This window comes from Rhipicephalus sanguineus, chromosome 8, assembly GCF_013339695.2.
Source record: "Rhipicephalus sanguineus isolate Rsan-2018 chromosome 8, BIME_Rsan_1.4, whole genome shotgun sequence".
In the NCBI taxonomy this organism is placed as follows: Eukaryota; Metazoa; Arthropoda; class Arachnida; order Ixodida; family Ixodidae; genus Rhipicephalus; species Rhipicephalus sanguineus.
In genome coordinates, this window is record NC_051183.1 from 98,564,532 (window position 1) to 98,636,620 (window position 72,089).

The 72,089-nt window shown below is 48.3% G+C and overlaps 1 protein-coding gene across 1 annotated transcript; it reads left to right on the forward strand.

The window, feature by feature from the left end:
* The first annotated feature begins 8,790 nt into the window (after positions 1-8,790).
* Positions 8,791-48,076, forward strand: LOC119402242 (wee1-like protein kinase 1-A). Its single transcript, XM_049418558.1, has 10 exons — positions 8,791-9,408; positions 30,106-30,185; positions 31,383-31,558; positions 32,813-32,934; positions 33,819-33,965; positions 37,154-37,261; positions 39,110-39,255; positions 41,501-41,608; positions 45,384-45,529; positions 47,212-48,076. Exons 1-10 carry the CDS (start codon positions 8,871-8,873, stop codon positions 47,339-47,341), a joined length of 1,701 nt encoding a protein of 566 aa, XP_049274515.1. The 5' UTR covers positions 8,791-8,870; the 3' UTR covers positions 47,342-48,076.
* The last annotated feature ends 24,013 nt before the right edge of the window (positions 48,077-72,089 follow it).

Consider the following 72,089-nt stretch of genomic DNA (forward strand, 5'->3'; position numbering starts at 1 on the left):
AATAAATGTAAGCGACGTCATGATAAGAAGTAGTGTTCTCTTGAGCAGGCTCCACAATGTTACTGCTTTGCTCCTTCAATCACTCACACCCGACATTGGCCAGGGAACGGGTGAATCTCTCTCTCTCTCTTTTTTTTTTTTTGAAACCGCCAGTTTGCTGGATTTACCCAGTTTATGTGGCACATTCCCGTTTATGACGATGATACTTTTCTGATAGGACGCACAGATTTCTGTGGAACACATTGTGTCGGAACGGAACAAAAACCGAAAACCGAAAAACGAAAAAAAATGATATTTTTGACTGGAAAGAAAACGTAACCGAAACTTGATCTATTATTTCGCTCCGGAGTGAAACCGAAATTTTTTAAATCGTTTTTCGGTTCACGAGAAAACTTGACAATCCGGAACTATACTGACGTCATGCAATGTGAGCAATGATGCATATCTCAGGGTACAGTATTAGCCCGTACCTAAGCCAGGAATTACAAAGCAAAGATATGTTCAATTGTGCGAAAAACGAAAACAGTGGCAACCAGAGATGTTTATATTAACGCAAGTGGACTTTTGCGTGCCTGTCACGCAGGCGAGCGTGGAGAGACCAATGTCTGCGCTAAAGTTTGTTACAGCGAAAGCTGTTATGAGATAACAAAAGCCGATCTTGGCGCCATATTGTCCGCCGCCGCCGGTGTCCGTAACCGCTATCGCTTGAAATAAGAAAAAAAAATGAAATCAGAAAGAAATTTCTAGAATCGGATGGGATTTCAACCCGCGCCGTCTGCGTGGCGGTCGAGTATTCCACCACAGAGCCATATTGGTGCTTGTAACTCCTAAGCAAAAATACTCTTTTCAGGCGTCATGTCGGGCAAGGAATCGTGTTAACATCTGTCATATAGCGTGGCAGAAGAGTAAAATAGCAACCTTGCGTCACACAATGCGAATTGCACAACGAGTCGGTCGTTGAATGCTTCCAACCCGTTACGAAGGGCTCAGATATAATTCTTCATCATCATCAGCCGCAGCACAAAGTGCACATAATGCCCTAAAGATGTGTAGCGGGTACCAAGATGCTCCGAAGAATGACGAAAAATGGCATAGTTGGTGCTTCGCTACTTCAGAAAAATGACGATGATTTATGGCGTAGTGGGTACCTTGCATGTGTACTTGTATTGGTTGCCCCAAGAGAGTCTGCAACAGGCTCTGGAAAGGCCGCTCTTCCAGCTTTCGCTGTGACTGTGCTGCGTGTTCCGCGCATGCCTGGCGAATTTTTTATCAAAACAGCGGTCTCGCACATTAGAGAGTACACTCAATGACGCGCTGTTTCTGAGATCGTGCTCACTCCCTTGACACAAAGCATTGAGCCCGCTAAAAAAATCGTATTTGACTTTTGAGAAAATAAGTACTATGACTTTGAAGGGTATAGCTGGTTTGTGCTAGTTGGTAGCAATTTGCGGTACCGTTACTTCCGCTCCTCTGAAGGGAAGAACGTGTTTTACCCTGTCGCACTTCCTTAAGAGGAGGGCAAGCGACTATATCACAAATCCAATGTTTTTTTTATGATTACCTTAACTTCACATTTTTGCATACAAAAAAAAAAAACGTTACGAACCGTTACGGATCATTTTATTTTCGTTCCGGAACAGCAACGGAACGGAACCTTTTGCGGCGGAACGAAATAAAAACCGAAACGAAAAACATTTTGTTCCGACACCCTGGTGGAACGTGCCCGTTTGTTGGGTTAACTGTTGCCTCCATCTTTAGTGGGCCAGTGGTGAACAGTGGGATGTACCCTGTGTCTGTGGCGCATACCCGTTTATGATGATCATGCGCATTTTTACCGACGTCATTTCCGTGACGGAAATGGTTCCCGGACATGAAAGGCTCGACCAAGAACAGCGTCGCTATTAAAAGACCTGAGAATAAAGGTAACGCGGCAGACATACAAAGCAGGTTTCTTTGAATGTTTATGTTGAACTGTAGCATGCGCACGCGACGTATGCAGAAAAAAAAAACAACATGATTGATCTCTTCGTCGTAGGAATCGGCACAACACGAAAGTGAAACGTGTACTCACAGAAGTAGTTGAATGTTTATTGTACATTGATATGCGAACGCATTCAAAATGTCTATCGGTGAGTGGCAGCTATAGCCCCGTTTAACCCTTTGACGGTCGAATTTTTTCGCGAAATAGTCCAAAAATGTGTAATTTTCTTATTGCTGAAATAAATTCTTCAGAAGATTCTATTTCAGAAAAAAATTGTCTAAAATTTTTTTTCGTGACCGTAAAGCGACAAAAAAATTCATTTCTGTTACATACACATGGTTTATTCGTAGTAAAATGAAGCAAAATCTTAAAAAAAAAACTAACAGCTCTTTATAAATAAAAATTATGCATTGTATTAAACACAGCTCACAGGTACACAAAAATAAGCGCACCAGAGTACTTTTCCGGTTAAAAATGTTCGTGCTCTAACATCAAATACTTTTCAGCGTGTGATAGCCTTTGAAGCATGGCTCGCCGCGCACGCTTTTCATATGTCGCTCCTTGATGGTCATCGGAGTCTAAACTCGACAAAAAAATCCTCGTCTGAGAAACTGAAATCCAATGAATCAGATTCTGATTCGGCACTTGAGGAAAAGTCCTCATCGGAACAACCGCTGCTCGACTCACCGGCAGCAGAGCAACCGGCGCGCGCTTCCATAGCGTAAGCGAACTGCGTCAGTGAGCGCACGGAAGAAAACTCTATGGTTGCGCGCCCACCCGGAAAGCAAGACGAGTGAAAAAGCTACGGTAATCCTTCGTCTTATCGCCAACAAGACGTAGTTAGTTTTTCCGAGACGCCAAACCGGGAAACGCATTCATGGGGGCGTCGTTTGTGTAATTTAGCGCCGCACGGAAAAGGATGTCATCGCGCCCCGGGGAGCAGTAAACGTAAGTCCATGCGAGCGTCCTTACTTCCTTTAAGAAGGAAAGGTTACTCGTGATGACGAGTCAGCGCTATGAGTCACACTGAGCGCATTGTCCGTTTCTTCTAAATGCGTTGCCCCTGTCTGAACGCGACGTCGCCTTGCCTGCATTCTTTTTTCCCCCCGTTTTAAGTTCCGCTGCTCCAGCCAGCTACGAACCAGCTGGCTCCGGTGAATACCGTTTCGGCATTTCTTTACCCTTTATTCCCAACGTCTTTTAGTCATGGTCATGGGAGTCAAGGACTTCTCAGACACAACGCACTGAGTCATCACCTATAGTCATATGACTGTTCGTCGTGCACCGTTGTACCAACGTGCCACGCGCCTTCCCTTCAAGCACCTGAAAGGGAATAAAAGAAAGAGGCTCGCGGGATGCGATGAGTCAGCGCTCTGAGTCATGCTACACCTTTTCACCCTTTCTTGTGCATGCCTGCCTTGGTGTTATTAGTCATGGAATGAAGACCTGTAAGTCACACAAAACGCGATGATTCATCGTGTATACCAAGTCATGCTGCACACGAGCACATCATTGTTCAGCGCCTTTGAATCATGGCATATCGTTGTTCGCTTAATCCAGAATGTCATTTGGCATTCACAACATGAAAAACTTGCACTAATAATAATAATAATAATAATAATAATAATAATAATAATAATAATAATAATAATAATAATAATAATAATAATAATAATAATAATAATAAGTTGTGGGCTTTTACGTCCTAAACCCACGATGTGGTTCTGAGGGACGACGCGTAGCGGACGGTACCTGGAGGTCTTTAATGTGCGCCTAAAGTCTCATTGCCTACATATAAATGCGACCGCCGTGGCCGCAGGATTCGATCCCACGACCTTAGGGTCAGCAGTCAGAAATGCACAAAATGCGACGAGCCATCGCCCGTATCGCGCAATATGACGCAACTCTCCGCTTCAACTGACGAACACATAAAACCAGCGAGAGTACCCCTCTTGCTGGTTTTATCGCGAATGAAAAAAAAAAAAGATCAGCAGTTATCGTGAGATTTCGATTAATTATCGTTAAAGGAGCAGCCAGCGAAAGTATACTTAATGAGGTTGCGGCGATAAGGCATTGCAAGGACGTTCCATATCTAAGGAGAACGACCTTTGGAGAGTTGCGCATGCAGCGCAGTCAGCGCGCCGCAGCCTCCGCGCTGATATAAAAAACATAATCGCTTTTCCCTTCTTCGCATCTTTGCTGCTGCTCGGCGAAAGATAAGGCTCGAGGTTTTAGTATGTACGCACTAGAGCACTCCGCGGTGCATAGAAAAACAAATGGTGACTAAGCAGGCTGATAAGGGCAGCGCTGTCATGAGAACTATATGTCGTCTGCTTCTCGAGCGAAAAGCAGACGACGACTTGGATGGGAATTTTTGCGACAACGCGTGCAGCCAGCTCATTGAAGCGGCGATAAGGATTGTAGCCACGCAAGCGAGGTTGCATGATACAGTGGGCTCGTGCTGACGCCAGCGATGTTTTGACGACAGACGTGCCCTAGATTACGAATGACAGGTCAAGTACGGACGCGCGATAACGGCTTGCGTGAATGGTGACGTAAGCAGTATTAGTATGCGTATGAGGCAAGATAGATAGATAGATAGATAGATAGATAGATAGATAGATAGATAGATAGATAGATAGATAGATAGATAGATAGATAGATAGATAGATAGAAAAAGAGCGCTTACAGTGGTTTCCAATGGTGCCCTGCCGTAAAGGGTGGCCTACTTTTGTCAGCCGGAGTTATCAGAAACGATCACGAATTACGAAACACGCCATGGTGACTTAACGGCTGTAGCGTTGTGCTGCTGAGTACGAGGGCGTGGGTTCGATTCCCGGACACGACATCCGTACTTTCGATTAGGGCAAATTACTAAAACACTGCTGAACTTAGATAATTATACGGAGTCCCCTCCTATAAAGCGTATCTCATAATCACACTCCATGGTTTTGAACCGCAACAGATCGCACAATTTAAGGATCTTATCTTATCAAAGCATTACTGTTATGACAAGAAAAATAGCTACAGGAACGACGCACGCATCGCCTTTGTCTTAAGGCCCGCAGAATGCCACGCAGCCCGTATCGTGGGTTTTGATTATCTGCAGTCCGAGATCCGTTACCACTCCTCAGTTAGTAAAAAAATATGGATAAGAAAACAGAAAAAAAAGAAATATATATATAAGCTAACGAATGTGAGATGCAGCAAAGTTATTTTCCTTGTTATCAGTAAACGAAGGATATCGCTTGTTAGCTTGTGCATATTCTTTAGTCGATAATCGAGATAACAGCATCAATGCTGCAATGGTTCCACACCTCAGTACATACGAAGATAAGGAGTGGAGAATCGACATCGCTTTCTTTTCTCTTATCGATTGATATATATAGCCCCCTCTAAGATACATCGATATCCTTTGTGTAATTTTTTTCAGTCAAGTTAGATAGACGGTACAGGGAAGTGTTTTGAAGCGTTTCACAATTCTGTAAAGTGAAAAGTTGGGCGAGTCGGTATTTGTTCATGATGACTGATGGTTTATTGATGGTTGACGATGGTTCATGACGACCTGATGGCTTAAGAGCATATGGTTTCATTTCTTGGTCGACTCGTTGGGTTAGTTCTGATTTCACTGCGGTATAAATATGTCTTTCCTGAATGAAAAATATTCCAGTTGCTAGTAGTGCGTCGTCCCGTGTACTTCTTTTCGTTGTGTGCCGTTTTCTCGCGCCCCTCTGTCATCGTGATCGTTTCACAATTAACGCAGAAAGCTGGGCGAGTTTACCCGAACCTGTTTCACAAGCCTCTCGCGACGTGCCATGAGGAAATCTCGCGTTCGGTCGTGGCAAGTGAAAGCACGTGTGGATATCACTCGCTTCGAGTTGGCCCAGATAGCCCGTCCATCAGCAAACATCTGTGTGTGCTCGCACTTGCAGATCTAAAATAAATCTCCGAAAGGCGGCATATTGAACAAACAGCTGGGTCCCTTCACAGGGGCGAAGCTCAGACCCCGATGCAAGGTCCGTTTGAGATTCGCATGATCCTACGCGCCCCAATTTCGAATCAGTAAAAGGAGGAGGAGGAAAAAAAAAAAGGAAGGACAGGGAGGTTAGCCAGTTCTCAGACCGGCTGGCTACCCTGTGCTGGGGTAAGGGGAAGTGAAAGATGATAGAAAAGAGATTTTATATAAAAAAAGAAATAACAATAATACGACAAACGACATCGCATAAAGTCTGTCTCTGAGACTAGTTCTGCGCAAAAAGCGCAACAACGCTCTTAAAGCTTGCCGTGCCGACGACGGTTTCCGAATCAGGAAGAGCAGGAAATGATGCAGGGGGGGGGGGGGGAGGGGGGCACTTTCCCAAGTCCTCGCCCCCCTCTCCATCATACATAGTTAAAACACGGCACATGAGATATCCCCCCTCCCTGCGCCCCGCGAAGGAGATCACTTGTTGTGGGTGTCCCCCAAGTAAAAAAAAAAAAAAAAAAAAGTGCGGGCGCCACCCCTTCTAATGTATGATCCTCTAATATGGCGTGTACCCACAGTGGGGGGTTGGTCTAGAACTGGTCAACTTTTATATACTATCCTCAAATTTTACATAATGATGAAAAAAAAGAAGAAGGCGTATGAAGGAGAAACTGCATTTATTGTACAATTGCGCAATCAGAACAGACAGCTTAATAGTCAACGTAAACAGAACAATTTAGAATAGTGAAAGTTGAATTCAAGCAAGTGCTAACGGTTTTTTGTTTTGTTTTTCCTCAGGGACGGCTCACGCCCACTTCGTTAGACTGGCGAAGTTTAGAATAGTTCGTCCCATGTGAACTGTATAAGCAATGAGAAATTTTCGATTCACGGAAATAAATTTAGTATAGAAATTTAGTAAAAAAATTGTCCTGACTCAAACCAAAGCTTTGCAACCGCTGCGCAGACATATCCCTATGAAAACGTCCTAAGAAGGAGCCTTCCGAAGACAGAATATATGAAACAGAAAGGTTCATTCCAGTTCGATCAAATTATTTTATTCTAATATTTTCTGAATAAACAGAAACTCAACGTGACAAGAAATAGTGTTCTTTTGACTCAGCAGGTGTCATAATGTTGCTCCGCGAGAGGCTCGCACCGGACATGGGCCAGAAGACTTTGTGAATTTTTTCTTTTCAAGGACTCACAACCAGCGCCCACATGTTTAGTTTGATATTTCGATAAAGAGCAGCGTTCCGGGATCCAATGTCTACGATTAAGAAAAAAAAAAGAAAAAAAAAGAGAGCACCTTATGATCCGAGTTTTCCTGGAAAAATGTAACTCTGGCGAGCAAAGTTCAATAATTAAAAAAAAAAACAATGATAGGAAGAAGCAGACAATATTAGCTACAACTATATTCCAAACGGTGGTACGAAAAAGGATAAGAAAAAACAAGCAAAAAAAAAATACGAGAGAGGTAGATATCAGCTGATAGATAAAGAGAGGGTCAAAAACAAAGTTCACTCGACACACGAAACCGCGTGTTTACAGAAAACTCCGTGCAAAAGAGCGGGTCTATATTTTTGCTACAGGAACCGTTGAAGCACTGAGCATGCGCGTTGATACGACGAGTCAGATGACGCACGATATAGAGTATTATCAAAACGCGCGACCCTCGAATTTCGTCCCACGTGATTCCAAAAATATCGACGAAAACCTTTCTCCTTGCGTTTTACGTCACCGGCTGGGCATTCCAGACGAAACGGGCGAGGGTAATCCGGTCTCGTCTGGACGAGATTCGTATTTATTCGCGGTGTTTTTTTCATTTACTCTCGCCCTTTCCCGTCGACGGTGAGATCACCGGGAGCAAGGGTGACGTCAGCGAAGGTCGTCGTCTGCTAGCAGACGAAAATATGCTCCGGCTGGTCATCGTGCGAGCGCTGTGACCGTTGAACTCATTTTTGCTTACAAACATTACCATATGATCGGTTGATATGACGAGCACTGAACTAACGGTCTGTACGACACCTATAAACAGAACGACGAGTCTAAATATGGAAAGGCAATAACCGAAAGATATGTGTAGAGGTGTCGAGGAGGTGTACGATCGTGTTCGCATTTAAAACCCGCTGCAGAAAGCTTGACTAATTTGTAGAAAAGGCGTATATTATCGAATAATATTAGAAGAAAGAACAACGGCCAGAAATATTTTATTGAAGTCGCATCGGCGGTGTTTTGATTCCCTGGTCCGCGTAAATTGATGACCTGAAAAATAAAAAAGAAATGAATTAGATCACAAGAAAACGGGAAACGATATAGAAGAAGGCGGATACAAGCAGACGACGCCAGCATCGGTTAAGACAGTTTTACTTGCTTCCAACCACTGGTTGTCACATACCGCGCGGGAAACAGCCCACACAGTTTCTCTGAGCAAAGGAGCAGGGCTTTGACGTCAGCGCTGACGCCTAAACGGATATGAGGCGCCTATTTGACCTCATTGTCGCGAATTGAACGAAACACAAGAGGCCCGCGCTTGCAACAACAGCGTCAAGCGAAGGGGGATGCGCCGAGGAAAAACGTCAACAGCGGGGCGCGCCGCGCGCCGGCGCACGCACGCGAGAACGGCCGTTACGCCGGCTCACAGTTGCACAATTTTGAATCCGGCGCGAGATACCCATCGGCCCCCGCGCGTCCGCTCAACCGGACATGACGCGCCCGGTTAGGCTTCGCGATTGGCGCGAAGCCGCGCCGGAATAGACGTCACGCTCAACGTGTCGTCCAATTGGCTAGGTTGCGGTTGGGTCCTGCGCATGCGTCGTGTTCATCTCCAACTTTCGGCGGGAGGAGACGAAAGCCATTTTGCTCCGCGTCGGCGAAGTCGACGGCTCCCCTCTCTGAGTGATCCGAGATTGTAGTCCCCTAACGCCGATGCCGGCCGTTCGAGAGTGCCCCATGACGCCCTGCGCGCCCCGGCGTCACCACTTGGTCGTGCAACCGACGACCCCGATGCACGAAGGCGGCGGAGACGACGACCAACAATCGAGCATGCACTTGTCCCCGAAGACGCTGTTCCGCGAAGCAAGCGACGCCGATTCGCGCATGCTGGACTCGTCCCCTCCTTCGTCTTCCAGCGACCTGAACAGCTCGACGGACTCCGGAGTCGTGCGGTCGCTGGAACGGTCGCCCTCGGTTCCCGTTCAGATGGTGATGCCCGTGCCTCGTCAGGAGACGCCGCCTTACAAGCGCATCAGGGCCCTGCGACTCTTCGGCTCTCCCCAGACTCCCAAGACCCTGTTGCAGCATGCCGAGGCGCCCAGTACCGTTCACGTCAGCCGGCAGCGACTCAGCCAGTACGTCAAGCCAGTTCAGACGGCGGCGTTGGCCAACGTGAACCCGTTCTCGCCTCTGCAGACCACCCCGCCACCAGAACCGAGACCGAAGCGACCCAGAAAGTCGCTACAGCGTGCTCAGGTATGTTTGTGTTCACCGCTGACAGTGTACTACCGCTGATGAGTCACTGCGATCTCCCGATGAGTCATGCATCGCCCGTGAAAACGTCGTTACCGTGTTAGTATTAGGTAGTCTACTGCATTCTCGATTTACCGCTACACCCGACCTGAACCGTGTTTACCCACCCGTCTGTGATCGAGAAAGCATGCATTTCGCCGGTAGGTGGGTGTGGGGTGCTCCTACACGCCCCCTCAACCACCTTCGCCCCCCAAACCATGTGCGCAAATATTGCGCAGATGCTCTTCTACCTGAATGCGTGTGCTCCTTTTTTCGTCATCAACGACTTGCGTTGGTTCCCACGCTATCTCGCTAGCACCTTGTTTACAAAGCACGCTCCGAGCCGATATAAAAAAAAAATATCGCGACTGTTGGCAAGGGTGCTCCTCTGAGCCCCGTCGACCCATCATTTTTTTTTAAACGCTCGCGCGAACCCCCGGGTTAGGAGCTCTGTTTTTTTTTTCACGCTGTCGCCGCCTCCTTGTTTTTTTCGGCATAGACCGTTCGCTATTCTTAGTGACAGTATTATCAACGGCTCGTGTTTGTCTAGTTCTCAAACTCGACGCTCCGCGAATCCCACGCCAACTTTTGATCGTCGGGACGACGTTTGAAAATGAACTCCTTCGCGCAGTCGCACACGTTTACAATGTTTATGCATTCGCCTCGCGTTTCGCTGACGCCTTTCCCAACGCTAACATTGCAAACGAAAGCACAAACACTTTAGTTTTGCTTCTGCATACTGGTGTTACGTTGTCATAGCGACGGTTACATGTTTACGCGAGAAAGCGGGCGCCGTCTTCAACGCCGCGTGTTCATGCAAACGTTCGCGCTACGTTGCAAGTACGTCTCGCATTTCGCTGTTGACGCCGTCCAAACGTAAACATGCAACGGAAGCGCAATCACTTTCTTTCCTGCGTACTTTGTTACTGTTAGCAACGGGTTGTTTTGTTGTGACGTGAGAAGTTTGCGTCTTCGTTTGTCGCTGACACCTGCTGAAATGCCAGCGCGCCACGTTTAACGGCCAAGGCCGTGGCGCGCGCACATCTTTCGTGGACGACTAAACGAGGAGGAGGGAGCCGCAGCAACAGCTAAAAAAATAGAGCAAAAAACTGTGCCGCCCGAGACGCTCCAGTGCACCACAAACGACGAGGCGACCCCCGACCCGATTGCCTTCGTTTATTTTACTTTTCCTTTTGATACGGCGGCCATTTTTGTTTGCTTCTTCACGTTTCGCGCGCCAAACGAGAGGCCGGATTGACTTGTCTGGGCGCGCGAAAACCGGCTTGGAGGAGCCACTGTCAGTGTTGCGAGTCGGTTAAGCCGAGTCCGGTTAAATCTGACGGGTAGCGCGCGCGTCGTCTGCTATTAACAACGGTGGCTGTGTCGTCTGCTGTTGTGTTTTTCTTGAAAATATCGCTTTGTCAAAGTGCACCAGGTTGCGGTTTGTTTGCTGTTAGCGGTAAAAGTGTGCGTTGCGCTCGTTGAAAGTGACAGAAGTGTTGCTGTTCTGTTTTATCCGTGACTTCGTGAGCTCACTGCGATGTTCTCTGTTTGGTTGAACCACCGAAACAATTTGAATAAAATTCGTTTGCGGAAGAGAGTAGCCGAAATTGTGTAGTCTGTTACCGATATTTTTGCTTTAAGTTCTTTATTTATTCCTTATGGGAGCTGGTGAATGATATTAAATAAGAAATGCGTCCTTCAATCAAAACAGAGTAAAACACATGCAAGCAGTGTCATTGTACATGTTTTTAACTCTACCTCACGCGGTATTACTTGCGTTGCAATGCGTTGTTTTTTTTACAGGAGCTGTGTTTTGCTAATTAGTGTTATATTTCTTAGCGTCTTCACTGGACGAACTCTGAGGCTGTTACGGTGCTATTTGCAGTGTTATAAATAAGTTTTCTTTTGTTTTAAATCTTACGCCATCTTTCGTTCCTCGCGTTATAAAATTTTAGATGAATCGGAGGCTTGTAAATGCGAAAATATGCAACGGTCGCGTTGTCCAGTATTTCACCTTGAATTTCTGTAAGCGATATTAGTATAGCTTCAGTGAACGCCGAACAAAATCCCTTTCGCCTTCGTCTCTCTCGATTAAATTCTCGACGCACAACTTCAATTCGAAGCTTTTTTTTTTTTTTTTAAAGCGTTGCGTCCAATACGAGTTAAGATGTGTATTGCTTCCGTAGTGATCTGCGCTGTATGTCTGAACGGGGCTTTTACGGCAAATAAAATCGAAATGAAAAAAGGGAAACGCGAGCGGTGTGTTTGTTCTATGCTAACTCAGCATTGTCATTCTGTGCACCGCTGAATGCAAACATTAATTGGTGTGGTTCTTCGAGCGCAGCTTACGTATTGCTCTCACGTCTCGGAATGCAAGCATTCCAAGCTGCCGTCAACTGCGCAGCGGAGATTCCGCAGCTCTACATGCCACGAATTCCACGTTGCCATTAGCCTTATCTCCGGGGGTACGAAAAAAAAAATGAAATAAGGATTCCGGGCAATGCGGCTGGATTTATTACTGTGCGCGGCCTTTTTCAACGAATTCGCTTGCATAAGGAAGGAAGTACCTTGAAGGCCCATAATAGTCGCCTGGTGGTGCAGTAGTCACGGTGCGCGGCTGCTGATCGAATGTCGCGGGTTCGGTCTCAACCGCGGCGGTCGCATTTCGATGGATGCGAAATTCTAGCGGCCCCGTAAGCTTAGGATTATTGAGGCGCGCGTTAAAGAACTCCAGGTGGTCGAAATTATCCAGGAGCCATCCACTACGGCGCGCCTCAAAGCATCTTGGTTTCGGCAAATAAAATTCTGGAAATTAAGGGTCCCAATAACTTCGTTATCAAAATGTATTCGCAGTATGCGTTCAGAGGGAGGCGCTCTAGTGTCTATACATCCTGTCGTTCAAATTACTTCGTGCAGTCCCACTCGGCGATATCCGCAGGGACTCGAACCCACGCGTTACTAGATCTCCTTCCGCTAAGCTTTATGAAAGGTCGCGGGTTCGGTTGCTTTCCACGCGTATCTCATTGCAGCGAAATAAAAAAAATGTATACTGACAACTTCTATGGTAGCAGTGTAAACTCTGACTTATTCACAACGGTACCCCTATCGCGAAGTCGGCTTACATGTAATCTTAAGTGTAAAACAATTATAAGATAATTGCTGCGGAAATCAGTTAGGTGGAGCGGGCGTCATGAAAAGGATTTAATAAAAGTACACCTGAGGCTGGAGCACAAAACCGTAAAGCGAAACCCCTGTCATCGTTCCCACAACCTCAGCAGTTGAACAGTTAGTCTCAGTACGGGTTTCGAACCCTGGACCTATAAAGGTCTTTTAAAAAGGGTCTTTGGTCGATCGCACGTCTGAGCTAAACGGAAGGCCGTAGGCGCTGGTCCCGTATTTGATACATCAAGCAGGACGAATGATTTTTCTTGACCTGAAGGCCTTTTAAACACAACGTGAGGTTCAGTGTAGCGGTTTACTACTATCGGGTGGTTTAATATTTTCCTTTCATATGCGTATAATGTTCGAACTAATTCGATCGCAAGTGGCCGCCTAAAATCTTTCATCATTTTAATATTCCTCGCGCTCTGCTCAAATTTGCAGCGGATGCTATAAAGTACAATCTCTACAACGATCTGGCGGTCACGGACCCTTGTATTGTTCCAAAGGCGAGAGCACAGCTGCTACTAATGTGTCGTCGTCTTCCGTTTGAGGACACCCGGCGCGTGTTCCTAAAATATCAGACGCCGCCTCGTCATTTTTGCATGTGTAAGAAATCGACGCAGCCGCAGAAGAAACGTATTGTTGTTAATTTTGTTCTAAAGGCTAGACGTTCAAACACTGCCACAAAAAACAAAGCAAAAAAAAAAAAAAAAAGACAACGGACGTACGTTCTGCTCGTCTGTTCGAATGCTGTGGTTTTGCGTGCCAAAAGCAGGATACGATTATGATGCACGGCGTATTAGGAGGCTTTAGATTAATGTCGACCACCTGCAGGGGTTCTTTAACGTGCACCTAAAATCTAAGTACGGGGAGCTCCAGCATTTCCCCTCCATTGAAGTGCCGCGGCCGGGATCGAATCCTCGTCTTTTCGGGTCAGTTGCCGTGCACCGCAACCGCTGGGCCGCCGCGGCTGCTACTAAATGCTGATTGGTCCGCTAATTTGCGCCTAGGCCTTACCCGACCGTTACCCACTCATCTCGTATGATATCCCCCGTGCACTACTTAGATTCTCGCAGCTCTCGATTGTCTCGTTTCTCGCTATCGTCCATACGAAAGTGCTCATCACGGAATCGTACGTGGGCATATCGATGATATGGAACGGCTTTCAGATGTTTCCCCACTCAAGTGCCCTCGAGTACCATTGTTCCGAGACAATACGCTTCGGTTAAAAACAAAAGGGGGTGCCCTTCACTCACCTGCTGTTCGTTGTCGTCGCCGATAAACCCTCCTCCTGCATTGCGTCAAGTGTTTCAACGGTCGCGTCGCTAGGCCTAGCTCGGTAGCGTCGTCTGCTGCACAGGCTCGCGTACGGCTTCGTAGGGTACTTGAACTTGGTCTACGCACGTCACACACACACACACACTCATATGCTTTGATGTTGTTGTTGCTTTTAACGAGATCTTCACTGTCAAAGCATACACCCACTTTGCACAAATCGACGTTCGATGAACGTTGACACAAATGACGGTCGCGTCGGTAGGCCTAGTGCAGCGCGTCGTCTGCTGCACAGGATACTTGACCGACGCGCACCACACTCACACACATATGCTTCGACGCTGTTGCTGTCGCCGTGATTCTCAGCGTCAAAGCACACCACACCGCACACTTCGCACAAATCAACGTTCCCTAAACATTTACATTACTAACGGTCGCGTCGGTAAGCCTAACTCAGCGCGTCCTCTGCTACTGTCAGGATCGCGTACTTAACGCTTTTAGGACACGCTTGAACTTTGTCTAACACGGCACACACAGGCTTCGATGTTTGTTTTCGCAGAGCTCTTCACTGTGAAAGCACACCACGTACTTCGCATACATATGATCCATGGCTTTGCGATGCTGGTCTAAAAACTGCGCGACCCGCGCCGTGGTGATAGCAGCAGGCTGAGGAGTTGCGCTCTTACGCTCGAGGAACAGGGTTCCAATGTCGGTCACGGCGGCCGCATTAGTTTTGAAATGTGACCGCCATTGAAGATCTGGAGTCGACAAGGGTAGGGGGCACTTGCACTCACCCAGACGTCTGTCTTCTCACACCGAGCAAAAATTGCCGATGTCTTGCTTGCGAGGTTAAGGGCTCGACTCCGGCATCTCGAGGAAATCGCGTCCTCTTCCACGGCATTTCGTCGGCGGTCTTAGTCCGGGGGCGACGTCCGAAAATCGGCTTCGCCGAGAACGGACGAAAAACTTGGCTGCTCCCAGTCGCTGAGCACATCCGTACGTGACTGCGCGCACTTCGCTACTGGCTGACAGAGCTTCTGTCTCGTCGAAATGTAAAGTCTATGGAAAAAAGGGAGAGAAACCATGTGTAGGTGTGTGTAAGGGGGGAAGAGGGGGGAGGCTTTGTCCATTCTTGAAACGCGGCCCCCTTTATCCTGCGTCGTTAAAAGTGTTCAGCTGCAGAAAAGTTCTTCGAGCTGTCACTTGTAGATTTGCCGGGCTGCACGTCCGACAAGAAGGGAGCTTCAAAGGCTGGTTTTTGCGGCGATAAGTGGTTAGAGAATGTTTGTAAAGCGCATTTTCGAAGGAAGGAACGAAATCCGTGCCGCCGGCTTTGATGTCGCCGAAATGTCGGCGAGTGTTCTATCATGTCACCGACCCGACTGGACGCGGCGGCTACTCTTCAAGTGTACGCCGCGTCAACCCCCTCCCCCCTTATCCTTTCTTCATTCTGTCATGGTGACTGTGCATAAACTAAGGTCGCGCTTAGGATTAGGAGCTCGTGAAACATGCCCATCCACATACATTCTTTTATCTGTGCCGGCGCGTTCTTTGATGTGTCAAGTAGCCGAACAAGTCGCTTCGGTTGTTCTCTAATGTACGCACCGGGACGAAAACTCCGAAGGCATATTGCACATTACACAGCTGCACACTTTGGCACGGCTTAATTTTGCGCGGTTATTGTAAGCTCGAGGGCGCGGGTTCGGCTGCCATCCGCGGCGACCCAATTCCGATGGGGTCTGCATGCAAGAAATCAATTAATTTTTCGTCGGAGTCGTAGCGCATGCAATTCCCAAGAAGAGAACTTCCCAAGAAAGCCCGCTATGGGCCTGTTACGAAAAACGAGCATCTCGACGGTTGGCTAACTTGACAGTGAAATTTAGTATTAACGTTATTAAGGAAAGGTGGTGGTAGAGGGGGGGGGGGGGAGGGGAGAACTGGAGGATAGGAAGAACCCTTTGGCTACGACGAAATAAATTTCGCGGCCCCCCAAGTTTGTCGCGTGCTATGCAGCGTGCCTTGCGTAGCTTCGTTCCAATGTCGTTTATGCATCAAAGCTTTTCATGTTGTTAATGTACGTTAACTTGGTGTTCCTAAGAGGGACACGCAGGAAAAAAAGAAGTACGTAAAAAGGTATTGCAAATGAAAAAAAAAAAAAAACCCTTCCGCTGCTGTTGTGGCGGTAGGACTGGTATGCCAGGTGGGACGCACGAACGAAATAATGTCGGCGCCGCCATTGAAGTATAGTAATGAACCTCTTACCGGGAAGGCAGTGTAAATAGTTCTGAAAGAATGCTTAATCATTTCAAAAATAATTAAATACTACACCCATTTTAATGCTTAAATCTGCGTCGCTTTAGTGAGACTTGCGTTCAGTCCTCAGCAAAGCTTCCGATCTAGATCGACGACCGTTCTGCTCTTTTCTTGAGCAGGAAGCACCGTGACTCACATACTGGTCTTTACGATGGGGCATCCACGGCCTTCATGTCAGAAACCGTAATTTTCCCGCCCATGACGTCACGGGGCGTCGTCCCCGCGACGGGGGCTTTTTCGGGTCGTCTGCATCCGGAATTTCGCGTCGTCGTCTGCTCGCTGTGATACCCGCCCGTGCACGCTCTCCGCATTGCGAAACTCGTGGAAATGGGCCGGTTTTATTCCTCGGCCTTTCATGCGTGGCTTTATCGTTTCGTTCTTAATCTATGGAGGGTTTTTGTTACGTCGAGAGGAGAGATATCGACCTTGGCGGCAGTGTTCCGACGGAGATCGGATAAAGGCACGAAAGCTGCAACCCTCTCACCTCGATCTTGCAATAGATATTAATAAAAAAGTACTTGTTGAAGCATGTCGGTGATCTGCTGTGGCGAATAGTTTTGATCTCCTGTAATTTGCTCAAATGTTTTCATTTATTCCAGCGGATATATCGATGTTACCGATAAGATCGGCATAATCCGCAGTACCGTTTTTGTCATCGCTAGTTCCATTAGAGGCTTTATACCGGTTTCACACGGGCACTTGATTGCATTTCTTGATCGGTCTCAGCAATGGTCGCTGCTGCACGGTCCAAGGTAATGGAGTTTGGCGCAGACGTCAATCAAAACGCGATCTTAAAGCCTGGTCGCGGTCAGAAGTGCCCCTGTGACACCGGTGTTACGTAAGGCTGACCTCTTATTGCGTGAAAATGTTATTTCAAAATTCGTCTTCACCAATAACTTCTACAGTTTCCGCCTTTGTCTATGACGTGCTGTGTTGTACGCGCAGAAAAAAAAAACGCAAAAAATACGAAACTAAAGTTATGCGAAAGTTAATACCCATATTCTGTAATTGAAACGTTCTACCCGCAGCATTTTTTGCGACCTACATATTTTTTCATTAAGTTTGAGGCGTCATGCATTAAGTGAGCGGAAATTCGCATTTGCTGTTAAAGCATGTGGTACGCAGGACTAATGGCTACGTGGACGTTTTCCGTTGTTTGCCCTAAAGTGCGTCCGTTGCTCCGTTTGAATCTTATGATGGAAAACATCGCAATCACCTGTCGCTTCTCGCAGGTGGAGGAGGGGCGAATGCCGGAAGCATTTGCGTTTCCGCCATTCTGCGGCAGAAGGGGCAGAACATCACTCGCGAACGCAAATCACGCGAGGCCTAAAGAGAAAGAGAGGGAAAATGGCGTGTCGAAGAGTCGCCGTTCCGCAACCATTGTGTTTCGATCCAGTCTGTTTACAATCTCGCCGGCCAGCCCGCATGATGATTGAGATATTGCGCACAACGTGTTACGTTGTCATCACTTGTCGTGAGCGTGCTCGCATCTATAGACTAAGCCGCTTTGCATTTTTCTCCGTACATAGCCGGTCGGTGCCGAAAGCCAATCCATCGTCCGGCGAAACAACGGCATTCGTACGTCTGCTTCCTTGTTCTTTTTTCTCGTGTCGTCTGGTTTACGTAGCAGACGACGCAGTGGGGAAGAAAAAAACTATAAAGAAACAAAGGAAAAGATGGTGAGAAACGGACCTGCTGGCTGTGTCTTCAAGCGTACGCATGTGCGCCTCAGCTTTCTTTCGCAGAGCTAATCTTTTTTTCCCGTTTGCGCACGCGCGAGCCATCATTTATCTCCATATGCGCAGCTGTTTCTTTGCTCAGTTTTCTCTGCCGACCGTTCGGAAAACAAACGGACAGGTTTTTTTTTTTTTTGGCTGTCCTCGCTGCTTTGCCATTTGCTGTACCCGCTCTAAACGATCAGCAGGTGCATCGCCGCTTCCCCGTTGTTTTGCGGTGTCGTCTGCTGCCTTCCTGCCTTTTTGTGTCGTCTGCCGGCTGGGCGCGCATGCGCGCTGTGTTTTGCCTAGCGGCGTTGTCGTCTGCTGCCCTCCTGCCATTTGTGTGTCGTCTGCTGGTGTTTTGCACAGCTTTGTTCTCGAATAGGAGACGAGGGTTTGGCGGTTATTCCGTCGGTTTCGCATTTCCTCCAGCGTTTTTGCGAAGAAAAACACCTGTGCGTTCAATGCGTGCGGTAACGCAAAAAAAAAAAAAGGAAGTACTTTGTCGCTCGTCTGTTGTTGTATTTCAACTCCCATTTTGTTATCGCACGATGCTTTGCTATTGTAGCTGCCCTTTTCAAAAGACGCACTTGTTTCCGGCGCGTCTTACAGTTTCTTTCGTTATATGTGTGGACGCTGTTTCCGCTCGGTTTCTATAAGTAAATATTGGCGGCCCTTCTGCGCACACAACCGCAAGAAGTTAAGGTTGCTTTAGTTTAGAGGCACGTGTCGGTCAAGCAGTGCACTGTAATTTCTTTTTGCAGTTTTAGACGCAACAGTCGTGTTTCAGCGTCACTGCTTGCGTATCCAAGCTACTGCATTAAATGCGGGTGCCGTGTGCAAGGCTTCAATGCAGCAGCATCCCGTGTTTCCATTAATACCTGTAATTCGAATAGCCCACAGCAGACGAAAGAGCTTTCGAGCAGAAAACGTCACGTGAACAGAAGTTGCATCAGCAACTTGACAGGCAAGAATGACTCACGAGCAGACGATCGAAAACACGAGTGCGACGTCTGCACATGCGTGCTAACAGCGCCTTCTGCTTTCCACCGATTATCCAATCGAGGGGGGGAAAAAGGTCATTTATAAAGCCGTGTCTAACACGTGTTGCTCGTAATTAAAACGTCATACCCGTTGTGTACACGTCACGACCGTTTCGGGCCGAACCACAAGACGCTCGCCTTTTGTTCACAGCAACGTCGTAAAACGTTTTACGGCCTGCAGCATCCGAAATGGCGGAGACGGTCCAAAGGTCCTCGTGGCCTCGTAATTTCCTCGTCACAAGAATGTGGCCAAATCGTGACTTTTTGCAGGCCTAGGTCGTATTCCGTACCATAGTACAACGACTCAATGACCGGGCTTTCTTTTACGACCGATATAAAAGCGGAGAGGGGTGCCTCCTTTTGTTTCACGGCTGTTTGCGGAGGGGAATTAGTGCCCGCGCGTCGGCTACGTACTCCGGCTTTATACGATCGTGGTATTTGATCCCCCGAGGCCGCAAGTGGGTTGTAGAAGCGGTTTCGTGTTATACACACGCGGCTACAACGGTTCGCCTTGTCCCGTCCGTATACAGATGACGTTGTTTTTGGTATCTTCCTCGGCCCGGCTGCTCCGTTATCATTAAGGGAATCGTGACCTCTTGATCAACGGTTCGTTGTAACTCTTGCTCAAGCTGTACGTATGAAATCAACGTATGCTGCGGCTATGGAACGCGCAAGCGAGGCATTGCGACTAAAGTTACCGGGCTTAAGTTCAGTTTCGCGGTTGGGTGCATGGTCAACGATATACCACTAAAGCCGGCTAGAGAAATATCTCGTACAAGGACGAGTACAGGACGATCTCCGTCACGTGATTGCAACATTGCTCACCACATTAAATCGGGGGAAATTTTTACTTTTTGTGTGTATATCACTGATAATGGAAGATGGTACACCCACGTATTAGCAGGTAAAGCGACAAGCTGCTTCGCTCAAAGGCGCGGGTTCGATTCCGGCGAAGGCGGCCGTATTTCGATGGGGCGAAATACAAACACCCGTGTGCTTAGAATTAAGTGCACGTTAAAGAACTCCAGGTGGTCGAAATTAATTCGAAGACCCCCGCGACATAAGCATGTCGTGGTTTTAGCTCGTTAAAGGGCCCCTCACCAGGCCACATAGCAAATTTTAGTTGTACGCTGGAAGTTGTTGTGTGCCGAATGAAGAGCAGTATATGCCGCAAGACTTGTTCAAATCGGTTCATTACGAGCTGCGAAAAACAATAATTTGTAGCGGCGCGAAACCATGATGCGAGGAGGCGAGTTTCAAACCCTTGCCACTCGCCCCGTGTAGCATTCGCAAGCCAAATCCCTTCCCTGCCCTCTTCACTTGACACATACGCATGAACACGTCATGCGCATGCATGATCACGTGCGCATGACGTGCCCGAGCCAGCCGGAGCACGCGAGCGGCGTTGCACGGCCGCTACCTTCTTTTTTATGTAGCGGTCATGGGCGTTTTGTCGGCGTTCTCTGTGGTGTAGTGCCTGTCTCTGCGGGACGGGCATGAAAGTTGAGACATTTGTACGGGCACGAGAGTGGTGGTATCATGAGCCAGTGCCGCATTAACGTTTCCTTGGACGCGGTAGAATAAACGAGCATAATGAGTGCTCGAATGCGCTAGAACATTACTTTCGTTTCCAGGGCTGGCGTCTGCTCGATGCGCTAACCGCGGGGACACGAACGCATGGGAAAGGGAGGCACATTAGCCCCGCATGTCGCTGCAATTCACGAAAGAAAAATGAAAAAGACGCACACATTCCCTTTATGTGTCTCATTATTTTCTCTCAAGTTTTATTAATCTATTCAAGCAACAAATTATACAAACTACACATGTCGTGTCAAATAATTATCGCAGCGTCACGCGCTACTGTTGGCGACGTCAGAGCACAGTCGTCTACGTAGAGGAGCGACGTCACAGCACTACCATCTACGTAGGGCCATTTTCTCATGTACGTCATACCCTCATTCTCTAAAGCGCGCGCCCGCGAGAGGAAGGGCAAGCAGCGTTCACCTTGAAATTTGACCCATTTCCGCGGCGCGTAGCGTTGCAAATTTTTGCAGACGTGATCGTGAACGCCCAGTGTATGCATTGCGCTCGTTAGCTCAAAACTGTCAAACCTGGTGAGGGGCCCTTTAAAACCCCCAGAAATTATACTATTCGCAAATCGTAACTATGCAGCCGTGAGCGCTGGCTCAACCCTTGTGATAGTTTTGCTGCGGGTGGTGTACTTTGTCGATCGACATCGCTGACCGATCATGCTAAATAGGTACTCTCCGGCGTTTGCAGTGACGTACAGTCGCGACCAATATTCGTTGCAACATGCAGCCCGTGGTCAAAGCGGCGCCAACACTGCACGGTGGCGCCGACATAGAAGACAATCAGTGACGTAAGCGCTGTTTCGACTACTCGTACTTCCAAACCAATTTCACGTCTGACGGTGTTAGTGTATATGGGCTTGGGGACCCTTCAACCATAGGCACCGTGGTTGCAGCTCATATGGAGCGCCACTGTATACATTCACGGTCGTCAACGGTTTTTCGCGCCCTCTGATCTGCGTGCACTTTAGTGAAGCGTGAACGTGGCGGTCTCCTCCCGGCATTGGGCTGTCCGTAGCGAGATTTTGCCTTTTCCCGGATCCAGGTGATGCGTATTGGGACGGCGATGGCCCTTCTCTTCCGGTGCTGACCGCGCGGGTCGCATCTGCGTCCGGTCAGCTGAGATTGTATGTGTGTATGCATCGCGACGCGGTCCACCGGTCGCTTTTGGGGCAATCCCCCTGTTTATCAATTCCCCCCCCCCCCTCTCGCAGTCTTTATCCTTCTTTTCTTCCATTTTTTCGTTACACAAATGTCGGCACACGAGGAAGAACGTTGTGAATGAGTTGTTGCTGTTTTGGGTCGTCTGCTTTTGTACACCTCCGTCGTCTGGTCGGCGACGTCTGTTGTCGCAGCATGGACAACGTGGGTATACCGGCTGATGCTGCCTGGTAGATAGCATGTTTTAACCGCTGATACTGTTATAGCGCACGACAGCCCACACCGGTTGAAAGGACGAACACGAAACAAAAGGACATACACAAGCGCTTGTGTTATGCTTTCGCCCGGTGTGCGCTGTCATACGCTGTGATCAACAAACCACTGCCTACCAGTGCATTTTAAGCACTATCACTACGCAGTAACATGCACGAGCTGAAGCATTTCGGCTGTCTGATATGCAACGCCGTTATGCTTCGCATTGGTTTCCTTGCTGCGCGGCTCTCCACGTTAAAAAAAAAAAAAACCGTACCGTTAATCTGGTGAACTCATTACGAGGCTTTATCCAGTGATTCCACTCCTGCGCCAACTACGCCAAAGCGCGCCAAATTGTATTTACTGCGCCATCCTGATAATATCGACGAAATTTGCGCCAAACTGCGCCAAAGTCTCTGGTTTGGGGGCGTCTATCACCGGCAATCGCACCGCCGGCGCGTCAGAACATGTGCAGCTCGATCTTGAGGCTGCCAATAAAGTCGCAGTCATGGACCAAGAATTATTTCGCTGAATAATTAGCGCTAGCGCGTGCGTTCCGAGTAAGCCACGATGCCATGCACAATGCCGACGCAGCTTCTGTTCGGCAAGTCGGCTCGTCAGCAAAACGCGCTCTCCACAGAGGCTCGTGACGTCTAGGCCTACGGTAGCGAGAAAGTGCGACGGCGATTCATCGGCGGACGTCGTCTGTTACAGAAACGCTGCTGATAGCGCATTTCAAGCGTCGCACGGCACGTAAGGAAAGCAATGTTCAGTAATAACTACATGAGTGCCGCTAAAATGTCAGTCACTTCTGTTTCCGGACATCGCGGAATGAAATCTGGGATCGATCGCAGTAGATATATGGGACAATATCGAATTTTCCTTGCTTCGCGTTTATGGAAGAGCACGCGAACGGTGAAACGCGTTGACACTTTTCCTCAGATATACTTTATCCATGGATCTTCATCCAGAACAGCTTTTTCGTAATTCCTTCCGCCAGCACGTCCGAGTTTGTAATCACTCTGCGGTAAATACCGCCTAAAAGGCCCTGCCCTTTCGAGCTCACGCGCTAGGGTTCCAATTCGAATTTTTTGCTTGCTTTTTAAAAAATGTCATCTCATTAGTAAAATCATATCTCCTGGTCGGAGCAGCCGCAAATGCGCAGCTGTCAGTAGCCGGCCCGTCGCTAACGGCCCACAGTGAAGCGGCTACGCCATGTTACACGCGGGAAGATGTTATCTCATGCGCTCTCCGTGCGGCGGAGACAGACGGCCGGCTAGTTTAATCTCCGCTTCAGCCGCGTTCATCGCCAGCGCTCGCGAGCTTTTACCCGCGGCTAGAATAAGGGTGGTGATGTTGTTAATTTGGACTTTATACGGAAAATTACGGCAACGGCGACGGGGCAAAAATCTGCCGAGAGTGTCCATATAATTGCTATCGCAAGGGTCAATGTACGGGGCAGATTTTGCGCCCCCCCCCCTCTTAGGTGATTAGGGGGGGGGGGCGGCCGCCCCCCCCCCCCCCTCTGCGCACGCCTATTCTCCTGAGATGATTTTTTCTATGAGATTTGCAATGAATCGAAAGATTTCTAGCCTTCATAAGAGCCCCATAATAATACTCAGGTTCTTGAATGTTAATGCAATATGCTTCTGTATTGCACTGCAGGATGTAAAATTCGCTGCTCCAAAGTGCTCCCACATGCAAAATTATTTGCTCCAAAGTGCTCCAAGATGAAAATTTTGCTGCTCCAAAGTGCTCCAAAACGGAAATTTTGCTGCTCCAAAAATTGCTCCAAATCAGAAGTCCTCGGTAGCATCACTGTTTATCGTTAAGCCATCGTGTCATTAACCTCCGCAACCGCGCAGGCCCGCGGGTTCAAACGGCGGGAGCATTAAACATCGTAATCCACGTTCACATGTATATCGGGTGGCATGTACTGTACTTGTTATTTTTTCTTAGCATCGTCTTTCGTTTGTCTTTTCGCGTACTTTATCATGTCGTCTGTTTGTCCTATTCGTTTCGGCTGCTATAGTTCTGATGTCGTCTGGTTGTCCTGTTCATGTCGTCTCCCGTACTTTTGACGTCGTATGTGTGTCCTGTTCATGCCCTCTGTTATCCTTTCGATGTCGTCTGCTGTCCTTGTCCTGTTACGTCTGCTATCGTTTTGAGGAGGTCGTCTGCTGTCCGGAGGGCAGACGACACGATCGCGGTGGTCCGTTGGAGCGCGCGCCCGTCGCCAGCTGGGCATTACAGCTGGGTGTACGGTGACCTCCCCCCGAATACGGCGGCGGCGGCGGCTGGCGGTTTCCTGTTGTTCCGCCCAGGTGGATTGTTGTGGCACGTGCCGCCATTGTGCGAAAGGCGCGTTACCGAACCGCGGGGTGACGACACCGGAGGAGGGGACTACAAACCGCGGAGGAAGCGAGAGTCTAGAAGAAGGCTAGTGACCTTCGCGAGCGCGGCACGGGGTCCGTCTCCTGCCATTGTCAACAACTTCCTTGGAGTGGGTGACAAGCGTGTGTTGCCCCACGACAGGGATCGCGTGCACACCCCACAGGATGTACCGTACGTCTTCTTTTGGGGAAAACCGATCGTTGAACGAACGCTGGGTCTTACACAAACGATCTTCCGGCCGAGTCTTTCGTGTCGCTGGTTTCCTCTCGCCATGGAAGGGAAGTGCGGACACGCGCCGCTGTGACATACGAGGAATGAATGGACAAGGCTTACCTTTTGTATGCATGGATCCTTGCGGCGTGTGTCGTTGCCTCGCCTCTCGTTCAGTCAGTTCATTTGCGTAATCAAGGCAAATATGTGTACTGTGCATATTGTTTTTTTTTTTTTTTGAAAACGCATGATAGACCACTCTTTCATAACGCCTTGAAAGTATTCGAAATCAGTAAAATAAAATTACTCTGCCGAAGTCTGCGCGTTTTGAGAGGCATTATTGCTGGAACACTTCAAATGTGTCGATGCAGGAAATGTAAGTTCAGGGATTGATCACTTCGTAGTGGGTGTTATGCTGTTCACGCCAGCCAAGAGCTCGACGGCTTGTCAGAGCTAGCTACCTGAAGAAAAGTGCGACCCGCCTGGTGCCTCGGCGTTGCGCTGCTAAGCTAGAGGTCGCAGGTTCGATTCCAGGCCACGGTAACCGCATATCGACGGGAGCGAGAAACGCCTATCCCCAGGCGGTCAAAATTAAACTGGTTCCCCATTACGGCGTGCTTTACAATCATATCGCGGTTTTTGGCGCATAAAATCCTGATAATTTCTTATCTTATTTTCCATAAAAGAAATGTATCGGAAAAGCTTTTGTTCCCGGCCAGCATACAATTTAACTGTGCCCCTAAATCCAGAATCGGCGCATTGTAAGGCGACAGTGTTGAGTCGGTTTTTTTTTTTTCTCTCTGAGATTCCGTGCCTCGAACTACAAAAAGTTGAGCTATTCGGAATCAGGCTAAACGAAGATATGCGTGCAGACAGGGACCCTCTTGTCAGCACACCTATATGCCTTCTATTATCGTGATTCCGTGCTTCATTAGCTTTCGCGGTCATGCTACATAGCTCCGCATTCATAAGGCGGCGAGTAGGAAGCGCGCATGCGTAGTTTAGCTGTCTCGTCTCGCCGCACCGACGGAATTTTCACGCCTCCGTGGCGCCCCTCCTTTTAGACACCGCGAACAAGCTCGCAGCTCACCAAATTTCGTCTGCGCATGGCCGAGTCCGTTACAGGCCGTCTGCTCGCGCTCGCCTTGCCTTCTGCCGTCCCTTACACGCATAGCAGACGACGGCGCGAGACGGGGCCGGCGCGCAGACGGGATTTGCATGAGGCGCCACGTTCCGCAACTGTTGGAGTCTGCACGGCACGTCGTTGCCGATGACGTAGTAGTATACACCCAACAGCAATAGTTTAGCGGGACGCGAAATGTTCGAGAAAGCTATCTTCTCGCTTTGTCTGGGAACGTACCCTCCTAGTACGTGTTCCAGCCTGTGGTTGGCATTGCAACCTAAACATCACGCATTAATAGTGTAAATTCGCATTTGTTGTGGAGCCAACGTCCCGTAAACTTTTGACGTTGGGTGTATCTTCTTTTGCAGGGAGGTTGAAAAAAGAAAAAAAATCAGCCAGTTCCACGTCGTGAAAACGGTCGCACATCGAAGCTGTAAGCGGGCGAATGCACGTGATTGGCTAGCGAGGTCACGTGGTGTCGTAAGTCCCAGTCCGTCGCCAGATTTGAAATGCGCGCGGTTACAGCTCATCGTTGAGCCAGGCGCTCGTCCTGTCTTTTATCCTCTTCGTCCTTTCGCGCCTAAATTTTCAGTTACGCTACCGTACCAACTGTGCCCAACCTTCCATCCTTTTGAATTACACCTCATCGGTCAGTGTAATCACGTGACATTCTCCGAGTAGTGGGTTGGATACTGCTGCTGCTCTGATCACGTGACTACTAATAAACGTTGACTACTACTACTACTACCACCACGACGACGGTACATGGTACATTAAGATAGATTCGCTGTGAAAGGAAAGGCCGAAAAGACTAGGTTAATGCTTGTCAGCAAGAAAAAAAAAAAGAAAAAAGATGCAGAAGTGCGACAGCCGTGTAGCAGACGACTTCCGCTTCTGTCTTCTGCTTTTTTTACCTTTCCGGGCGGGGCAGTTAACGGAGCAGACGACGTCGCAGAAAACCTGTTTCCGTGTTCTCTCTTCTTTATATACTGTATAATATAACGTGTTCCCATGCGCCAAATGTCGTTTCTACATGGCCGAGTCCGTTAGGCTCGTTTACGCTGGGCGGCTGTCTTTTCCGCTTCGCTTCACCGCCGACCTTGGCGGTCCTGTACAATAACGACGCGCTAGCCTGACTTCCTCGCAATGCAAGAGCCGTAGCGTAGTCTGGAAGTGGGAAAACGTCGAGTTAGATTGATAGACGTTGTGGTCTCCTAAATGGTAAACAAGTGATATTATAGTTGCACATCCGCGGTGAGACGGCGCGGAACGGAACGCGCCTGCAAACAACGGTCTGACTATGAGCTTAGGTGGTGTGGCGACATCTTCAGCCTTAAAGGTGTATTGACACGAAAATTCTGCTTTATTTTTGTAATTTTCTTTTGCGTCGAATGAAAGGCCAAGCCCTCAAGAGCCTAGAAAATGGACTGCCAAGCGTGAGAACACACTGAAAAACTAATTACTGTATGTTTTTAAAAGTTAGTCTCGGTTCCTGCTGTATCCTGACGTCAAAATACGGTATGAGCTTCTCGTTACGTGCTCGCGCAAGCTATCGTGACATTTCCACGGCCGCTCCGCTCCGTTGGTGACGCACAAGCGGCCATTTTGAATCTTTTGGTACCTGACGTCATCACAACTAGCCATACTGGCTCGTGAGGTCATCAGAATTGACACTGTAACCTGACGGCATGGTAGTGTAGACCACTAGGTACCCTATGCAGAAATCGAATTTAATGTGAAAATAAAATATCTTGGCATTTCCTGAGCTTCACACTCGCTCAGACCCGTCTCTGCAAACATGAGATTTGCATGGTAGGGTAAACTCACCTGCGAAAATTGATGTCAGTACCCATAGGCGTGCGCAGGGTTCCCCATCAGGGGGGCAAAGGTTCATCGCAGCGCCCCCCCCCCCCCCTACTAAGTCAATGTATGGGGCAGATTTTGCCCCCCCCCTCTTAGGTGATTAGCCCCCCCCCCCCCTTGTGCGCACACCTATGTGAGTACCCCTTTAAAGCCAAAACGCAGGTCCAACTTAAAACACACAACGAGCGCTCCGTTAACTTTTCGTAATTCCCTCGGTTTGGCCTTCACGCCTGTAGACTCGACGATGTATCGAGTGCCGCCAGCTCGAATATAGGTTGCTGTGACATCACGCTTTCTCTTCCTTACAAATAGTGCAATGCTACGACGCCGACGCTGCCTGTTATATATACATAGAATCAACGCCGTCGAAAAGTCTCGTTCCACAATCTTTCCCTTTCGTCGACCGCCTGCAGCTGCTGGCATTCGAACAGCGACCCACGGATCGAGAAACCGTTGCCCAAGACAGCTGACGCGCAAGCCGCCCCCAGCGCAACCTTTCTTCCCTTTAAAGCAGGGGGTTCCGAACCCGTGACCTGCGAACCCCTCAAGGTGACCACAACTGTAACCTCACCGGTGCCCCGTAACGGGGAGAGGTCAAACAGACCGTTACCGTACGCAATGGGTCACCCGGAGAACAACAAACGTCGTCGGAACCCAAAGACTCCATCACCTGAAGGAGGGACCGCTCGTACAAAAGGCTTTGCAACGACATTTCCCGCTACCTTTTTTTCCCTTCCCTATCCGTATCTCTCCTTCAATGCTAATAATGCAACTTTTCCCTTTCTCTTCATCTGATCCTTTTTCCTCGACAATGCGTAACGGTCTCTCTCGAACCGGAGTCGGGATCTTCAGGTGACCTCCCCTCCCCCTCTTCTTTCCCTTTCCACCCGCGTCGCATCTGCCTATTCCGTTGTTCTTACGTTCCACTTTTTATTCCTTTTTATTTCGCCGCTGTCGTTCGCGCCGTCCTAACCGTCCGAGCGCGCGCGCCCCCCAAGATACAAACAATAAAAGTTCCCGCGCTTTTGCTTCTGTTGGCGAGCGCGCGCGCGCGCGCGGGTGTCTGCGTCGGCACGCATCCGTCGTATGTGGTGGCACTTTCACTCTCTCCCTCGTCTCGACCCTTTTCCTCCTCTCCCGTCTGTCGCGTTTGAATCGGTGTCGTAGCCAGCGCCGTCTAGCGGAACCGCCGTCGCGCGCGCTCTATCAATTTGTCCCCCCCCCTCCTTTTTCTTCCCTCCTCTTAGTATCTCTAGTATCTCTCCATTAGCGCCCGCAAACAGCCATCCAGCCGTTGCGGTCTCCCTCTCCCCAATGCCTTTCTCTCTTGCCCGCGCTCTCGCACGTAGGTCGTTCCTGTTCCCGCGCAGATCTGCTTCTGGCTCTAACGGAATGAAAGTAAAAGGAAAAAAAAAAAAAAACCGGAGTGCGGTGTTTTGAAACGGAGGGAACGAAGCGAGCTGGGAGAAACGGTTGGAGTGCACGCAACCGCCTGTTGCGCGCGCGCCGTTGTCAGCCGCAAGCGCGGGAGTTCCGCGCATGTGACGGAATGTGTCGCGTCTGTCGACGCATGTCACGCAAACGATTTGCGTGCTTTGTAGCGTTTTGTCGGGCCTCTGAGCTCTTGGGTTTCTTTTTTTCTTTTTGTAGTCGGAAAGTTGCCATCATGCATTGTTGCACAATAACTCGAGAGGTCCGTTACATGTAAACAAGTTGGCTTCGCACTTAATCTCTAAATGGCCGAGACATACCTATTAGCGCAAGGAATAAAGTGACGAACACGAGAGAAGACGAAGACAAGTTCTACTCACATCTGTTTGTTAGCAGGGAAGGAAGGGTTCTGCATATAATATCCTTTTGTCATGCATGCACATACACGAATAGATTAACACGTGTACATCAGAGGTGGTTGCTCATAAATTCAAATTCGGGGCCTTGTCTTCATCTTCCTTCTAGTGTTCGTTGTTTTATTCCTTGCACTAATATGCCTCAGCCACTTATGTATGACTAACGGCCCAACAATTAATTCCGTTAGCATAATGTCTAATAATCGATGGAACGGCCCATTTAACCATCTTTAGGTTGTTGCGTGTGGTTGTGCAAGGAGAGTTGGAATTAAAGCCATTCACATAAGTTCACAACTCCTCCTATTTTGGGTGGCACATTCGCACAGCGGGTGTGGCCTTCTGTTGTGGAGGGGGTTTGCTGCCATGCTATGACAGTCTCGTTTCTTTTCAAGACCGGTGTCTGAAAACATTTGTGCAGGGTGTTTTAGGGTAAAAAAGAAATAGTGTGGAAACAGCAATGAAATAGACAACACAGGTGCTTACTCGCAACCAACAGTTTAATGAAAAAAAAAAAAAGAGAAATGGCTTGACACGTTGGTGTATGATTAGACACTGAATACTTGGCATTAAAGGTATTGGTGTGATGATTGTGGTGCGTTCTTGTCAACTTTGACTGTCTTGGTATTCGAGCGAAATTTGTTGTCTTGCACATTTCCCCGCAAGTCCACTCCTTCACGCGCTGTGCTTTTTTTTCTCTCTTCACACAGAACTCCCGAGGGTGGGACCGCTGAGGACCTGTGGGAATGCTATGATGAAGAAATGGTGCAGGATCGCATTGTTAAGGTAGTTACTTAACTAACACTAACTCACGTCCCAAGCATACTTTTGAATGAGACGAAATGCTCGAGTGACTAGCTACAGCTTGCCTTTTGCAACTGCCTTGGCGGGTTGAGTATTCTACGACTCCTCCCTTTCTAGATTGGATTTTGTCACTGCAGTCTAGAAATTTTATCCTGCATGCCGAATGCACTTGGAGCCAAAACATAGTGGACGACAAATTGTAGTGCATGAATGTTTTTCTGTGCAAAAAAGTTGTGGTTAACTGCGCGGAACGAGAAGTCTACGGCTGCGCTACTTGCAAGGCTGTTGTGACATTGTTCACCAAGTATCAATTCAGAGTGCAGGTTTAGAGAATAAGCTTTTATATAAAGCACAGTAAAGAGACGCTGATGAAAATAGCTCAGGCTAGTGATACGTCTCGCTCGTTTTCAATGCATCCACCGGTAATAATTAGTCAGGGGTTTTGTTAAGCATGACTGTGTGTGTTCGATTCCCAGCCATGGTGGTGGCATTTCAGTGTATTTAAAGTGCAAAAACACTCACGCACTTACATTTAGACGGCTTGAATATCTCCAGGTCGTTAATCAGATCTCGGTAATGATTGAGGTGCATCCCATAATCATATTCAACTAAGACATATGTTCAGGGGAAGATGGAGGTTTGAAGTGATGAGCAGTCGTTGAATAGGGAATGTTGCTAGAGCCACTGTTTTAAAAAAAGTCGTTGACATGAAGCCAGACGAAGATGAGTCTTCTTGTTTAAAACGTTGGCTCCTGTGACAATCCCCGTCCAACGACTTCTTGTCTCTGCGTGACCATGTCGCGTTTTTTTGCACATAAGGCCCGAGAAGTTAACTTTTAATTTAGTTGAGGAAGGGCCTCGGTGTCTGCAACTTAGGTGTTGACCTGCCGTGGTGGTCCGTAGTGGTTATGGTGCTCGACTGTTGACCAGAAGTTTCTGGGATTGAATCCCAGCTGCGGCAGCTGCATTTTGATGGAGGCGAAAATGCTAGAGGCCCGTGTGCTTGGATTTAGGTGCACGTTAAAGAACACCAGGTGGTAAAAAAAAATTTGCGGAGCCCTCCACTGCAGCATCTCTCATAATCATATCGTGGTTTTGGGACGTAAAACTTCAACAATTCTTCTTCTTATAATTACAACTAAAGTATCAACTGTGTCCCTGGCTCTGACCTGTCTGCAGGCGCAGCGCATCACGCGGATGGAGCCCGGCCAGTCGCGCTACGAGACCGAGTTCCTCGAGCTGAACGAGGTGGGCAGTGGCGAGTTTGGCAGCGTGTACAAGTGCCTGCACCGACTGGACGGATGCGTCTACGCCATCAAGAAGTCTCGCAAGCCCATGCGAGGCACCCAGGATGAGTAAGTCCCACCACCGGCTTCATTTGTTAAGTCGAAAGCCTTCGATGCTTCATCAAACGCGAAAATTGACCGTCTGTGATGATGTCACCGTGTGATGTGATCGTGACATCACAGATCAGCAAAATTTGTGATTTCACATGATGATGTCATCACATGACATCGTCACCTGGCCAAAGGGGGGCCGATCGTGGAGGCAGTGCAAAACCAGGTAGGGTGCAGAAAGCTTTCAGAGGGGGGTGGGGGACGATCAATACATAGACTCGGAAGAAAATGATGGCTTTTGCCTTTGAGTTGTCTTGGGCGAATGCAGAAGGGGGCCGTGAGGTTTATTTATTTGTGACATCTCACAGGGCCCTATAGGGCATTGAGTCAGGGAGGCAGGTACAAAGGAAATATAAGAGAAAAATACATCAGTAAATACAGGGAAATAAATGGGAAAAAAATTGCAGTGCAGTACATTTTCAAACAGCCTTTTTTCGAGCATGGCCTGTTTTCTTTCTTTCCTGTTTGTCAGGTTGATGATTGGCACTGGTTGTCTGCATGCAGCACCTGCACAGTGCAAATGTGGGCCTTGAAATGGCCAGGGAATAAAAAGATTTTATGCAGTTAGTGAAATGACAGTGAGTGAAAAGGTATGCAGTTAGTGAAATGACATTCACAGAATGTGTACCTTATTTGCGTGCACTTGCACGCTTATTTAAAAAAATTGTTTATTCAGATATTTCCTGTCTCGAACAGAGCGGCTGAAGTCTGATGTCAACTGCCAGACATAGGCCCCTTTGGTTAGGTTAGGTTAAGTACCTGCGTATTTCTCAGGGGTGGCAAACTACAAGAATATGGTGAGGCAATATAGAAACAAGGAAGAACAAATGTTTGCAAAAGTCAATAAAAAAGAAATAATGTTCACAATTTATACATTGTGGATGGCACTACACTACCAGTGCGTTACCTCGCTTATGAGGGTGTCCTGGCAGTGCTGGTAATATTGTACCATTTGAGCCACAGTGTAACCGTTCCATAAAAAATCTAAGGGCATCGTTGCTGCGCAAGTCACTTGATATGCGCGGTAATGGTGCATGGAAATAGCACTGCCTTCTAAAGTTGTCCCCGACTGTAAAATAGTAGCACTACTGTGCCCACAAACACAAGGTTGTTTGCCAGTACTTTAGTGTATAGACATCCAATTCCACTATTCTCTCGGCTAGTTTGTCGCTTTCTAATTTTCGTTATCCACATTTTTCTTGATTCCCACAGAAAGACTGCCCTGAATGAAGTGTACGCGCACGCGGTGTTGGGCCAGCATCCGCACGTCGTCCGCTACTACTCGGCCTGGGCCGAGAACGACCACATGATCATCCAGAATGAGTTTTGTAATGGTGAGTACACAAGCTGCACACAGACTACTCTTAAAGGGGCACTCAAAGGGACATGGAACAAAATTTTTGGCACCTAGGTTTTCAGCCAAACTGAAAGATTGGGTTCTGAAATCGGTAGACACGACGTTCATTTCAGACAGGAACTGGCAGAAAATAATGAATTTAATGCGTTTTTCACAAACTGCCGCATTTAGCGGCCGCACCGTGAACTAGAGGAGGTGAAGAATGTCACCCGAAATGGGCGTGCCAACAGTGCCAGCCGTCACCCGGTCTCTCAACCCGCTCGGCTTCCACTACGGTTCCTAGAACCACTACGAATGGCAGCGGCAGCGAACAATGCTCCCGGGTGGGATAAGCCCCTAAAGAGTGGGGCACGTCTTAGGGCCTTTGTGGAAAGGGGAGAGTGGGATGTTAAAGAAGAGGTGGATAAAGGGAAGTAGCAGGACAGAAAGACGTCCACCCTGCATCTGCCGCGCTTGCACTGGCAATCCTCCAGAAATACAGCCAACTGTTCAAAAGTAGGTGAAATGAACTCTGTGTATTGGAACTGCGTCTTTCGAGTAGAATTCCAATGTTTTCGTCATTTTTTCCTATTTTTGTTCAGCATCCCTTTAAGGCAAATACTAAGTTGACGTGGATTGTTTAAATAGCTTTTCAGAAACCTCGCAGTGCTTGTTTTGTGCCAAGGAAATGCTTGGCTTTAAAGAAATTCAAGTTGTAGTGGTCCACATGTCATTAGCGCAGTTCAAACTGCCCACCTTGGAGAACATCCTAGCCTTTCTTCGTATAACATTCCATTTTGTTGCTGTTGCATGCATTGCTTTGCCCTTGCTGCGTAGCTGTGACTTATGTTGATTGCAGTGGTGTCTTTGTGTGTGTCGCAGAGGGCAGCCTGGCAGATGCCATCCAGCGTAATGCGCGCGAGGGCAAGCACTTCTCGGAGAAGGAGCTGCGGAGAATCCTCCTCCACGTGGCCGAGGGCCTCCGATACATCCACTCCCAGAACCTCGTCCACATGGACATCAAGCCAGGTGAGTGCATTTCATCTCTGCCGCTCTTAAAGGGCCCCTCAACCACCCAGAGGTCGACCTTTGTGCCTGTGTCGCATATGGCCACTGTTGATCGCGATTGGGCCTGAACTGGATGAAATTTTTCAATCGTGGTTGGCTTCTCTACGCAAGCTGCTAAAGGGAGCCGATCGCTGCTGTGAAATTTTATTCCGATCGAGCTTAATCGTGATCAGGAATGCACCGTGTGACAGAGCTGTTAGTTGCGGTGTTGCAATTGTGCACGAGTCTACATCAAACAGGTAGCTGCGAAAAGTTTTTGAAACGGTGTCGCAATAGTAGAGTTGATGTGTTTGATGATCCAAACGAAGCTTTCACTCATTTTGCTTTTTCCTGCGGTCAGCTCGGTTCGTCGGGCAGTCTCTCCTCCTGGCCGAGTGGTCCTCGTCACCGTGCGAGGAGGACCACTCGGCCAGGAGGAAATTACTACCTAATGCTAGGGATTCTAATGCTAGGGATTACCCAATGCCAGAAATTACTGGACCCCAGGGATGACAAAAACGCTCGGAGAGAAGGGATTGGTTCTTGGAATTCGTGGTGCGCCCGGGGCTGCCACGTTTGGCAATATTGATGGTGATGGCATTCTGAACTCAGTGCGCACGTTTACTTGAAATGTTAAAAAATTATCAGAGGTCGTTTAGGGAAATAGTCGAAATCAAGAAGGCATGGGCAGATTGTGTAGCGAATAAACAACACTGTGCAGTCCAAAACTTGTGACCACACGTACGCATTGCAGCGTGTCAGCATGTGACATTTTGATGTGGCGTCTCTCCCTCTCTGTAGGGAGAGAGGTCGCGCGACTATGCGAAACTGCGCGCCCTCTCTTCCCATAGGTAAAGGGCTCGGCGCCGCGTCAGAAGGTTACGCGCTGACACTCTACAACGCGTAGGTGTGGTCATAACTGCGCACTTCTCCAGTGTGAACATGCTGCCGCAAGAATTTTCCGAATACTATATGGTGTAATAATGAAGGTACAGGGGATAGAACAGCCATTTCAGCTGGTTTCGGTTTCTTGCTTGGCCTTACCACCTTTCCTCATCGCTCAGAGGTGTAGGCGTAGTCCATTGTCATGACTACGCCCACGTCGGCAACGTAACACATCAGCGATTATGTCATCAACGTGTAGCCAATGACATAGCAAGGTTTTTTCCATGTGTTGCTTGCTTCGAGGAAGCACGGTGCAAAGCACTGGCAAGGTAGACGAGCAAAACGCGCTTGCGTGACAACTCTGTGGCCTTAACTGTATCACTGTGGGTTCAAGGTGCAGTTTCGTACAGTGAAACCTCGTTAATACGTACCTGCCGGGAACGCGGCATAACTACGCACTAAACGGTAGTACGCATTAACCACCATGTACAAATTTGCCTCTCCTGGCGTACGCCATCGCCGGCAGCAAAGAAATAGAGTGCCACAGCAAATATTGCCTAAAGTACCCATCGCAAAGCCTTTTCTTTCTTTTTGCCAAAGTGGAGAAAAGATCCTGGCACTTTCGCACGACCGCCCGATAGCGCGCGGTGGCCACCACGCCAAAGAGCATTTCGAAACTATTAGAGGGTCCGGGATACGCAGTGGCCGACATAGCGACAAAACGGACGGTGTCTGCATTCCGCGATATATGTGTATGCGCCTGTACCGCAATCTGCTACTAAACGAAAACTGACACGCGATACGGCCGCGTGGAGCCGATCGTCTTCTGGGTAGTTGCGTGCAGCGCGTCGCCTGCTCGGCTCACGTACGCCGTCACTATCGGGCCGCTTCCTGTACCGCACGCGCGCCTCAGTCGTGGGAGTGTTCTTCGTGCCCACTTCGTTCCAGACCGTGCACAGATGCGGAGAGTAGCTTGTTCGGTTAACGCAGCGATGTCGAGCTTCCTCCGCGACGCTGTAGCGGTCCTGGCAGCGGACGGAGGCGCGTTGGGTGGTCGCCTAATAAAAGCGTGCAATATGGTTACAACAGCGCTACGCTTACTGTACCGTACGCGTGCGTTTAGCGTGATAGCGTCAATGCAGTGAGGTTTCGCGGTGTCCGCGACCCGCAACGCTCAACTCCGCAACAGTTATCTGCTTTCGTTTCTACAAAGCGGTGCGCGCTTGAACACAGCCCCGCACGAGGCGGCAGCGATCGGCGGCCCAGCGCGTTGAGGTTGTCGCGAAGTAAAAGCGTGCAGCAGGCTTAAAGTAGCGCTGTGCTGCACGCGTGCCCGGGCAGATAGCTGAAGATACTTATTGTGATAAGGTTGTCGGCGATAAGTCATGCTGGCACGTTCGTCGGTGGCCGCCGCCTCGCCTTCGTTCTTTCCCGATGCTTACGTGCAAAGGCGTTGCCGCAATCGCGCGGAAGTCTGAATCGGTGATCGACTGATCTCCGTGTTCCTAGATAAGACGGAAAACCTTTGGCGGCACATTGTGGCGTCGAGAATTTCAGCGGTGCAGTAAAAGTTTATGGCACAAAAAGTTATCTCGGGACGCGGGGTACGCACTAACCGGTAGGCATAGGGCGAACCACTACGGTTTAAGCGGTCAGCGAATGCATTGGGCTCTATGGGACTCGGTCGGGGATTCGTCGGAACTACGTTTTAACCGTTAGTACGTTTAAAGCGGGTACGTATTAACGAGGTTTGACTGTAGCTCAGAGGGCCAATCGATGAGCTCAGTACTACGTAGCGTTAACCATGGGAAACGCTTGCACAATGCGATCGCCGCGGCCTTTTGTATGAACAAGCGATCTTGTTTGGGAGGTGTAAGAAAATATTTGGGAGCCTGTTTACCGGCCCTTTCGCCCTTTGCGGTCCGTTGTCGAGTCCCTCCAGACAACGCAACACAACCGCAGCAGCTCGTGGTCGGGCACTGCTCTACAAGATCTTTAGTAGTTGTCTGACGCGCGCGTTTTCTCATTGCGCTATGTGCCATCTCTAAATGAGCGAGTAGACTTCGTTTACTTGCATTTTGATTGCTTTAGTTTCGGACCGAAATGAATGGAAGGTGGGTAAAAGTTTCGGACTGCAAAGGATTAAGCACGTCAGTGAGATAGGTGGATGGAGGGGCTTTAGTTTTCACAACCCCAATAATGTCGGCACCTTAGACGTTTGCTTCGCTAAAATTTGACCTGAGTGAAGTTTGGCGTTTGTTAAAGTTTGACCTCCTGCGTTGCAGGGAACATCTTCATCTCGAGGGTTCCGATTTCTACGCTTCCTGAGAGCCAAGACGACGGTTTCGACTCCGGTTCGGAGGGCCCGACTGAAGAAGTTGTCTACAAGATTGGTGAGTGCGATGCGGAGCACATTTCCTTTTCGAAAATGCTTGAGCTTGTTGTACTTTGTGGAGGAACATACAGTAGACTCTCATTAAATGGAACCTGAATACAAGTCCAAAACCAATGTTGTCAGAAGCACTTGTTCAATTTAAGCAGCAGTTCCGTTTAACAGATTTCCGTTTACTGAGAGTACTGCAATTTCCCTGCTTCTAGTGCAAACAGCGGTTGTGTAGATTAGTTATCAATTCCTTATGTCTCTTAGCGAGTTAGTAGTAGTAGTAGAGCTTTGGAATATCAGTAACTGGCACAAACAATGAACATACCTACTGTATTTAAATATCATATTTCTTTCTGCAAAATCGTCTGCATTCTTTTTTTACTAGATGACTCCATAAGCGAAATAAACCCTTGCTGCACACGAGCAACATCTGCCCTTATTTTTCCTTCCCACGTCTGCCCGCCTAACCGTTTCGTCTGCTCCGCGCTGTCACCCACGCTGGCCTACGCTAGTCAGCACACGCACTCATGAAAAAAAAAAACAGGCTGTTGGATGAAGTTCACGCCAGAGTCCTTCAATCATGCCAGTTGCGAAACTGCGTTCCAAAGCCCGAAAATTCCCACGGCCGATTCTGCGGAAGCCTGCAGATTGTCTCACCATCTGGGAGCAGCAATATAAAACACTAAATCACCGCAACGCCGCCCCTGTGTGCGCTCTTCACAAGCTGCTCAACGCAGTTGTCGTCGCAAGCGTTTATTAGTTAATTTCTTTCGTCAACAGATGACGGCGACAATTGCAGACCCCTGTTATTTTGGCCAATGGCATGTTCAAATTTCGATACATGGGACCTATGGGGAGATTCGCAACTCGTACAATTGAATAACTCTGGTTCACATGCCTCGATAGATAGACGACGCTACATGAAGTAAGTAATCAGCTGGGAGCACGAAAATCCTCAGTGGTTGTTTTTTTTTTCCCTTTTTTTACTTAGAATGAAAGCTAGGCCCTCAAAAGCCTAGAAAATTTACTGGTATGCGTGCGAGTGTACCCTGTAAAAGTAATTACAGTATGTTTCTAAAAGTTAGTTTCGGTTCCCACTGTACCCTGACGTCACAACACGGCATGAGCTTCTCGTCACGTGCTCATGCAAGATATCGTGATGTTTGGTGGCTCCATTGCTGACGCACAAGCAGCCATTGTGGAAGTTTTGGTGCCTGAGGTCATCACTACTAGCGAGACTGCTGCGTGAAGTCACCAGAATTAGCACTGTAGCCTGACTTCAAGCTAGTGTCGACGTCAGTAGGTGTGTCATGGGAAAATTGACCTTAATGTCAAAATAAAATATCTTATCAGCATTTGCTCAGCTTCACACATGCTCAGAGTGGTCTGTGTATATACGGAAATTTGTATGGGAGAATACACTCGCCTTTGAAAAATGGTGTCAGTACCCCTTTAATGCTCATTCTCATGTTCGAGTGGTACTGGTTGCACGACACCAAGTTAGCCACATTGCGACTGGTGGCAAACTGTTGCGTTGGTCGCAAAGCGACTGCCTTGGCTCTGTCGCTCGCTGCTTGATTTTTCAATCCCACGACTGGAGTCGCAAACCTCTGAGCCAATCAGATGCGCAGGAACAGAACGTCAGCTTATTTTAGGGAGCAATGGCAATGCGAGCAGACGTGAATTCCATGTGGCGACAGTTAAAGCTTGCACGCATGTGTGAACATCGGTCGCTTTTGGTCGCCACTCACAAATGGTCGCGCGATTGTTGCTAGCCGTAGGTGTGGCTGAGCCTTCACTCCGTGCTAGTGTGTCAGCGGGAAACCTGACTTGCAAAACCGTCACTGCATTCGCACAGGTGACCTGGGTCATGTGACCTCAACCAAGAACCCCCAAGTGGAAGAAGGTGACTGCCGGTACCTCTCGAAAGAAGTGCTACGTGAAGACTATTCGAACCTCCCCAAGGCAGACATCTTTGCCCTAGGCCTTACAGTCTTTGAAGCGGTGAGTGGCCTCCCCTGTGCCTTGTGGTAAAAATTGGAACGAATGATGTGAATGAAAATGTAAAGTACTATATACGCTTGTACTTGTACGCTTGTGAAAATGTAAAGTACACGCTGTAAAGTGTATGCTTGTATAGGACACCGGAGCTGCATGCCCTGGACTGCACTGACGACGTTTGCAGATTACACCTGGTTTCTACAGCTGACCCGAAGGTCGCGGGATCGAATCCCGGCCGCGATGGCTGCATTTTCAGTGGAGGCGAAAATGTTTGAGGCCCGTGTACTTAGATTAAGGTGCACGTTAAAGAACCCCCTCCACTACGGCGTCTCTCACAATAATTTCGTGGTTGTGGGACGTTAAACCCCAGATATTAATAATTATTAGATTACACCTGGTTTGAAAGAGCCCAAGTTATAGCATACTTAGGATGAATGCTCAAGTGTGGGCTATCTCAGACTACTTGTTATCAGTATACACGGCACCAAAGCGTGTCGTTTCAGCGTTCTAGAGAAGTGTGTTGACCACCGTGCAGTAAAACCTTGTTACAAGAAACACTGATACAGCCAATTATCGGTTATAACAAACTGAATGTGAACCTTGGTTAGTTGCGCTTCATTTCGATGGCATTTATTCTTTTTACGAAAAGTACGAAAAGCATTAGCATTGGTAAAGACTCGAGAGCTGCCGCGATATTGGTCGTAATGAAGATATATTTGCACCGCTGGAGGATTGAAACTCGAAAGATAGCACGAAAAGCCGAGTAAATATTGAAAGACAACGTGCAACCACTTTCTTTTAATTCCTGTGAAGAAGTTGCTGAAATTTCAGTCATCCCTTTGCAAAAAATAAAAGCGCATTTGACTGGTGCGTGACTGTATGAACTGAAGTTATAAATGCCACAAGGAGACGGCTAAGGATTACCTCATTTATATGGGCTTTGGAGGATAGAATACTGCAGTCTTGTATCAGAATTTTTGAGTGTGCCAGATTGCCAATTTGGTAGAGCAGATTTTCATCGCTACGGTTACGACAAACATGAATATACCAAACTATATTGCGGTCCCATGAAGCTGCCTTGCAAAGTGCAATTTGCGCGTTTCTTGCTCACTTTAGCTCCAGGTTTTCTGTAGTTCTTGTGTGGGTTATACACGAGGAAACATGGTATCATGCTGCAGGGGCGTGCGAATATTCGAAATTTCGAAGATTTTTCGAATAGTGTTTGCTGTTTGATTCGATTCGCACTGGAATTTCACTATTCGAACTTCCCAAAAACAAATACAGTCAACGTCCGATTGAAAGTGACCCCTTCAGATTTTCAATATGCTTCACTTCATTACACTCGTATTGCGGCAAAGCTGCCTTTCAAGCTCAGTCACGGTCGAACTTAGCCAAGGGACAGTCAACGTCTGATTGGAAGTGGTCGCTAGATTTGTCAATGTGCTTCACCTCATGACGCCCCGGTATTGCGGCAAAGCTGCCTTTCAAGCTCCGCTACGGTCGCAATTGTATTAACTCAAGAAAACGCTAGTTCCAAGATGGAGGTTAAAGATGTGGCTGAGGTGGGGGCTCAAGTAATGCTGTTTCGGACCTGAAATTTGGGCAGGAAGTCCGAAAAATCGGAAGCCGAAGATTTTTAGCATACAAAATTTCAGATGTTCTTATATATCGACGTCTGCGAGGCAGATTTGGAACTCTGGACTTGAAGGGAGCGCACCCTTGTCCGCTACATCAGTTGGCCTTCCACAGAAGTTGAAAGAGGAGGAGAGGCTGAGGAAATGTCATCTTTGCCTATCACGTGTAAAGTGTTGTCGGCAGCACTTTGGTTGCACCAAATCATGTACATAAATAGTTTGGCCTCTACATTCCCTCATTCTGATAAGACAACTATGAAACACCACCCCACCAGCGCTTCATCAATCTAGTGAAAAGAAACACTTTCATGTTGCTATCTCATAAGAATATGCTTAGGAATCCTCTCTAACTTTTTTTTTCTGCAACTTCAGTATTCGAACTCGCTTCGCACCCAAAATTTTGCTATTCGCACAGCTCTACTGTAAACTCCTTGCATTGCCTGGAGTGGTCAGCGGTTGCTTTCAGGAGATTTTACTCACAGGGAAACAAACTTGAGTGGACGCAGTCTTTCTTGTGCGTGAAATTGCTCACGTCGAGTCTGTATTTTACTGGTGTAGATGCATAATTCACGTTGCACGCAAAGTAAAACGGTGTGCCTCTATCTTTTTTACAGGGTGGCGGCGGTCCTTTGCCCAAGAATGGTCAGGACTGGGTCGCTATCCGAAAGGGGAACCTGCCGACGCTTGAACAATGTTCACCAGAATTCAACCAACTTCTCACTGTAAGTACCTTTCTGCTTGATTTTAAAGGACAAGCGAAATCTACTTCCTATTCAATTACAGTAGAACCCCGCTGTTACGTTCCTCACTGCTGCGTTTTCCCGGCTGTTACGTTGTTTTCCGCCGGTCCCGGCATAGCTCCCATAGGATACAATGTATTGGGAACCCCGCTGTTACGTCGTAACTGTCGGACCGTTCCCGTATGATACGTCGCAAAGTGCGCTCAGAGCCGACCGAGTGACTACCAAAAAAAGCGGCCATGGTGCATTTTCACGCAGCTTGGCCTCGTTTGACCGTAATATTAGCCGCATGAGAGGCGCAAGCAACAGAATCTTTCAATTGATGCAAACAAAAGCATGGCCTTCGAGATTCAAATTGCAAAGATGGCGTCTATGACGTAACTGCTCGCGAAAGCAAGGCCTTCGAGATTGGCATTTACTATTGACAAAAGCATAGCCTTTGAGATTTGTAGTGCACAAACATGGCGTGTATGACGTAATTGCCTGTGAAAGCAAGGCCTTCGAGATTGGCATTCACTTCTGCCATCGCGTTGGCGTAGACTCATCATCATCGTTATTTGTCAGAGAACGGGAAGAGTTCGAGCTGGTTGGAGCTCGCATGGTCGTGCGTGCGGTTCGCGGTCGAACTCGCCGCGCCGGTCGTGATTGCGTGTGCTTAGTTCTTTCATGCCTACAGCTGTTGGTGTTAAAAAAATCACATACGTTGATTACATTTCTGTGGATGAGGCCGTCCTAAGCTCCGCGTTTCTATCCATGACTAGATCGCGGCTGAGCGCACCAATTTTCGTGCTGCTCGTAAGAATTGAAATAAAATTCTGTACCACTAAATATTTTGCCGTTTTTTGGCTCTCACATTTCCAGTCTCTTACGTTTATTTCCTACGGTCCCTTCAAAAACGTATCAGCGGGGTTCTACTGTAGTCTGAAATGAAGGCCTCTTATCAGCACACTGGTAATAGGGGTGTCTTACCACAAACACTCGTGCAAGATTTATTGTGGCATTTATGCGCACTACAGTCAAACCCCGCTACAACGAAATTGACGGTGCTCGGAAAAATGTTCGTTGAAGTGAACATTTCGTTGTAGTGAAATCGAAGAAAATATGGCTGACCTGAGCAAGTAGAACAGAGAAAATTTTATTTCCAAAATTCAAAAAGTGTCTGCTGCTTCCTTTGCGTCCCCAGCAGCATCACAAAACGATTCTCATATATGCATAACGACGCCATGTTGAAAAGAACGCAGAAACAACAGCTTCCGCGAACGAATCAAACAAGCACGGGCGCGCAACCCGAATTGCATAGTTGTACTAATACACTAACACTAGCTTTTTGCCGACAACGGCGAGATGCGGGCGTGCTATCGTGGAGCGATGCTTTACGCCTTATTCTATGCTATTCTTATCCACCGCTCGCAGCTGGCTGATCCCGTTGATAACGCGGACGAATTGTTGCTCCGACCAACGGTCGCACTGGCCAAGCGCGAAAAGTGCGAAAAGCATTGGCATTGGAAAAGGCATCGTTCCGCGATTGCACCTCAGGGCTGCTTGCGCTGATAACGCGGAGGTATCGTCGCTCTGACCACTAGCGAAGCGCGAAAAGCACGAAAACATTGGAAAGGCATCGGAAAAGGAATCGTTCTGCGATTGCACCCCAGTGTGGACAACTGAGCTTTGGCTTCAGATTGTCTGCGACTAAGAAGCTACTCAAGCCAGTTGCGAAAGCAGGACAGTCTGATCGCCGTTGCTATCAAGCAATGGTGGCCCCCATGCTCAACCAACAGCGGCGGTTTCTGGTGGTGCCAACACGCGATCTAGACTTTGAATTTGTATTTTTATGTTCTAAAATGCATCAAAATGTCCGAGATTGTGTTTATTGCACGGTAAATTAAATTTTTGAGCCCCGAATGGCATCGTCAAATTTCGTTGAAGCAGAACGGCAGCAGAAAAAGTGTTCGTTGTGGCGAGCATATTTATGCATTGACTCCTATGGACTGTTGACGGGGAACCGAGAATTTTTCGTTGTACCGGAAATTTTGTTGAAGCAGAGTTCGTTGTAGCGGAGTTCGACTGTAGTTGTGCACAAGACAGGGATAGTGGATAGGTAGTTGACATCAAGAGGAAAAAAAATCCAGCCGGCTTGACTTCGCCAACACTGTCGAAACAGGGAAGGTGATGCCCCTCCTTCATCAGGCTATATCGTACTTCTATTTTTCTCAAGTCTTCTGTTCGTTGGCACTTAGCTTCTGCCTCTCTTGCGCGAACATCGCTGTTGACTCGGCGACGACATGCCCGTTCTCGCGTCGGCCGACACTCATGTTGGGCGGCTTCTTCATCGGGAGAACGAGAGATGTTCGCCATTCTGAAAGCGCGAACTCCTGAACACTGACACGCTCTTTTATACTACTTTGAGCCTCACCCTGAGCCCATCTTGGCGCTTTTCCCGAAGGTTCACCCGTCCTCCGAGCCTCGACATTCTGACCTTTCGCAGCACAGCGCAGCCCTCCCCTTCCTACCTAGCGTCACTCTCGCCACACTGCGAGGCCATGTGATCATAGCTATGCCGACCCTGGATATGAAAGCCTGAACTAAGAACAGCTTTGCTGTTAAAAGTGTATCTGGGCTAGCTACCTAATGTGTGGGACAGACAACCGGTGGTCAGTTATGGAAACAGAGTGGTTTACCAAGGGATGGGGAAACGCAGTTGAGGAAGGCACAGGTTTAGAGGGATTGAAGAGATTAAGATGTTCACGTGGATAAAATGCAATTAAGCTCATACAAGATAGGCTCAACTGGGCATCATTGGGAGAGGCCTTCATCCTTCACTTTCGAGATACAACCTATCAAAAAATGTCTGTAAATGCGTCAAATATACACATTCTAAGGCACTTGATATTCAATTGAAACAAAAATAGTCACAATACTTTGATTTGTCTTGTAGTAATTTATCCTAATTAAAAATCGTTCACGTTCTGTGTTTGTATAGACAGAATAAAGTGTCATGCTAGATATATTGTGCTACTATTTGCTTTTCTATTAATCACTTTACCTGCCACGGCGGTCTAGTGGTTATGGTGCTCGACTGCTGCCCCGCAGGTCGCAGGATCGAATCCCGGCTGTGACGCCTGCATTTTCAATGGAGGTGAAAATGCTTGAGGTCGGTGTGCTTAGATTTAGGCGCGCATTAAAGAACCCCGGGTGGTTGAAAATTCTGAAGCCCTGCACTACGCTGTTCCTCATAATCTTATCGTGGTTTTGGGACATTAAACCCGAACAATTATTATTATTATATTCACTTTGAGCAACGAAAAATTTTATTTTTAATGGGGCTCGAGGAGGGTGGAACGTGCAGTAGCGCCTCCAGCAAAATGATTGTATGCAACATTACACTGCAAAATTAAGTTAAATGACTACGCATTTATGAGGCACGAGGTTCAATTCATCCAAACCTCAATGTATCTTGCTCTTTCTTAGTGACTAGTCGACACAAATGGAACAGTCTTGTTGTGTAATCTTCAATGTTGTGGAATCTTCAAGAGATGAAATCTTTGGAACACAGGGTGCCGCTGGAGCCACACTTCGACAAGGGGACCTGTCTTCGTCGGACAAGTCCGCTTGTCGAAACCTTGGTTCCAGCAGCACCCTGTGTTCTACGGACTTTTCCTTCACTTGTGTACAAAGTGCCTCAAAGGGTTAAAGGTGATGAAACGGGGTTATTGAAAGGGCCGGTGGCTAATCGTGGCGGCTCGTTTTTCCTCCGCAGGAGATGATCCAGAAAGTGGCGACCCAACGACCCTCCGCGAGCTCTCTCCTCCACCATCCTGTGTTGGTCCCCAACGCCACCAAGTCGCGAGCGCAGCTCCGGAAGGAACTGAATGCCGAGCGCTTCAAGAACGAGCTCCTCTCCAAGTGAGTTGACTCCGCATTGTTGTTGGCTCCTTAGTTGTAGCAAGCGCCTACACCCGAACAAGCGCCTTCTTCTCATTTTCGGGAGATCCGAAATATGCACAAATGTCCGCGCAAGTGCCCTGCCCCCGCCATTTTTTTTTCATCCCGTTCTCCTCTAAACTATCCTGTGGCAGCGGTTCCCAGGAACCCCAGTACTGAGAGTCTTTAGATACGTGGACAATTTCCTAGCACTTTTACAGTGTGGTGCCTCGGGGTGACGTTCCGAGTTGTCACGAATTGTCGGCACATTTGGAGAGCGTGTTTTCCCCCTTGCCATAACACATGAAATTTCACAGGAAGATTCCCTCCCGTTCAGTAAAAACAGCAAATGCATGCAGCAGTAAATAAAGCATTTCACTAGAAGCACAGGTGTGCATTCTTTATTCTTAGAGGCTATTCTGCCGCCATCTTGAATTTTGGTCTGCGACCGTGCTAGGGTCGTGGTATTAAATAAAGCATTTCATTAGAAGCACAGGTGTGCGTTCTTTATTCTTAGAGGCTATTCTGCCGCCATCTTGAATTTTGGCCTGCAACCGAGCAAGGGTCCCCCCCCCTCCAAATCTTATCCGATTAGCTTTCACCATAGCGGGGGCGCTTGCTTGGGATTTTACAGTAGGTGTAAACGGTGGGCGCAGAGCAGTACTCTTGGACGTAACTTTAACGAAGCGAATGTAAAATTGGTGCACTAAAGCTAAAATCTCGCGTCAGCCTTGCTCCACGCCGAATTTTCATGATGCATGCGCTGAACATCTGTTGCTCCATGCTGTGAAGATGAAGAGTTCTGGACTCCGTTATCTGTTACCCACCTTATAAAAGTTGTTTATATGTCAGTCCCTCAGACACAAATTAAGATCGACTGTCTGCAAATGTGTGAAATTTGCACAACATAATTCTAAGGCACACAATATTACATTCCAAGAAGGAAAACGAAGTAATATATAGTTTTGCGAGTTCTATTAATTCCAGTTAGTGTGTAATGAAATATTCAATTGTACTGCAGTCAGCCACATTTCATTTTTACATAAAAAGAATCAAATCGCACTCTCAAAATGCATGTGCAACTTGTTTTCGGTTGTATACACTTAAAACACGCCGCGGTGGTCTAGTGGTTATGGTGCTCGACTGCTGACCCAAAAGGTCGCGGGATCGAATCCCGGTTGCAGTGGCTGCATTTTCGATGGAGGCACAGATGATTCAAGCTCGTGTACTTAAATTTAGGTGCTCGTTAAAGAGCCCCAGGTGGTCGAAATTTCCAGAGTCCTCCACTATGATGTCCCTCATGATCATATCGTGGTTTTGGGACGAAATACTCCTGGAATTACCAATTAGTTATTAGTTAGACAAGGTGATACATGCTCCCATACACCTCCCATTCTATGCTACAAGGCAATGTGTTTTTAGATTTGGAATGTTATTTTCTCAACGTCAAAACTGTAAAGTTGACAGTTAATTACATTGCTTTTGCTTTTACGAACACAATGTTAAATTGTGCTTTCAATATCGAGTCGTTTATGGCAGAAATATATTCGGGCACAGGTGGTTTGCAGTCGCTCAAAATCTAATTTATAAAACTGAGGTTCGCTGCCCAATTTTCTGCGCTCAAGGCATCTCAGCTAATTTCGGCTCGCACTCTTGCTCCGCAGGAAACTGGAAGAGGCCTCCATGTGCCTGCAGTCCCTGCCCGTCGTCCACTCGTCGTCCACGCAGACCAGCCGCGCCCAACGGTTCGTCGGCAAGAAGGCCAACCGGAGCCACAGCGTGACCAACTTCTGAAGTCGAGGCGACAGCACCGAAAACGCGCGACTGTAAAAAATAACCGCGTCTCGCTCGCCCGCCTTCCTCTCCATTCCTGTTCCACGTCCCTCCATCGTGCTCCTGTCGACGCAATCGAGTTCAAGCGACCGCACGCTTTCCTCGTCTCACCAAATCATTCCCAGTGGTACCTGTTCTCCGTGTTTTTCCAGGCGGGATGGACTTGCCGGTTGTGCCTAACTTAAAGATTTCGCGAAGCTACGGAACGAGACTGTGATCGAGACAACAGTCAAGACAAGACAAGCCACAAAGTACGGACAGTTGATGACGCGATCGTGGCGGAAACCCCGAAAAGTGGACATTTTTTTTTACATTGTAAACATTTTTCATGTAGTCCTACTCCAGATCTCATGTGGTTTTGCCCCTTCTTGTTCATGAAGGAGTGAATGGTTTGTTCCTCGAAGATTTTATGTTTTAAAACTTTTTTTAGAGTGTTTATGTAATGCGCAGAGTTGCACTTTGTTTTTTTTTTAAAGGAAAGTTTATAAATGATGCCAAGAGAAAGTGCCTTTGTGCGAAGGGCTGTCCGTGCCATAAGTTATTGCGAGTAATTTTATAATTGACCTAGCATTCTGTGCTATGTAAATAAAAGTGTAGTCAGTGACACACATCTTCTTATCGGTGACGACATTGTGTATAGGTATTATGCCGTTTTATCTGTCATCTCTGAGAATAAAGAGATTTTATTGATCATTACACTCGTGTCATGTCTTGTCACCTATAGAATGAACTTGCGGTGCCGTGGTTGTGCCAAAGCATGTGCAAGTGGTAGTAAGTGGTGTGAAAATCGGCAACCACTTAAAGGGACACCAAAGAGAAACAATGAATCGGTTTAGGTTGATAAATTGTACTTTCAAAACTATAATGTAGTTAATTTCACCTTCATAAGTGTATTATAGGAGAAAATGAAGTTCAAAGTTTCATTTTTAAATTTCGTGCCAAAATCTCCACGCGTGATGTCATGGATTTCAAAGTGTATGTATCGTATTTTGGCGCCATTGGCTCAACAAGATTTCCTCAAACTTGGTATGTTAACTCTGTGGCCCTCTCAGAGACAGTGTGCTTGGTTTTTACTGTTAAGGAACTACGTAGGCTCTAGTAGGCACCGTCAAAATGTGACGTCACGGCAAATGGTGCGGAAACTTCAAGGTGGCGTCGCCACCCATGTTTTCTTTTTGCTCGATTTCTCTCTTAAGTGTATTCTCGCTGCATGCGTGGTGTTTTTGGTATCGTGAAAGAGTAGTTTACTAATACGAGAAAAATCTTTGTGCTATGTCCCTTTAAGCCAGAAAAAAAAGCGTTAACATAGGCGTGCACAGGTTTCCTCATCAGGGGGGGGGGTGAAGGTTCATTGCAGCGCCCCCCTCCCTACTAAGTTGATGTATGGGGCAGAGTTCGCGCCCCCCCCCTGCCTCTGGTGACTAGGGGGGGGCAGCCACCCGGCCCTCCCTGTGCACACGCCTATAAGTGCAAAAAGTGCGACGAGATAAACAAATGGCACAGTACGTGGGTGCATTAAAAATCAACGCTTCTAGAATGGAATTCATGTGCAAAAAAATTTCATCCAAGGCATGCGCAGGGTACAATGTTGAACGGAATCTGAACGGAACGGCAGCTGCTTGAGGGAGCTGTTGCAGGGATGGAAACTACCTGAAGTGCTTTGGAGCAGCAATATTGAATTTTTGGAGCAGATTGATGGAGCACATCATCAAAATAAATGTGCAACAAGACAAACTAAAAATTAGGGTGCTAAAACTGATTTGATAGGGGTGGCCATGGCAACAATGCAATTTCACTAAAGACTCAGCAACTGTCCTCAAAAATGCTATTTTGAAGTAATTCGAGCAGCGCTTCCAACCCTGCAGCTGAGATATCTTGCAGATTTGTCAGGACCAGCCAACATTGAAAACCATTTATCAAGATTGGGCCAGCTAATCTGAGTCTTGTATTACACTGTCAACGTGGCTTTTGTAATTGTCTCCGGGATCAGTGAAGTGAAGTTGGCCAAATGCAGCCTTCGCTGTAGGAGAGCATGAGAGAGCGTTGGTGTAGTAGAGTGCTACAGATCTGTAGGAGCATGAAGCGCAAACCTTCGTGTATCTGATCGAGCTAGGGAAAAGGTGTGGTTGACGGTGAGGTCAGAATTTTTTACCACTGCTAAATGTGAGTCTAAGATGGAGTGAAGTAGTTTTATTGGGATACTTTTGCCAACATCTACTCATGATGGAATCAGTCAACATTTGACGGCAGTGGACCTTCTACAAATGTGAATAGACGGTTTCGCCAGCGCCTACCGTTCTCTGACAACATTGTGCGTTCACCAGGAACGCTCCCTAGAAAACTTCCCGTTTACCTTGTTTTAGCGTGGTTTTAGCCTGCGTTGCTGGCCGCGGCTGCTTGTGTTTCGATATTTTCTGCAGATAGAATTTTTCTGATGAAGCGCTCGCAACTCAGGCACTGATGTGTAGGGCCAGGATGCAGTCTGCGATCCGCAACTAATTTGCTGTCGCAAGTCTAAACGTTCTGTTTCCCTACATATCAAAGCAGCAAGAGCGCCTGGATTGCAGCGATCAGGCGACAATAACTGGCTTCTCACAAAAGAGTGCGTAGATTTGTTCTGCCCACTTCATCAAAGGCAAATAAAGTTCAACGCATACTCAGACGATGCTCAGCCGTTAGTCTGAGGAGCTCAATTACAAGGAACACGTCGGACGCCGTGGTCTTCCACCCATGACAGATAGCTGCCCTAACGCCTGAAGTGGATAGCAAAGTGTGAAAGCTGGCGAACGCTGAAAATCCATCGTAAAGGTGTTTCTTGTGGTTGGATCCTCATCAGTGATGTATACTGTTCGAAGCAACACTCGGGACACCAAAGCAGCCGCGCTCAGCATCGATCGCCGCACAGTGTACGTCGCGTAGTGCCCACAACGCCGTTTCATTTGCTTTTTATGAGAGCGACGCCTGCGAGTGGATTCGCATCGGTGTGAGCAAATGACTCATCGACCGTCGTGTTGCCGCCAATGGACATCGTCGCACTCTAGCTAATTTATATTTCGGTTGGAGTGTACCTTCATTGAAAATGCGGCCGCCACTGCCGGGATTCGATACCGCGACTCTCGGGTCAGCAGTCGAGCACCATAACCACTAGACCATCGTCGCGGGTACCTCTTTAGTGAGCACGTAAATCTTGGTACAGAGGTGTTCTTGTATCTCGACTGCCATTGAAATGCAGCCACCGTAGCTGGGAGTTGAACCCACACCCTCTAGCTTATCAGCGAGATGCCTTGCTCTCAAAAATGGCTTTGTTGTGCTGAACGTTATAAACATTCAACACAACAAAGTTATATATATCACTGTACACTGTAACAGTGATATTTTGCTTTGCATGGTTGGTTAATGCAACTCATTATCTGTGCCAAAATATGATTGCATTGTTATATAAATGCCTACAAAAAGGTGTACAAAGCTTGTTTTGCGGCTGAGACCACCTGTGGAACGCTTTCGTGATGTACTGTTGCGTTTGCCGTATCATGAATTCGAGTGTTGCATGTGTTGGAAGCATAAGGCCCTTCTAATGTTTGGGCATGATAAATACAAGTAATTGTCTTTGGAACTGAGTGATTCTTGGCAGTGTCAAAATACTTAATTTTACAGGTCACTCCATTGCAACGGCCGTGCATCCAGGCTGCAAGGAATCATACATTACACATCTCGTTATCAATCGTAGCATTACAAGGGGCTCTGCATGAAGTATGCTTTCATAAGTGGCGTATGTATTAGAAATTATTGAATCAGAACGGCAAGTTGGGCGAGTTGGTAGTTAGACATAGTTTGCTGAGGGAAGCGCGACCCGGACTGAGAGACTGAGTACGTGTCTCAGTCCTCAGTCCGGGTCGCGCTGCCCTCAGCAAGCTATGTAGAAATTATTTTTTTGTTATTGTTGAAATTTATTTAAGTACTTCTGTTCGACTAAAATTAGGTTTTTCTATTTCTAAAAATATGAATGTTCCTCTTGCCCTGCCTTGGCCTTAGTGTTTACATTTACTTCAACCGCTGCCTTTTTGGCCATTCTCCCATAGTGAGTTGAGTATCAGCCAGTTCTAAGGAAGATGCAAGCAAGTACCCAACCTCAAACTGTCACAGTAGGCTCGAACTTGAAGTGATCTCTACATCTAAATTGAGGTTAACATGAAGCTACTGGCAGATGCTGCACGAGGGGGCACCCAAAAGTAACCAGAATAGCGCTGTGCTGGGCGGAATGAGCGTTGTATGCAATTCTTCTGGCAGGTGACCGTTGTGCAATTCCTTGCGAGTAAATTGCATCTGGTGGCTTCTCCCAGGAAGGTTTTCACTGGGTGCAATGATTTTTTAGATGCGAAGCAGCTCTTTGACTCACGCGTGTAACGCCGTACGTTACGTGCGTCCGTACGAATGCTCCGCAACGCGTTCCCCTCGCCGTAGTTGTTGGAGCGTTGCCAAGTAGGTCACGCCACAGCTTTGCGTTGACGTCACGCTCCCCTCGCACGCTTCCCTCGCAGGTGCGCGCTGACGTCATTCTCCCGCACCCGCAGCATGCTCGCCGTAGCGCCCGCAGCTGCCGACTGCTCCGCCCGCTCGCAACACCTTTGAACGTGTCACTTCTCTCTCGCATCAGCCGTGGTAGTCAAGGCGAAACGCGCGCCTGCTCCGGTCCAGCGCCCGTGTCTCGACTCCGAAGAAACGACTACGAAGTCTTGCCGAGCGCTTTAATGAAACTTACACGAAACCCAACCCGCCTCCCGTGTCTTCCGGTTTCAAACGAACGTTTACTCGAGCAAACGCTACACCGAGTTTCGCTTCAAACCGTTCTTCCAGCACCCGCGTCGACGCCCGTTTCAACCGGGTCAACGCCGTGCGCACCGCTGCTGCTTCGCATCCCAACAGGGTTTCCTTCGGGGAGATGGTCCAAGTTTTTTTTTCTTTTTTCGTGGAATCAGTTTCCGCCCAGCGCAGCACTGGTCCAGTTACTTTTGGGTGAGGCGAAGTTTTCTCAAGGCAGCCTTGTAGGATGAAGCCGAGTAAAGCTTGTCAAGCCTGATCTGAAGGTGATTTTAGGTAGATTCGTTTAAGCTTGCTTGTGCGCCCGAGGGCTGGGATGACTTATCGAAATGTGCTAATAGTTTTCGTTTAGTGCCCGGTTGCGCAAACTGCACAACGGCTATTGCGGATGACTCGTTTCAAGAGGCAGTGGCAGTGATTACTCCCTCTACCCACCCCCCCGCCGCTTCCCAGGCTGCATGCATTAGCTGCCCGACGAATTACCGGCTGCATTCCGACAATAATGTCGAACTTATTTTGCGTAACTCCAGCAAGGTATACTTATTTTGTGGTATAGTCCAGTAATTGGCCTTTTAACTTAGACGTGCACAGCGCTCTTTATTAGGGGAGGGGGGCAGGCAACGTTTAACCACAGCCCTCCCCTCTCCTCTCCCACGTTAGTCGAGCCCGCAAAGCGGCGTAGCCAGGGGGGGGGGGGGGCACACCGAGCCCGTGCCCCCCCTCCCGAATTTATTTTTTTTTGCTATAACATATAGAGCACAAAACGACGCTCGACCACATCTTCCTGCCTGGCCCCCACTTCAGATCAAGGAGGTGCCCCTCCCCCCCCGAAAAAAATTTCTGCCTACGCCCCTGCCACAAAGGAACAAACTTCTTAATGGGTGCAAAAAATGAAAATGCAGCGATGACATGATTCTCACAACGGCCGGCCTCTGGTCCTTGGCTTTCCAGGGCTGAAGGTAGGAAGTAAACAGTTGTTGGAATGCAATATAAGGGTTCCTCAGCCACATAGGCGTGTGCACGGGAGGGGGGGGGGTATAGCCCCCCCCCCCCCCCACACGGCTCCTAGTCACCCAAGAAAAGGGGTGCGCAAGGTCTGCCCCATATATTGACTTAATAGGAAGGGGGTCGCCGCGACGAACCTGCCCCCCCCCCCCCCCTGAAGGGGAACCTTGCGCACGCCTATGCTGCAGCCTCCATTATTTTCAACAACCTGAATGTTAAAACCCGCACTTAAACCGCTGATGACACAGGTCCGACTGAGTACAGGTTAGGTACAGGCCTGGCGTTCCCCTGAGACAGGCCCGTAGCCAGGGGGGGGGGGGGGGGCTAGCCCCCCCCCCCTCCCCCCACCGAAGTTTTGGTGAAGTATGTGTTTTTGCCAGAAATTAATAATAAAATAGGTGTTTTTCTCAAAAAGTCAAGGTTTTCAGCAAGTGCCCCCCCTCCCCCATCAAACTGCGCGACCCGCCACGTACGGTGGTCTTAGTGGTTATGGTGTTCGGCTGCTGAACCGAAAGTCGCAGGATCGAATCCCGGCAGCGATTTCGATGGAGCCGAAAATGCTTGAAGCCCATTAGGAGCCCAATTTAGGTGTCCTTTTGAAAAACCCCAGGTGGTCGAAATTTCCGCAGCCCTCCACTGGCGTTTCTCGTGCTTTTGAGACGTTAAAATCTAACACTTACAGTGCAACCTCGGTGATACGAATCTCACGGGACCACCAAAAATATTCGTACCATCCGAAATTCGTATCACCAGAAAGCATGGAAAATTAGCAGGCGATAAAAGAAAGCTGGCGTGCATTTTAATTTATTGTTTTTCAGGGCCGTAGCAACGTCAGGAAGAACCCTTAATGATTGTCAGTTATGTTTTTAGATGTCGACAATCATACCAGCACTGGTAAATGTACGGTCCGTACGCGCGTATTTAATTAATGAACCAGATGTCATCTGCCCGAACTTGAAGCAAAACATAATCGTGGTTAGCACGCCAGACAGGGACAATGCAGCAAGATACACTAGAATCAAGTCGATCGTGGTGATGGGAAAAGAACACGAGGTCAGTGCCTACGAAGCAGCGCCGCACTGTACTTGCAAGGGCGTGATTAGAGGCATCACCCTGAGCGACAGCCCTGAGGAGTTGGAGAGGAACATCATCAATGCCAGAAATCCGCTGGCTCTGGCGGCGAAATGGATCAAGAACACGGGCTCAGTTATTGTGGCATTCGACGGCTGGAAAGTACCGAACTTTGTGCGCTACGGACCAGTGTTGGTGAGGTGCTGTTTGTATCGAAAACAAGTGGACAACTGCTATGCATGTGGCAGATTGGGACATCGGGCCGATGTGTGCCCCACCCCGAGCGAAACTATTTGTAGGGGATGCAGCGCACCGAACCCGGACGAGCAGCATCAATGTATTCCCAAGTGCAAGCTGTGCGATGGTGCGCACATGACAGCAGCCAAAGTGTGCAGACACCGGTACCAGATCCCGTGCGTGGTAAGGAGAAGAAGATGGGAAAGGATGGCAGAAACCTCCAGAAACCGAGACTCGACCCCACCATCTGGCAGCGGTGACAGCAAGCAGACTCAGCAGCTTTCGTCACAAGGGCACAGAAGACGCTCCAGGTGCAGACGGCGTTCCCGGTCCACAGGGCGCTCCAGTTCCTCGTCCACGGCCAGGGGGCGTTCCAGCTACCAATGTCACCGAGGCGGAGGAGGACTGCAAGTCAAGTTCCAGCCGACTTGGGTGATCGTGTCCGTGGAGACGTCACCGGAAAACAGGTAACGCAGCTGGGTTTGCCGCCAGAGCATAAAAACGACAGGCTTGCGCAATTAGAACGCGAAAACGAGATGATGAGGAATACGATAGCAAAACTCATGGCAGAAATGGCCGAGATTAGGAGAGGCAAGGGAGAGCTCTCTTGCTTGGCAGAAAAGCAAATAGCTGAGTAGGTACCAACGGAGATACCCGTGGTGGCCGCCTGTGACGCGGAGAGGCCCGCCAAAAAGAGGTCCATTGCTGGAGAGCAGGAGACAATGGCGAGCAGAGCGAAGTCAGAGATTCGCGAGATGCTCTCTTCTGTGAGCGAGAGCGAGATGCAAATGAATGAAACGGTCTCCCACCTCCAGTGCAGCATGCTAACCATGGAAGAGAGGTACCATCAGCGCTTTTGCAAAATAGAATCGTTTCTAGAAAATGTGGCAATGGGCCCGCGGCCGCTCCAGGCAACGGCCTCGGCCGGTGAGAACGTGAGGGCTTTCGAGATGGTCAGTGAACCAATTCAGCAACAGCCACAGGATGGCCAAGCAAACTAATTGTTTTAGAATATTGGAACTGCAGGGGGTTTCTCCACAAGAGGGCCCCCTTGCAGCAATTTATTCGCACACACGAGGAGAAACCACACGTGGTACTTCTGCAAGAAACACTAACCGAAAGTGTAGGTCTACCCGGCTACCGATCTGCTGCAAAGCACAATGAAGGAAGAGGCGTCGGTGTCTTGATAAGCAAGAGGCTGACACATATCACCCACGACCTGCAAGTGGCTTCAAGTAAAATCGAATACATAATGATAGAAATCATTCCTGGACCCGTGAGTAGGGGGAGCATCTTCATCTTGAATGTCTACAGCAGCCCAAAAGACTTGAGGCAGCGCTTTAAGACCCTCGTCTCCAGGGCATCACAGCTCGCCAGAGACTCCCCGCTGGTCATTGCTGGCGACTTTAATGCTCCGTATCACACCTGGGGCTATCCATATGATACACACAAGGGGGAGGATCTCTGGAGAGAGGCGCTCAACCGGGACCTTGTCACCGACCCGTCATTCCCCACTAGATGTGGTACGTCGGCTAGTAGGGACACTACTCCTGACTTAACCTTCGTCAGAGGAGCGGCGGCAGCTAAGTGGGTCAACCTCAACATAGACCTGGGTAGTGACCACTACATCCTGGCCACGACCTTGCAGGTAGAGCAGAGAAAACTGCGCAAGTTTAGTGGAGTTAGGGAGGAGCCGGGGTAGTAAATAAAAGTCACAAAAAAAGAAACAAAAACCATAACAACTAACCTGTATTCAATAAAATCCTGTTCAGTCACTTATCAGTTTGGCGAGTTTTACAGTAAGCCTCAAAAGGACGTACTGGGGGACAAGCTCAACACGGACCCATCTCTCCAACAGTGTGACCCAACAAAGAGAGGAATGGAAAGCCTACACAAGAGAGACAACAGGAAAAGAAAAGAATAGAAGACTTGTTAGTCAAGACGAGCTCATCGGAGATCCATTGTATCAAAACAATTGTAGGTCAAGATGAAGAGAAACCGTAGTATTGCCGCAAAGACTGCTTTCAATATGCTTTCCAACAAGAGGACCAGCGAGCCGCTATGTAAGCGTCTACAATGTCTCGCGCCTGCGCGCGCTTCTTGTGGCACCGCGGCGCTCCTCGTGCACGGGCTCGAGACAGTGCGGCTGATCTGCGAGGCGACGAAGAAGTGTGTTCGAGAAGAGACACTTGTGTGGAACGCTTTAGCGGACTCTCATTTATTTCACCTACTTGTCTGGGCACAAGTTCGCCCATAATAAAACCAGTGTTTGTGTGACCCCTCTTGCAATACGTTACATTCTGGTGGAGGTGCTGGGTATGATTGGAAGTCCCCTTGGCGCAAGAGAACGGAGCCCTGATCCTCAACGATTGGAACCTGGCGAACTGACTCCAGTACACCAGCGTTCAAGCCGCCGCCTCCGAGGAGACCCGCCTGAATTCGGACCGCTCCCCACTGCTCCGGCAACACAGGCAGCGTTCGCCGTCAACTCCAGAGCGATGGCCAGCCCGGTGGCATCATCTGAACTCATCGTGTCCCCACCGTGCATGCCTGAACCCTTCCACGGCGATGCGTTCGAAGATGTAGAAGACTGGTTGGAGCATTTCGAGCGGGTCGCAAAGATCAACGGCTGGGACGAGGCAAGGAAACTGGGCCGCGTGTACTTCGCGTTGAAAGATGCGGCGAGGGTATGGTTTGAGAATCACGAAGCAGTGATAGCAACATGGGAAGATTTTCGACGACACTTGCTCGCTGCGTATGCCAGCACCGATCGCCGAGAGAAGGCAGAAAACGCTCTCCAATCCAGGAACCAGCGCACGAACGAGAGCGTCAGCATGTATATCGAAGACATGTCCCGGCTCTTCAAACGCGCCGATGCGAACATGACGGAAGAGAAGAAACTGCGCCACCTGATGCGTGGAGTCAAGCAGGACTTGTTTGCAGGGTTGGTGCGCAACCCCCCACGCACCGTTGCCGAGTTCCGTGCTGAAGCCACGACCATAGAGAGGGCGCTACAGCAGCGTGCCCGTCACTACAACCGTGATGCCAGTAATGCACCAGTGGACGTCCTTTCGGTGAGCCAAGGCAGCAACAGTGAAGCGCTGAGGGAACTGGTGCGATCCATCGTAAAGGAAGAGCTTCAGAAGCTTCTGCAGCCACAAGTCACGCCCACAGTTTCTACCCTCGCCACCGTCATTCGTGATGAAGTTCGGCACGCACTTCTTCAACCGGAACCTGAGGCGCAACCTATCCGGCTCGAACAACCGCTGCAGGAACGTCGTGTACCAACGTACGCGGACGCTCTACGCCAACCCGCCGTGCACAATGCTTCGTTCGCAGCCCCCAGTGGCCACCCATCGGCTTCGCACGGCTCGCCCTTTCTAGGAGAACTGAGGCCACGAAAAAGCGACGTGTGGCGCACACCTGACAGGACGCCGCTCTGTTTTCATTGCGGAGAAGCTGGACATCTTTACCGAATGTGCCCATATCGAAGAGTCGGTCTGCGTGGGTTTTCTGTAAATGCGCCTTGCCCGCGTAATGGTGAAAGACCCATTGAAATACAAGATTACCTGTCGAGGCATCAATTCCCAACGGCTAGTTTTCAGCACCAGCCAAGGTCACCAGCACCTACTCGGTATCGATCGCCAAGCCCCCGGCGTTCAAGTTCCCCATCTTCAAGTTCACCAAGGCGTCGTTCAATGAGCCCGCGGCAGGAAAACTAAAGCCAGCGACCTGGGGAGGCAAGGCCGCTGATGTTCGACAAAGCGAAGATCCTCCGTCAAGGCCCCAACGCAGCAGCGACGAGCAGAAAACGACGCCCACGATAAGTAAAGAAAAAATTTCTTCAGACTTGCGCGTTACGGTGGACGGGCGTGAATTGAGCGTTTTGGTAGATACTGGTGCCGATTATTCAGTCATAAGCTATGCGTTCGCAAGGGATCTAAAGAAAGTTTTGACGCCACGGAGTGGACCACAAATACGTACGGCTGGGGGCCACCTTATAACACCTCTGGGAAGAAGCACTGCGAGAATCGGAATTCAGGGTGCTACTTACGTCGCTGATTTCATCGTGCTTCCAGAATGCTCGAGAGAAGTAATACTCGGGATGGATTTCCTGCTAGCGAACGGTGCCATAATCAACCTTCAGAATTCTAGCGTTTCTTTCTCGACGAAACTGGCGATAGACAAGAAGGAGGTAGAGAGCACTGCATTGCGGGTTATCGATAGGGACGTAACCGTGCCACCACGATGCAGTGTGCTGGTTGGCGTAAGAAATGACGCATTCGTCGATTCCGAAGGTATAGCGGATGGCAACGTCGAACTACTGCTAAAGAAAGGCATTTGCATAGCTCGGGGCATTATTCACTTACGTGGTGGGTGTGCCAATGTTTTGCTCACAAATTTCGGAAATGAAATTCAGCATGTTGCAAAAGGCACTGCCATCGCCTTTCTACACAGTTTTACTGCAGCGACAGATTTATGTAGCCTGGCGTCAGCGCCACATACTTCGGAAACTACGCATGATGTTGGAGCAGCAGTTTCGATCAGCCGAAATCTATCGCCAGCCGAAAGGAAAGTCATAGAAGACCTTATAAGAAATTTCTCACAGTGTTTCTCCACCTCGTCAAAAGTACGTCGCACGCAGATCGTTAAGCACCGAATAATAACGGACGACGCAACAAGGCCAGTATATGAACACCCGTACAGAGTTTCACCAAAAGAACGAGAGGTCATAAAGGGTCAAGTGCAAGAGATGCTGGAGGACGATGTCATTCAGCCGTCCAACAGTCCGTGGGCATCACCAGTAGTTCTTGTCAGGAAAAAGGACAACACGTTGAGATTCTGTGTTGATTACCGGAAACTGAACAGCGTGACCAAGCGGGATGTATACCCTTTGCCGCGTATTGATGACACATTAGATCGGCTACGGCACGCCAGATATTTTTCGTCATTGGATTTAAAAAGCGGGTATTGGCAAATTGAGGTGGATGAAAGAGACCGTGAAAAGACTGCTTTCGTAACCCCGGACGGCCTGTATGAATTTAAAGCACTCCCATTCGGCCTCTGTTGTGCGCCGGCGACATTCCAGCGCATGATGGACAGTGTCCTCTCGGGCCTCAAATGGCAGTCATGCTTAGTCTACTTAGACGATGTTGTAGTATTTTCTGCAACGTTTGACCAGCACGTAGAGAGACTACGTTTAGTGCTTCAGGCTATCCAATCGGCCGGCTTGACTATTAAACCGGAAAAGTGCCAGTTTGGATTTGAAAAGCTGCTTTTCCTGGGTCATGTAATCAGTGCTGAAGGTGTCGGTCCGGACCCCGACAAGACTGCGGCCGTCGCACAATTCCCCAAGCCGAGAGACAAGAAGGAGGTGCGTCGATTTCTGGGCCTATGCGCTTACCACAGGCGATTCGTGGAAAATTTTTCGAAAATTGCCGAACCTCTAACCAGACTCACAAAAGAGGAGCAACCATTCATTTGGCATACGGAACAAGAAGCAGCTTTCATTGAATTAAAGGAACGTTTACAAGCGCCGCCGATCCTCGCTCACTTCGACGAGACCGCGGATACCGAAGTCCATACAGATGCAAGCAATCTTGGTCTCGGCGTGGTGTTGGTTCAATGGCAAAATGGAGAAGAGAAAGTAATAGCTTATGCCAGCCGCACCCTCTCAAAAGCTGAAAAAAACTACTCCGCGACAGAAAAGGAGTGCTTGGCAGTAATATGGGCCATCAGCAAGTTCAGGCCATACCTCTACGGAAGGCCGTTCCGCGCCGTCAGCGACCACCACTCACTTTGCTGGCTGGCAAGCTTAAAAGACCCGTCGGGGCGACTTGCGAGATGGAGCCTCAGGCTCCAAGAGTACGACATTACCGTTGTATACAGGTCTGGAAGGAAGCATAACGATGCTGACTGCTTATCACGCTCGCCACTGGACTCTACTCCTTCAGAAGAGGACGACTTCCCATTCCTTTGTCTGGTGGAAGCTTCGGATATCGCCGAGCATCAACGAGCTGACACAGAACTGCTCCCATTGATAAAGTACCTCGAAGGGCATGACTCCCAAGTTCCAAGTGTATTTAAGAGGGCATTATCCTCATTCTGTCTCCGTGATAATGTACTCTACAAAAGGAACTTCGGACACAACAAGGAAAAGTTCTTACTCGTTGTGCCGTTAGCCATGAGGCATGAAATATTAGAAGCTTGCCATGATGAACCGTCGTCGGGCCCCTTGGGCGTCAGCCGGACATTCGCCAGAATTCGCCTGAAATATTACTGGCCCAAGCTGTTAGCATCGGTGCAGCATTATGTGAAGACATGTCGCGAATGTCAAAGGCGCAAAACACCACCTCTAAAGACGGCCGGCCTTCTCCAACCCATAGACCCACCCGAGGCTCCATTTCGGCAAATTGGAATGGATCTTCTTGGGCCGTTTCCAATGACATCCTCAGGGAAGAGGTGGATTGTCGTCGCGACCGACTATTTAACGCGGTATGCTGAAACTGGTTGCCTTGAGAGAGGAACGGCAGCAGAAGTTGCCAAGTTCTTCGTTCACAACATAGTTCTCCGACATGGCGCCCCAACGGTAGTCATTACCGATCGAGGAGCAGCCTTCACATCTGAGTTGATGCAGTGCTTGATGATGATGACTAACACCAGTCACAGAAAAAGCACTGCATACCACCCCCAAACGAACGGGTTGACGGAACGTCTAAACCGCACCATTGCTGACATGTTATCGATGTACGTGGACATGGAGCATAAGACGTGGGACGAAATCCTGCCTTACGCAACTTTCGCCTACAATACGGCCCTACAGGAGACCACCCGCGTCACACCATTTCAGCTGGTCTATGGCCGTACGGTCACTACAACACTCGACGCCATGCTACCAGTCGACAACGACAATTATGAGCCATCCGACATTGACGACTTCCTACAAAGAGCTGAAGAAGCACGCCAGTTGGCGCGTCACCGAATACGTCAACAACAATCCAAGGACGCGAGCTACTACAACTTGCGCCGCAGAGAAGTGAAGTACCAGCCAGGCGATCAAGTATGGGTATGGACACCAATACGACGCCGCGGGCTGTCAGAAAAACTCCTTCGACGCTACTTTGGTCCATATAAGGTTCTCCGCCGACTAAGTGACTTAACTTATCAAGTAATCCCCGAAGGACAAGGGCGCTGAAGACGGCAAAACCATGCAGAAGTCGTACACGTTGTCCGCATGAAGCCCTATTACGAGAGATAATGAAACATGCCCCCCCCCCCCCCTTTGGTTACCACCCTCAATCGCGCATCGGGACGATGCGTATTTCGGAGGGGGACTAATGCCGCAAAGACTGCTTTCAATATGCTTTCCAACAAGAGGACCAGCGAGCCGCTATGTAAGCGTCTACAATGTCTCGCGCCTGCGCGCGCTTCTTGTGGCACCGCGGCGCTCCTCGTGCACGGGCTCGAGACAGTGCGGCTGATCTGCGAGGCGACGAAGAAGTGTGTTCGAGAAGAGACACTTGTGTGGAACGCTTTAGCGGACTCTCATTTATTTCACCTACTTGTCTGGGCACAAGTTCGCCCATAATAAAACCAGTGTTTGTGTGACCCCTCTTGCAATACGTTACAGTATGTAATCTAGAGAATATTTCCCTTGGATGTGGCTTCGCTAGGTGGTGGGATCAAATTGTTACTTTTTTATTTTCTATTTTTTTCCTTTTTCCCTTTTAATAGAAATTTTAGTACATTTTGTTCTTTTATCTAATTTATCGATTTTGGCCTGCGATACTTATGTGGAGCAAGCAGGGCATAGTTTTTTAAAATTTATATTTCATTTAATTTCGCCCAATTCCACTTTGAAGTAAAGTCACCGATTGGGACAAATTTCGCAAGATTAGGGAGGATTATGTGGAAGACGAGGAGAAGCCCGATCTCGAACGCTGGACCGACCAGATTGCATGAGATGTCAAGGCTGCCACCAAGGAAGTTAGCACGGACCTCCCAGTCGAGAAGATGGATGACTAGCACATCTGATCGAGGCCAAGAGGTCCCTCCTGTCCAGGTGGAAGGGGCAGCGTCTCAACAGAAGGCTTCGCAAGAAGATTGCCGAAGTCAACAAAACAATAGAGGAGCAATGCAAGGTCCTTTCCAGGCAGCAGTGGGACGATTTCTGCAATTCTATCGATGGTCAAATGCGCCGTGCCGGGCCCTGGAACCTCCTCAAGCACTTGCTAGATGAGACAAATACCAAGTCGAATCAACGAAGCATGCTGGGACGCATTTTGCACGCAGCCAGACAGGAATCCACGGACGCTGATGTTATACAGACGCTTGTGAGCAAGTACCTACAGGTGGATTCCAGCCCGATGGATGATCGTCCCCTCAAGGATTATGAGGGCGTTAAGAACCCAGAGTTGGACGCAGAGTTTGGAGTTGAAGAAGTCAGGCAAGCCCTACACGACCTAAATGGCAAATCGGCACCCGGTCCAGACAAGATCACTAACAATGCCCTAAAGAACCTGGATGACAAATCAATAGAGCACCTCACTGAGTTCATCAACAAGTCATGGAGCAACGGAAAGGTCCCAGCACTATGGAAGAAGGCCACCGTCATCCTTATTCCCAAGCCTGGAAAGCCACCCAGTCTCGACAATCTTAGGCCCATCTCGCTCACTTCGTGTGTGGGCAAGGTAGCCGAACACGCAATCCTGAACAGGCTCTCCCGATACTTGGAAGACAATGACGTCTATCCCCACCACATGACAGACTTCGGACCTGGGCTTTCTACTCAAGATGCCATGAAGCTAATCAAGAATCAGATCATTGATCGCAACACGAGAGACACGAGAGCCATATTCTTGGTCTTGACTTGGAGAAGGCTTTCGACAACATCCTACACTCCTATGTTTTGGGAACGATCTCGAGCCTTGGTCTGGGCAAGAACCTTCATGACTACACGAGATCCTTTTTGGTGGGCAGAGAAGCCACCCTCAAAGTGGGAGACCTCGTTTCAGACTCCGTTAAACTTGGTTCTAAAGGTACGCCACAGGGGTCGGTCATATCCCCGACCCTCTTTAACCTCGCCATGATTGGTCTGTCCAAAAAACTCTCGGAGGTCGACGGCATTAATCATACTATATATGCAGACGACGTCACCATATGGTGCACCGGGGGCAGCGATGGCCATTTGGAAACTGCGCTTCAAGATGCCATCAAAGGTCACCGAAAGCTACCTCAGACCTACTGGACTCCGATGCTCACCGCGGAAATAAGAGCTGCTACTTTACAGCCCCAAGCGCAGGGGCCCCAAACCGAAAGGTTGGAGGCCTGTAGAGGACATCAACATCACTCTAAGGACAAGTGAGGGTGGTATCATTCCCTGGGTGGACACCCTCCGCGTTCTGGGTATGATGATTGAGTCAAACGGTTCAAATAACCAGATTGTACTGAAGCTTACAAGGAAAACAGACAATGCCCTGAGGTTGATAAGAAGGGTTGCTAACCAGCAGCAAGGACTATGCGAGGACAACCTCATCAGGTTGGTGCATGCTTTCGTGATGTGTCACGTCACCTACGTATCGGCAATGCACAACTGGCAGAGATCGGAGCGGGACAAATTGAACACGTTGATAAGAAAAGCGGTGAAGAGAGCCCTCGGGCTTCCCATGTATACGTGCTCGGAGAGGCTGCTTTACCTCGGCGTGCACAACACGCTGGAAGAGATAGCTGAGTCACAAGAGAGGGTGCAGTTCACGAGACTTTCTACCACCAGTGCCGGGAGAAACATCCTGAAAGAGCTTGGAGTTCACCCGACAGAAATCGATACCAGCTACTGCAGCGCTCCTCGAGAACAAAGAGAGCGTATTATCGTGGCACCCATACCTCGGAATGTCCACCATGAATACAATGTAGGCAGACGACGGGATAGGGCTAAAGCCCTCCTGGAGAGTGCCCATGCACATGCCCGGAGTTGCTGTTTCGTTGACGCTGCACGGTACCCAAACGGAAAAGCATTCGTTGCAGTCACTGTTGATCAAGATGGCATTAATGCCATCTTGATCAACAGTGACTGCAACAGTTACAAACTCCTCGTCGGTCCGGACCACAACGGCTGAGGTTGCCGAACAGGTCGCAATAGCCTTGGCCCTGCTAGACGACGGGAGAACAACAATATACAGTGACTCGAGATCAGCAGTCCGAGCATTCGGTAGGGGCACCATCTCGGAATCAGCCTTGCGGATCCTGCGAAATAAGGAGGTACAACAACACACAGTCGTCTGGTTCCCAGCTCACATGGGACAGATCGAGGGCGCTCCGTCCAACCTCAACGAGAAGGCCCACAGAGCTGCGCGAGGAGTCGTCGGCCGCGAAGCTACTGAACGGCATGACGATGAGGTTGTTGACAACGAAGATCCCCCAACGACGTACAATGAACTTTGCAAGAACTTTTATCTGAGGAGGCGAAAGTATCCGCCACCGCACGGTAAACTGAACAGGCCTCAGGCATTGACGCTCAGACTCCTGCAGGTCAGGGCATATATCCCAGTCCCGCACTCTTGCACAAAATTTACCCAGAAATTCAGACGTCAAACACATGCGCGCTTTGCTCAGACTTTGCCAGCTTAGGTCATATGCTCTGGCGGTGCCCTGCGTTACGGGTTCAAAACGTTACATCGTCAAAGTGGGATGCTGCGCTACGCAGTACGGATTTCAGGACGCAGCTATGGGCAGTCCAACGGGCCCACGACGTGGCGGACAGGTTAGGCCTATCTGTCCCGACGTGGGAGCGGCCCGCTACGCGCTAGTTCACGCCCCGACGGACCTAAATAAAGTTTTACCATACCATACCATACCATACCATACCATACCATACCATACCATACCATACCATACCATACCATACCATGCCATACCAGGTGCGTTGTGACCCGCGACAGTAGTAGCCCCTTCCAAATTTTAGTATGCTTTTTTGCATGGCACCGGAGTACTGCAGCGAAAGTAAGGAAGGAAGCGCTTTGACGCGATGGATCAAGGACACAATATTACAGGACCACGGTCCTGTGTTATGATTTTGTCATCGCAGAGGTGTCGGGGATGTTTTTTGGGAGATTTGCGGCCGTTCCCGCACAAGTGCGACCTCAACGGCCGCGCATGTTGACGTTGTGAGGCCTGACTCTTTCGCCAAGACCGTCCTCGCCTTCTTTCGGTCCTCGTCCATCTTTCATAGGATGTATGATGCACAAGGCAGGCACGTGTAAACACACTACAATGGCAGCTGCCCGCGTCGACGCGATAGAAAAAAAAAAAACATCGCGCTAATGTCCTCTGTAATCTAAACGCGCAGGCACACGGAGGCACATAATAGCATCAAAGATTCGCGCACACAATGTCGGAGGTCGTGACGCGTCTATGAAGTTTTATTCTGACCGTAAGAAAAGTGTTTTTCTTCACCGTGATTCTGACGATTTGGTGGTGCGGCGCGCATGCCCACGCTTGCGTTCCCGCGCTCGCACGTGCTTGGCGCGTCTTCCGCGACAGCGCGGACAGCACCTCTTCGTTGGATGGTAGCGTACGCATACGTTCGCATCAAACGTCGCTGGGTGAAAATCGGTTCGCAACAACCGTACTCCATTACATTGCAGGCGAATGGGCCTTGGCCGGACCATCGAAAAATTCGTATCACCCCGAAATTTGTATGACTTGTGATCGTGTCACCGAAGTTTCACTGTATTAATTAGTATTATCAATTCATACTTAGGACTGTGCAGCGCTCACAAAAAGGGCGCGCCAAGGAACAGAAGAAGTCCCCTTGTCCCTTTTTGTGAGCGCTGCACAGTCCTAAGTATGAATCAATACCGACTCGCTCAATTTTCTATTCTAAGTTAGTATTATCAAGCTGCACGAACCTCACAGGATCACCATACCAGGCATTCGCAAATGCAAATGCAAATGCAAATGCAAATGCAAATGCAAATGCAAGTGCGCCTTACCATACCTGGAATTACGACGAAAAGAAGAATGTCATCGGTTGCCCTTAAACAGGCTGCACTACTGTATTTACATGAGGTGTACATCACTCACACCCATATTTACACTGATGGTTCAGTTATGACTGCAAGCTCAACCGCCGCCGTAATAATTCCTGCAAGAGCTACCACAATACAGCTCAAAATGTATCACGCAACCTCAACTACAGCTGCTGAACTAGTAGCGCTCCGTGCTGCTCTTCAATTTGTCATGGAGCAGTCACCTACTTCGTGGTCTATCTTCTGCGATAGCAAAGCAGCCCTCCAAAGTCTACCCTCTGCTTTGCGTCATGGCTCACATGAGCAGCTCGTCGGGGAAATTAGGCAAATCCACCATGCAGCAATAGAAAAAGGGCACCAAGTAATATTCCAGTGGCTGCCTAGTCACTGTGGAATTACGGGAAATGACCAAGCGGACGCAGCTGCCCGATCCGCTCACGACGGTGTCAGCAGTATCACCATTCCCCTCTCAAGATCGGACGCCGCAAAAGAGCTTCGTGTGCTAGCTCGTCGTATAACGTTGAACTTGTGGAAATCATCGACATTTACAAGTGCACGGCTGCATACCTTGGACCCTGATCTTCAATTACGCATCCCGTCCAGCTTATCACGACGTGACTCCACCTTGCTGGTCCGTCTATGGCTGGGAGTGGCCTTCTCAAATGCATATTCCTTTATTATTGGAATGGCGGAGAGCCCGTCATGTGAAGTCTGCGGGTGCAGCGAAACAGTCGCGCACCTTCTTTGTGAGTGCACTCGCTTCAATTCCGAAAGAGCGGCCCTCTCAGCCGCACTAGGCCAGCTGGACAACCGCCCTCTCACGGAGAAGAAAATCCTAGGGCCCTGGCCTACCCGGTCTTCAGCACGAGCCGCTCTGAAGGCGTTGTTGCGGTTTCTCCAAGCAACCAGACTAAATGTCAAACTGTGACTGATGGAAGAAAATGACTGATGGAAGAAAAATGACTGATGTTGCTGTGTAGTACTTGGACTGCTGTTATGACTTCGTTTTGTTTGTTTGTTTTTTTATTGTTGTTGTAGTATTTTCTTCTTCTTCTTCTCTTTCATTCTTTTACATCCCCTTTCCCCTTCCCACGTGCAGGGTAGCAAACCGGAGACTGCTTCTGGTTAACCTCCCTGTCTTTCCTTTCTCCCTCTTCTCTCTCTCTCATGTTCCAAAACGCAACGTGCTGACACGTCACAGCTGCCGTGTATTATCTGCGCGCCGCATCCATGCGTGAGACGTTGTCTACTCGGCAACACTCGCGAGGTCAAATCCCGAGAAATTTGGGCGTTTTGCATCACTGTGATGCGAAATCAAGATCGGCCCACGTAAAGAACCAGGTTTAATAGTAACATCTGGGGTTTAACGTCCCAAAACCACGATATGATTATGACAGACGCCGCAGCGGAGGGCTCCGGAGATTTCGACCACCTGCATAAATACATTGAGACAACTATATGCCCGGCATAAAATTTTTCCAGCTAAACTGCCAGTCCGCGAGAAACAAATATGCATCGCTAAATTCCTTGTTTTCAGAGCTTCATTTCCGCTTTGACATCATAATGCTGACTGAAACTTGGTACACGAATGATGATAACCCGTTTTCTATGCCTGGTTATAATGTGTTCTGTGTTAATCGTACGCACAGTCGTGGTAGCGGTGTTTGCTTACTTGTAAAGGAAACCTTTGATTGTCAACTCTTAACAGAATTTTGTTGTTCAGAACCTGATTGTGAAATGCTGACTGCTGTCCTAGGCGATTACGTCATCTCAGTTATGTACCGTCCTCCATCTGGAAGTATTAGAACTTTCACGGCTCGTTTGGAGAACTTATTTCACCATGCTATGCTGAATAATCATGTAACTGTTTGTGGCGGCGACATTAATGTTGACATGCTGTCTAATGAAACTTCTAAACATGAGATGACGTGTTTGTTTGATAGCTTTGGATTGTCTAACATGATTAATATGCCAACAAGGGTTACTGCCAATTCATCTACATTAATCGATGTCTTTCTCACGAACGTTAATTCTGAGAATATTAAAGCTGGTACCATTTCATGCGACATAAGCGATCACCTTCCCATATTTTTAGTTATTACGCAACGAATAAAAAAGAAACGACTTTCTATACCATTGCATTCTATAACAACCAAAAATCTTGAAAATTTTCGTCAGGAACTAGTTCATACGTCCTGGAACGACGTTCTCGCAAATGACAACCCGAACATTGCTGTCAATACATTCATAGAAAAATTCAAGGAATTATATGACCATAACTTCCCTCGGATTACCCACCGCCCATCTAAAAAAATTAGGAAGCCATGGATCACACGGGACCTGTTGCATCAAATTAATGAAAAGAATGTAATGTATAATGCATTTCTAGTTTCTCGTGACCCACAGCTACTTAGCAACTTCAAAAAATTTCGTAATCATCTAAATAAAGACATCCAAAAGGCTAGACAAAACTACTTTCATAACATTTTTATGCAATCAGCTGGTAATTCTGCTTCTACTTGGAAAAACATCAATAAAGTGCTAGGAACACCCAACTCAAATAGCGTAATTACAGAAATTAGAATTAATGGTTGTGTTATTAGTGGTAGTAACCTATCTAATACATTTAACGATTATCTAGTAAACTTAGCTTTTCCAGAAACATCTCTTGATGCAACGTCATACGTTTCGAATAAATGCCCAAGTACTATGTTTGTAAGACCTACTTGTGAAAGCGAGGTATATAAAATAATCATGCGGCTTAGAAATAGTAAATGTTGTGATTGTTTTGATTTTCAAATCAAACCAATTAAATACGCCGCCGAAATAATTGCCCAGCCACTCTCTGAAATCATTAACCTCTGTCTGGCGAAAGGAATTTTTCCTGCGATACTTCAAACTGCTAAAGTGTGCATCTTGTACAAAAAGGGAGATAAGAATAATTTAGCAAACTATAGACCCATCTCAATTTTGCCAGTATTTTCTAAAATAATAGAAAAAATTCTTCATTCCCAGCTGGCAGAATTTATTAACAAACATAATATCTTATGTGACGCACAATACGGTTTCAGGAAAAACCGATCGACTGAGCTTGCTCTAGTTGATCAGAAAGAGTTCATTTTGAATAGCATAGAATGTAAACAACTAGTACTCGGTATCTTTATCGATTTCAGCAAGGCCTTCGACTCTCTGAATAGACAGTTACTTTTACGTAAGCTAGATTTATACGGTGTACGAGGTGTTGCCTTAGACTTGTTTGACTCATACCTAAGTGAAAGGAAACAATACGTGCGTATAAATAATTTTTCTTCGACGACTAAACCAAACTATCTCGGAGTGCCTCAGGGCAGTATATTAGGTCTGTTTTTGTTTAATTTATACATAAATGACATTGTAAATATAGATCCTTCAGCAAAATTTGTTATTTATGCTGACGATACAAGCGTATTTCTTGCACATGATGATACTGACCAGTTGATTCAAAGAGGAAATAATATACTAGAGAAGATGTATAAGTGGGCGTGTTCCAATGGGCTATTAATAAACGCAGAAAAAACCAAAGCGGTTATGTTTCGAGCAAAAGGCAAGCAGGTACAAGTAACTTCTCCGCTCTATCTTAATAACAATCTGATTCAAATGGTGGATAATGTGAAAACATTAGGTGTGGTATTTTCAAACAGCATGCTATGGGACGCACAAGTAGAGCAAGTAGCGACAAAAACGGCACGTGTACTTGGTATAATTTATCGCAACAATTATCTACTTCCGTTAAAAACAATACTTATTATTTATCATTCTTTGTTTATGTCCTATGTTAACTATTGCTTTATGGTGTGGGGTGACACAACACAAACAAATATTGATAAGCTCAGTAGACTTCAAAATAGATTCCTAAAAATTATCGCTAACAAAGAACCTTATCACTCAGTTATATACATGCAACAAAAATATAAACTAATCAGTTTTCAAAATCTTTACAATTACAACATTTGTAGGAGTATAAAAAAAGAGCTGAAGCAAAAAACTGTACTATCTGATTTAGCTAACCTACAGCCTTCGGAGAATAAATATGATACCCGTAAGCATAACCTCTGGTTAATACCACGATCACGCACAAAATATGGTGACCAAATGGTACGCAATGCTATTCCCAGAATGCTGAATTATTTAAGCAGCATTGATGTAAACATAGAAAACATGACCACAAAAATTGTTGCATCATTGTTCTTATAAATTGTATCATGATGTCGTTTACCCTTTTGTATCAGTTTGACCTCTTATGCATTTTGTAACACATGTATACGTAGCCTTTTTAAGCTTCTGCTGTTTTGTTTTCTCTTCATGGAAACTGTTGTATCCTGTTTACGTATAGATTATGTAATTATATTGAATGACATTACCATATTACTGTATAGTATGCTTTTGTTATCTTATTTGTATGCCAGTGCTTCTGACCCATTCATTTTTAGGTAGCGGGAGCTAGTCAAGCTGTTTTAGTGCAGCTTTTACTCCCGCCATCCTCCATGTAGTATCAAACATGGAAATAAAGATTCAATTCAAGTACACGGGCCTCGAGCATTTTCAGCGCCATCGAAAATGCAGCCGCCGCGACAGGGATTCGATCCCGCGACCTTCGGGTCCGCAGCCGAGCGCCATAACCACTAGACCACCGTGGCTTTTTTTTTATTGCCGATGTACATACACCAGTGGCGTAGCCGGGGGGGGGGGCACACCGGGCCCGTGCCCCCCCCCCCCATCGAAATTTATTTTTTTTGCCATGGCATATAGAGCCCAAAATGACACTCGACCATACACATGTGCCTGCCCGTCCCTCACTTCACATCAAGGTGGTGCATTCCAGAAGGCTTTCTACTTGATGACGCCATTCAGGTACATCTTGCTGGACCGGGACATATACATTCAAGGACACGTACTGAATCGCACTCTGTCGTAGAGATGTCCTTTTTGCTCTTTCGTCAGTGGTCTGCAAAACGGCGGCCGGCACGTTACAGTAGGTCACACATACCTGCGGAAAATGGCCACCCGCGTGATGCGTCCACCAAGCGAACCGCTGCGCGATTACACTAATCTCCGGGACCAAACAAAGCTTGCACACTTCCTCTAGTATCGGCCGATTTCACCCGGCGAGGTGAGCGATCGATCCTGTGGGAGCTGGCAACGATCGAAAGAACGCCCGCGAGATTTTTTGCAAAAAACGTCGGCGGTCCGTGCAGTTAAGAAGGCCAGGGCAAAGTGCATGCCAGCAATAAGGCAGGTTAGTTCATGTCGCACTGCCAATTTCCGCTACTCACGGAGTCATCTTGACAGCGTAGACGACACGGCAGGATCCTGGCTGTGGTGCAAGAGTCGGGCCTGCGGATCTCCCCACGAGAGCGCCATGCTGGACAGCACTACGCTGCAGTAGAGAAACATCCACTGGCCGAGAGAGGTTAGCAAATTCGCCACCGTAGGGAAGCACTGCACAGCGCTGTGAGGCCACGTTTCTCGAGATGTGACTGGCCACGCCACCGAGCGCCATAGGGGGGGTGGGT

Excerpts from the sequence above, each read along its gene's own strand:
- LOC119402242 (XM_049418558.1), top strand. The coding sequence starts at position 8,871 with ATGCCGGCCGTTCGAGAGTGCCCCATGACGCCCTGCGCGCCCCGGCGT. Across the intron at positions 9,409-30,105 it reads CAGAAAGTCGCTACAGCGTG|ACAGAACTCCCGAGGGTGGG; the intron begins CTCAGGTATGTT and ends TTCTCTCTTCAC. Across the intron at positions 31,559-32,812 it reads ATGCGAGGCACCCAGGATGA|AAAGACTGCCCTGAATGAAG; the intron begins GTAAGTCCCACC and ends TGATTCCCACAG.